This window comes from Prosopis cineraria, unplaced genomic scaffold (assembly GCF_029017545.1).
Source record: "Prosopis cineraria cultivar Desert tree isolate PC_DT_omini unplaced genomic scaffold, ASM2901754v1 PC4, whole genome shotgun sequence".
NCBI classification, from domain to species: Eukaryota; Viridiplantae; Streptophyta; class Magnoliopsida; order Fabales; family Fabaceae; genus Prosopis; species Prosopis cineraria.
This window is the reverse complement of record NW_026555335.1, coordinates 13,026,539-13,098,627: the sequence shown is the minus strand read 5'-3', so window position 1 is coordinate 13,098,627 and position 72,089 is coordinate 13,026,539. Positions and strand designations below refer to the sequence as shown.

The window sequence follows — 72,089 nt, the reverse complement described above, 5'->3', positions numbered from 1 at the left end:
GTGGATTATCAGGTTATGATGGACGTTTTGATTCTCGTGGGCTTTTCTTCGATCCTCCACTTGTCTCTGTTCTGGCATCAAGCAAGGAGAAGAGCAGATGAAAAAATGGAGGGGGGGGGGGAGGTGGTCATGGGAGAAGCAGTGAGTGCGTGAGTGAGTCCAACAGGTACGTCTCTTTCTGACTACCCACTCGCTCAGTCACGTCTCTCTCTCTTAAATTCTGCGCACAAAGTCACCCACACTAGCCATCTCTGACAACTCGTATCACCCACCTGATTCGCTTAGTTTTTCTTTTGTTTTCTTTTCCTCCCTACCTTTATGCTTATATATATATATATATCTATCTGTGTGCGTGTGTGTGAAATTCTCTCGCGCAAATTAATGAAAAAAACAAAGCTGTGGTGGTGACTGGAAAAGGCTGTTTGAGAGGTCCAAGAGAACAAAAGAGAGTAGCGGGCTGTAAAAACCAGGGAACCCTGCTTTAGGAGGAAAACCGAGCTCGTACTTTGAATTTTTGTTATAGCCTGTGTGTATGAGCCCTGCTTTAGCGGTTGTGTGAGATTATGCCCACCACCTTTGTTCCTTAATTATGGCTTTCAATTCGGTCGTTCTGCTTCTTCTCTTCTTCCTCTCCTGCGCTGGACTTTGTTTCTCTTCCGAGCCTCGCAACCACGAAGGTATGCTTGATTTGCTCTCTCTCTCTCTCTCTCCCCCCGCCCCCTCTATGCTTTGTGCTTAACTTCTCATGTTCGGTGTTCAATTATTTACTTTGCAGTGGAGGCTTTGATGAGCATAAAGAATGCTCTGACTGACCCGCATGGAGTTTTAAGCAACTGGGATGAGTACTCTGTGGACCCTTGCAGTTGGGCTATGATCACATGTTCTCCTGATTCCCTTGTCATAGGCCTGTGAGTTCTAGTTCTTCTTCTTCTCGTCCATCTCCGTTATTGTTTTCCCTGCATTTGGTTTCTTTGACTGTTAAAATTACCATATTTCTGGGTTTTGCAGGGGAGCTCCTAGCCAATCTCTTTCAGGAACTCTATCAGGAGCAATCGCAAATCTGACAAATCTTCGGCAAGTGTGAGGAACATGGAATTTTTTCTTCCACACACACACACACACACACACACACACAAGCACGCGCGAATTGTTTGGAGACTCAACTTCTGCCATGGGTCTTGGTTTGTTCCTTTTTACTCTCCTTGTGGTCTGGGGAGATAAAATTTTGGGTTGTGAATTTTAATTGTCGTCGTGCCTTTCTGAACCATAGTTTCCCTCCATTATTTCGTTTATTGGTCTTGTTCTGGTTTCTTTTCCATTTCTACAACCATTTGCCACGTGTTAGACGCGAAGTTCTCACTTCTCAGGTCCCTATCATCACTGAGAAATCATGGCATGATTTTTGTTGCTTACAGATTATTGAAACCCATTTTTGTCCACTCTGTTTCTCTCTGGCATCCATTTTTTAATTTTCTTTTGATTTGTCGGTTGATTCTAGTTTACTGCAGAACAACAATATCTCCGGCAAAATCCCACAGGAGCTTGGTAACCTTGCAAAGCTTCAGACTCTTGATCTTTCCAATAATCGATTCTCTGGGCCCATTCCAGTGTCTTTGAGTTGGTTGAATAATCTCCAGTACCTGTGAGTAATTTTCAATCTCGTTCTTTATTAACCTCTGCCAGGAAAGTGCGGGAAAATAATTTAAAATGAGTTTTATTCTTGGTAAAAGTTTATATGTAAACCAGGTTACCAACAATTAAATGATATTTGTAGCTGTTTACTTAGAAGAGATAATACTATCATTTCTGTGTGTAACTTTATTGTTTCTAACGCATCATTTGCTGCTGAATTTATTATCAAAGTTTTTTTTTTTTTCTGGTGAAGAGTTTGTCCTCGTGTATTTGAGCAGAAATGGATTGAATATACTTTGATGGTTGATTTTCGCTTCACGTGTTCTAATGTAATGCTTTGTTTTCTTCGTCCAAAACGAGAGTAGGAGGCTGAACAACAACAGTCTGTCTGGGCCATTTCCTGTATCACTGTCCAAAATCCCACAGCTTTCTTTCTTGTGAGTATGGGCTTCTCAGTTATTCTGTCACAACTTGTTTGTTTACATTCTCACGTCCAAATGTCTTGGAAATCCAATCAACTTGCCTCTCGCTGAATTCTTCCCAGTTTGTGGATATTTTTCGTCTTGTGCTTTTGTCGAGACGCTGATATGATAGTCCTGTTTCATATAGGGACTTGTCTTACAACAATCTCAGCGGACCATTACCCAAGTCTCCGGCCAGAACATTCAAGTATGTTGTCTCTTTCATTTCCTTTCTCCTGTATTCTCACTTTCTGATGCCTGTAAGATTGTTGTTCTATTATTTAATTTTAATTTAAAAATTTAATTATTTCCATTTGACCTGAGCTTTTGTTATGGTTCACTGTTATTCATGCAGCGTTATTGGAAACCCCTTAATTTGTGGAAGCAGTTCTACTGAAGGCTGCTATAGATCAGCAACCCTCACACCTGTTCCTTTCACTCTAATATTGTCACGAGGTAACTTTTTTGTATCTTAATTTTTTACATTCCCTTTTATTAGCTTGCACCATGGCTTCATGATCTATATAAACTTCCTTTTTGTAGGAAATCACAAGTCCGAGAAGCTTGCAATTGCACTTGGGGTCAGTCTCAGCTTTGCTAGCATCATACTTGTGTCTTTTGGGATCTTTTGGTACAGGAAGAGACGGCAGAGCAAAGCCATTCTGTACCTCAATGGTAAGTAAAACTTGAACAGTAGTCCTATATTGTATGGTTAAGGAACTGTAATAATAGTTGTATGTTGGTTTTATTGCAGATTATCAAGAAGCGGGACTTGTTAGCTTGGGAAATCTCAAAAATTTTACTTTCAGAGAGCTCCAACATGCAACAGACAATTTCAGCTCCAGGAACATACTTGGAGCAGGAGGTTTTGGCAATGTTTATCGGGGGAGGCTTGGAGATGGGACAATGGTGGCAGTGAAAAGGCTGCATGATGTATGTGGAATTGCTGGTGAATCACAGTTTCAAACAGAACTGGAGATGATCAGCTTGGCAGTTCACCGTAATTTACTTCGCTTGATAGGATTTTGTGCCATTCCTAATGAAAAGCTTCTGGTTTACCCTTATATGTCTAACGGTAGTGTGGCTTCCAGGCTCAGAGGTTGGTACTGTTTCCTTCGCAAAACTGGTTTTTCTTATTTAGATTGTTTGATCATATGTTGACCTCTGGTGTTTGCCAGTTTTCTGTTATAAGGTGTTAAACTGCATCTTAATCTTCTTTGTTATAGTTTCTCTTCATGACGGGCTGAATCTATCTTCGTATTTCTCCATTTAGACCAACATTTTGTCATCAAACATTTTTCTATTTCTATATCTTTGACCTGACTACTTCTTGATACTCTGGGTCAGTCGGTTTCAAATATTGGTTGATTTCAAAGATAATTTGTGTACCGCTTGTAATTGACAACAATGTTAGAAACCAGTTCTAAGGAGTAACGTGTGGAAAGTTATTTCTTATAGAACCTCACCAGCCTCATGTTGTTTGCCTTCAATATTCTGTTTATTACGAGACATTCTTCAGCAACCGACTTGTAATGCATAACTTGCAGGCAAACCTTCTTTGGACTGGAACACAAGAAAGAGGATTGCCATTGGAGCTGCTAGAGGTCTTCTGTATCTTCATGAACAATGCGATCCGAAGATAATACACAGAGATGTAAAGGCTGCTAATGTGCTTCTAGATGACTATTTTGAGGCTGTTGTTGGTGATTTTGGGCTTGCAAAGCTCCTTGACCATGCTGACTCTCATGTCACAACTGCTGTCCGTGGCACTGTTGGCCACATTGCACCAGAATATCTTTCCACTGGCCAATCTTCTGAGAAAACTGATGTATTTGGATTTGGCATTCTCTTGTTGGAGCTTATAACTGGAATGACAGCCCTTGAGTTTGGGAAAACAGTTAATCAAAAGGGTGCTATCCTAGAGTGGGTAAGTTTGTTCTGCAACCCGAAGCTATTGATTTAATTACATTATTTGGCCTTTTTTACAAGAATAATCAATATCCTGTATGATAATAATTTTGTTGCTCCCTTTGTTTCATGTTTCTATCTGAACGGGTTACAACTTGTAGATTTGAATTAGAATGATTTTACGAAGCAAGCAGATATCTTGGACTGATATCATGTCTTGACTTGCAAAGCTTCATGTCACTTGTGATTTTCTACATTCCTTGATGTTCCTCATGTTACACTCAATAATTTTTAACTCTTGAAACGTTGCTTTTTTCATTTTGTTATGACTCAACGTAAAATTTGTCAAAATTTGTTAGTACATTAGGCTATAGAATTCTGCTTCAAGGAATTCGAAATTTGTTTGATATTCAAAGCAATGCTCTTTTCCCTTGTAAAAGTTCGTTAAGCATACACCTGTTGGTTCGTTTTTCTGTCAGATACAAAGTCAAATGACTAAACTGTGGTGATTTTGCTTGGATCTAATATTTGTGAGATGCTAACATATCAATATATCATAATTAATTATAGATCATTGCCTTTGTGAAAGCTGTGTAGTTGAGGAAGGTTACATGCCAGTTTGTGTTCCTTGAAATTGATATTCAATATTGAGACTGGAGATCAATGTTGTCTGCATGTCTTGTGACACAGGTCAAGAAAATACAACAAGAAAAGAAACTTGAAGTATTGGTGGACAAAGAGTTAGGTAGTCACTATGACTGGATAGAGGTGGGGGAAATGTTACAAGTAGCTTTACTCTGCACTCAATATTTGCCGGCCCACCGCCCTAAAATGTCTGAAGTGGTCCGGATGCTCGAAGGCGATGGCCTTGCTGAGAAATGGGCAGCATCACATAATCATGGTAGCCTTAGCATGAGCTCCTTTCACAGCAACAGTAGCAACAGCTCATCATTCCGCCCGACCACCAACCCATCAAATTCAAAACACCATGACAATGTTCATGATCGTTCCTACATGTTTGGCATGGCCGTGGATGACGACGACGACGGACGTTCTTTGGATTCCGATGCCATGGAACTCTCTGGTCCAAGATGATACTTTTTTTCAGGACATAATCAATATTCTGAGAGGATATATCATCTTTTTTTTTTTTTTGCCTGTGATATAATGATGTGTGTGCATACATATTTGGTATGAAATATGATCATCTGGGGTTTGTGCTATAATTGTAAATAGTAGCAGTACTTGTTCATGCTTCTGTACAAACAAGAAAGAGTGGAAGGAAGCGCACCATTGGATTCTTTGTTCTCAATTCTGAACCAGGAGAGTTGACTGTAGAAGGACTCGAGTTTTTGTTGTTCAGCTCGAAGTATGAGTGAAGCTTGTCAGTCTGGGTTTTAGCCGTTAGATGTCATTTTCAATCTCATGCTTTTGCAGGGTCACGCGCCACTTTTCTCACCTCTCTTTTTCTTCTTTTCTCTTAAATTTTAGCTCACTTTCTGATGGAAGCGGGAGAAAAACGTGAAGATGTATGCAAATTTTCTTCCAAAGTTTGCTGTCCAGTACATGATTTCCAATTTTGTATGCGATTTTTGTTCTAGTTTCCTTCCTTAAGTTCTTTGTATCACCTTCAAATTCATAATGGAAAATTAAATCCCTTTGGAATAAAATGTTCTTAAATGAACTTGTCATTGAACCTGTTAAAATATTAATAATGAAATGGTTAATAATTTAAATTATAGTTTAATCATAATTAAATTGGGTATAAATAAATAAATAAATAAATTATTTTATTAAATGGGTTAGAGACACTTGTTTAACGGCATGTTGATCTGGATTTTTGTACTATGCTTTCTCTCTACCCTTTTCGGCCGTGTATTTATTAGCATATTCTGGTTTTGTTCTGTCTCGGTATAGCTTCCTTGGTGAGTTGGCGGACCGGTAAAGTTAAGATGTAATGTTGATGAAAAGAATGAAAGTGACATAGGAAAATAGTTGTTGGCACATTCTGTATGATTAATCGACAAAAATATATTCCCTTCATTTTAAAGTATAAATTTTTTTAACTAATGTTAGTTTAAAATATAAATAACTTAATATTTATAATTTTTTATTTTATTTTTTGTATTTATCAATATGAATTCTCGTGCTTATAAATTTATGACTTTTTTTCATTCATTATAAATTGGAATTAAAAGTTGAAAAGAAAAAAAAATATTTTTATGAGAATAAAGATAGATTTTGTAGGTATGTGAATTTTTATTAAAAGCTGCTTATATTTTAAATTAGAAGGGTTATTTATCAGTAAGATAATCACACTTTATATCCGAAATTCTAAACTATCAATTAAGACTTTGTATATTGGTATAAAAAAATTGAGGCCTTTGTAGGAACTGTTTTTAACTAAGCAATTTTTTCATGTTCCTTATTTTTTTCATTTTTAATTTGCATACATTGTTTTTCAAATTACATTTGTTTTATTTTTAAGTTGAAAAATTAATTCCAATTGAGATTTCTAAAATTTCTAACGGATTTTTCTAAATTATGTATGTACAGGGAGCATTTTTTAATTGGTTTTAATTTTTTTTTAAAATGTCAGTACAGAACCAAAATCTTGTTATTTTTCTTATTTTATCACAAAGGGTTATTGCCCCTAATAAATCAAATATAGATGGTGGCTCAATTGTATATTGTTATTTTTTAATCGTTATACTGTCGTCAACCGCAAAGATGGCAACCACCACTGCCACCATTATGATAGTGACCACGACCACGACCATCACCACACCAACAATTGTGAGTATTATTCTGGGAATACATCTAACTAATATTTATGAAATTTCAGGAAGGCATAAATATTATAGATGGGGAAAAATAAACTTGATGTTGACTCAAGCATATTTAAAACATTGTAGAGGGACAATGAATTATTTTATTGGCAGAATGGAATATCTCAGTATTTACTTAAAACATTATGATTTCAGAAACTTACATTTATTGGGGATAAAAAAAAAACAGAGAGAATTGGACTTTATTTTGCGTTGAGCGGCACTAGAGAACAATTTGTATCCAATTTCATCGGAGCCATTTTCCTGAATTTAAAGAGAGTTTGCACGAGCTTTTTTTATTTAAATATTTATATATTTGTCTTGTTGGTGTAACATCCTCAAATTTACAAATCGATTTTTCACAAATTATTAATTCAATAAATCATTTTTTTGAACCCTTATCATACCCTTATCATGGTAGAAAAATTTCTATCATGATACATCCAAGATAATATACTATAAGTCTTAAAATATTTCAAAAAAAGCAATTAGAACTATGAGGGATAGACATAATCCTCATGACATGATATTCAAATCAGATCATAAAACAAGAGGGACAGACATAATCCTCTTGGTTATATAAATACTTTTAATATAAAGGATTAGAGTTTACATGCTACAAATAAGATATGTCCTAAGTTGGCACAAGATACATTGTATAATTCAAATTAAGAGGCAATGTAAAAGATGGTGTCTCATACACCAAAGTTATGCCTCTGGTGCTTTCTTGGCCGGACTCTCTCCTATAAAAATATTAACCACGGGGAATGAGACTTAAAAGTCCCAGTAACCAAAAATTAATATGTAATGATACATGTGGATATAACTAATCATGCGATTACTAAGTGGGCACACAAAAATATTTAATCGAAAAATATTTCCAAACAAACCGACCAAGTATTTAATTACATGACTACACCTTATATCCTCCTTTCGCCATGCTCGGACGTCAAATCACCAGGCCAAAGGTAAGCGACACGCCACTCATTGGGTCCAATGAGGGCTTACCACATGGTAATAATTAACTGAATAGAAATTTCCATTAACACCATACATTAAAATACCCTGACAAGTCATGCATCATTCAAATATCCAAACAGGAATATATCCGAACAATAATATCTCATCATGATAAATAAAAATAAAATTTTGACCCACTTGGCAATAATTTCAAACAAGTATGTAACAGTATTTATTTTCAATAATTCATAGTTTTTTCAAACAACAAGTCAACACATAACCATTCACAAACACACTCATCGCAACACATTAATAATGGTTACCTTATGTCTTGAATAACAAGTTCCCCTTCACAACTCCTTTTTCACCACTATCTTTGTCAATATAATCTACATAATTTTTTCACAATACTATATATTAATTTTACATTAAAATAAATAACTCTAATTTAAAGAGTTAAAAAGTCTTAGATCTATAATCCATATTAACACTAATTTAAGATTTATGCCTCATTTAACTTTCTAAATTCTTTTCTAAAATTCTCGTACCCTAATAAACTATTTTTTTAATCCTCAAATCACTTCTAGTATCACAATTTCATCCTTCTATATTTTAAAAATTCGTCCAAAAATAAATTAAAAATTTTAAAATTATCCTGAAGCCTCAAATCACCTTTCTATAACCTCAAAAATACCTATTTATACTTAAATAAATATTTAATAGTTAGAGGTTCATCCCTACATCACAGATTCCACATAAATTCAACCATATAGATCTATATTTTAACTCAAAAATTCTTAAACATGAGTTTCAACCTCAAGAAAATATTCTATAATATTTATTATATCCCTAAGAGTTTTAACCTATATTTTTAATCAATCATATCATCAGATTAACTATCCTATAAAAAAATTCTAATCAGAATATTTACTCTATCCTACAAAATAATCATATCACTAGAAAGCTAATATTATTTAGAAAATAACTATAAAATTAATTTTGTAATTAAATAAATTTTTAAATGCTAATCTAAACAGGAAAGTTAGAACATACCTGAAGAAAAAGAAAATAACCCTCCCTTGCGAGAAAACGTCGAGCAACGTGAGAGGAAGAGAGAAAAATAATATAAAAATAGGATTGTGGGTCCCAAAATTATATTAAAAAAACTATAGGTCTAAATTTAATTATTCAAACCTTTGAGCCATAAGTTGTAATTTCCTCTAAATTGTATCTTAGCCTCTCATGCTTCATAATGCACACACCCCCTCCTTTTTATACATGAAAGCACCTCGTCTCTTTCCTCATCTAACCAATGTAGGATTTAGAAACAACAACCTTCCACCCCCTTTTTTTATTCCTTCTACCTTCTCTTTTTTTTTAACACACATAAAAAAATTATTTATGTATTATATCTTAACTAAATATTGCTTATGTGGTTTTAAATTTAAATTTTTAAATTCATAATTAAATACCTAACCATAATATTATTTCTAAATAACCTCAAATAATATAAATTCCTATTATTATCATTTTTTTTTCAAAACCTAAATTCTACACTTTCTTTATTAAATAAAAATCAGGATGTTACAGTTGGGTTACCCAATAACATCCTAAAAATTTAACCCTTAATTAATTAAGCTAATTGAGGGTAATTAATTAAATTACATTGATATATGGATAGAGAATAGTTAGAGAGGACTAATAGGTCTAAAGGATTGTGGTTGTAGCTTAAGGATCAAGGGTGCAGAGTAAAGTTGGGCTATTTGGGCTCTGAAGAGGGGGAGAACTTAGAATCACCTTTGCTGTACCATGCATCGTAGCATACAATACTTGCGCTGCAGCTCATGGTTGGATTTTAAAATGAGTGCAGCTGCATTAGTTAAAAAAAAAAGAAAAAGGGAGGAAACGAAGAGCACGCACCCAGCTTTGCTAGGGCTCAAGATTTCAAACTTTTGAAGACATTTTGAAATTTCCAAACACTAAAGGTAAATATCCTATGTCTATTCTCTTCTCCCCCTTTCATTTTTCTTAAGTTTGAGCTAGGGTTTGCTTGGAAAGATGATTTTCGATTCATAAAGGGTATAGGTTCAAACCAATTGACTTAAATAGAGTTAATGAAAGTTGTGTTTATCTAAACCTAATAATCATGATTTTTTTACAAGTGTTTAGTTGGTGGGGGCCATTAATGGCCGAAAAGGAGCCATTAATGAGGTTATTGGAGAAGTTTAAATATTATTAATGAAGGTTTGATAGCTTGATGATGCTAATGTGAGCTAAAGAAAGCTAAAACACTCTATGGGTATGCTTGTATGTGAGCAAATAGAATTTTGGGAGTTAAAAGTGTAGAGTTAGGGAGTTGAAACTTCATTAATGGTAGTATTAATGATTATTGATATGATTAATTGCAAATTAATCACTAATTGGCACTACTTGAGTTTAAAAAGAGCTTTGAAAGTGATTGTATTGAGGGGTAAACTTTTGATCTCTCAAAAGGTTTGAGATAACAAAGAAAAATCTTACTTTTGCTCTTGCATGTTAATTAATTATTTAGTTTTATAAACTATTGTTGGATTATGTGATATTATTTTTGCGTAAGTGTGGCATGAAATATTTGAAAATCAAATGTCATGATTTATGAGATGTTGAAGGGGTAAATATGTGAGAATATGAAAATGAAGTTATTGTAATGATATAAACCCATTTTAAATCAAAACTTTTATTTTGTCCTATGTAATATGTCATGGTTGTGAATTGGTGAGTTATATGTAGAAAATTGCAAGTGATTGAAGAGTTGTATGCAAAGTTGTGTTGCGAGAATGAATGATGACTTATGATATGATGAAAATGATGATGATATATTGTATGTTAGTTACGATGATTAGATGCATGATATGAGTTAAGCATTTGTGTATTGCATGATCAATTGTGGTGTGAGTTTGCCTAGATTAAAATCCATATAATATGGCTGCCATTTGAAGCTCAATGGCTTGCCTTTATATTATTATTGTCCCACTTGTTCTATGATAGATTGTCCTACTTGTTTAATGACAAAGCTAGTTTAGGGGTACAATACCTTAAAACGTGAGATTTGGGGTAAATTAATTGTGACCCACAAGTAAGTGTAGTAACCTTGGTCAGGTAGCTCCTTACAAGTGGAAGGCTTAAGTAGTCTAACTATATGGGCAAATCCCTTAGAATAGCCCACAGTTTGATATTGATGGTATTATGATGATATAATGCTAGCATTGATCATGCATATCATTTCACGACTACATGATTGTTGTTTTTGTGGTTTTGCATAACACTGTCAAGGACACATGGATGTTAGTATTGTGTCCCTAGTGCAATTTGATGTTATTAGCACACATGATCATTAATATCATGAAGCATATAATGTAATCTTACCTAGCCACATGGTTATTAGTTTTATGATCAGGGTTGACACTTAAAGGAATAGTATAAACAAGCAAATGTGTTGTTTGCTACTTGCATTGATATAATTAATTGGCATGCATTAGAATATGTAAGATGTACCTTGATTATTGAGAGGTTGTACTTACCTCCCCTTTTCAATAGTTACAAGGGCTAGCTTGACCTAGAATATGGGAAAAGCACTTGAGGCCTAGGATATTTAATCTTTAATAGTAGGCCACTATTTTGAATTACTATGTGTACTTACAATTGATATTGCCAACTTGAAAATTGCATTCTTTTGTGACTTATTTGCACTATTGTTGTTATTGAAAATTGTATTTTGGGCCCTAAATTGTATTTATGAATAGTTATGATAGTTAGACATGGCCAAAACACTAGTGTAAATATGTTAATAATAATGCAATCAAATGTAAAGGAGTATAATTATAATCCTTATGAAATTGTTTGCCCCTAGTATTTTTAAGATTAAGGGGTTGGGCATTAAAAATGAGTTGTACATGTGATTAGATTGAAGTGTTATGGTGTATTGTATAGGTCCTATTAAGTGTGATCTAGTATTAATTGAAACCTTATAGCACTTGGTAAGGAATTTGGACACCTTATAAGAGTTTTAAAAGTTAAAAAGAAGTGAGTTTGTAAATGGGTATTTAAAATGTCATCTTCGACATTATCAAGCACACAGAACACAAGACATGAACACCATTATGATAACCAGGACTAATCAAATCCCTTATAAATGGTTATTGTAACATCCGAGAAAAATTAAGCATGATTTATTAACATAAGGAGTATGATTAATGAGTTAATGAGGTGCGTGGTCAGAGGGGCCTAATTGGTGTAATTTATTATAACTTCAGCCCTAGAAATGGGTCCAGATCAATGGCGGACCACCCAGGGAAGGAAAGAGGAAGAAAAAGTGAAGGAATGTTTTCTGAGCCACATGTCGCGGTGGAGGGCAATGTGCGTTGCGGCGCACAGTAAAAAATCTAATATATCAGTTTCGTGTTTGTTTGAAAATCAGAGAAGAGGAGAAGAAGAAAATGAAGAGCATGACTTTGGCTCTGTTGAGGCTTATTGTTAGAGCATATTGGTGATAGATTGATGCTCCCAAACACCTAAGGTAAGTGATCCATGTCTTCTTCCTCCTTTGTCTCCCTCATTTATGACGATTTAAGTTAGGGTTGGAGTTGGAAAGCTTATTTTTAGTCCATAGGAGTACAAGTTTGATCCTATTAGTTTAAATGGATATAATAGTAGTGGTTTATGATAGATGAACCCTACATTGATGATTTTATCAAGAGTTTATTAAGTGAAATACTTAATGTCCAAAAATTTATCATTAATGAGGTAGTTGGAGGAGTTTTATGTCCATTAATGGTAGTTTAAAGAGTTGTTAATGGTAATATGCATTAATGAAACCTAACGAACCCATTGGGTCTGGATGGGCAGAAATTTATAGGATTGGTAGAATAAAGAAAATGTGGAATTAATGTTGATAATTCCTTAAGACTGGGATAATGATGATATCCTCATGTTTTGTTTGTAGTGTGATTTAATTTGGCACCATTCAAGCTTGGGAGAAGCTTTAGAAGTATTTTGTGTGAAGGGTAAACTTTTGACTTCTTAAAGGTTTGAGGTAATTGGGAGAAACCTAATCTTTATAGTTGAATGTTAATTGTATTTGTGAAATGTGATTGATGATTTAATTTAATGATGCATATTAACAATGTATTTAACTTGTGAAATGATTTTAGAAAGGAAAACCTTTATCATGCCACTTATTTGTGAATTATGAATTTAATCAAGGCATGTTATTGTGGGTGGAGAATTGTGATGTGTGATGTGTAATGTGTTAAGCATATGGATATGATTGTGAGTATGTGAATTTATACGCCATGAATTGATTGTTTTTGAATGCATATTATGTGTAAAATGTGCATAGTATGATTATTGGTGGGAATTTATCGAGGGAGAGGAGTAGATTAATTTAAATTCACGTGGTACTGGTAGTAATCGTTGGAATCGAGAACTTGCCTTGGCACTGACTGTTGGAATTATGAGGCAACTTTTGTCCTATGATTGATTCAGGATTATCTCACTTGTTCTACGAAGTACTCAAACCTAACTAATCTTTACCAGTTCATGAGGAGGCTAGATTAGGGGTACGACATCCCATAGCTGTTAGTATTGGGGAAAGCCGGATTACATAAGTAAGTGAGTTAACCTTAGCCTGATAGCTCCTCACAAGTGTAAGGCTAGGTTAGTTCATGAAGAACATAGTCATGTTATAGCTACTGATTTCATGTCAAAGATAATAGGAGGGTATAAAGCTGGCATATGATTATGCATATAAATTCGACTACATAGTTGTTAGTATTATGGTCTTGTGTGAGTTTGAGACGTATGGTTAGTATTATTGCGACCCATGTTGTGCTTTGTAAAGTAACATGATTATGTGTGTTTTGGACCCAGTCACAAGGTTGTTAGTTTTATAAACCGTGACCAAGTTCCTCATATGTATTATATGTGTGTTTGCTTATTTGCATCTGTTTACAATTGATATGCAACTATATAGATTAGGTAAAACTTGGTTATTGAGTAGTTATACTCACCCCTCAATTCTCAATATTTTCAAGGCCTAGTTCATCAAATCTGAGTCAAGAAAAACACCCAAAAGCTTAGGATTATAAAGTAATCCTTTTTGTATGCCTTTCTTGTTTTTATGTGTAAATGTTAATACAATTGCCAACTAGGATCACATGTCATTATTTTGTACTACTTGCATTAACTTAGTGTACAACTTATGTATTTTATGCCTTGGGTTAGTGAGTTTTGGTTGTAAATTTATAAATAGGGCCAAACTACTTAAGCAAGTAGAGATGTGTATTTTAAAAGATTTGGAATGAGAATTATGGTTTTGTGCATGATTTTTCTCCCCCTTGTGTTTTTTAAAAATTAGGATTGAGTGGTGATTTTAAGAGATATGTGTTTTTGTTTGGTGATAGTATGTTATACAGGTTTTTTAGAGTTTATTAAGTATGGTCGAATGCTTAGTGTAAGCTTTTGACACTTATGGTTAAGTTGGGACACCAAGGTTGTGTATTTGGTGTGAAAAGTGGTAAAAATGAGTTCAGTGTCAAACTTTTTTTAAAAAAAGAATTTAAGTATGAAACCTATGCCATTATTTAGAGCCAGGAGAAAGCTTTATGTGGACACAAAAATCACCTCAATTGAATGTCAGACAGAGTTTTGGGATGCATCAAAAGTTTGCTCCTTATGTTGTTAAATGACAGCAACTGATACTGTCATATTTGTGCAGTGCCTTGGCGCATGGCATAGAGAAGGATGAGTTGCGGTGCATATGTCTTAATGCCATGACACATGTCACGTTTTTTGCACAAAATGTTGTGTTGAGTTTTAAAAAATATTATTTTGGGTCCCATTTCCTTCCCAAGCTTTCGCACTATTTCCAAATTCTAATTTGAGCATCATAAGTGTTGTTTGAATTTTGAAAGTGAACTTTGGGAATCCCAATTGTATATGATTTGAAAATTTTCTCATTTATGAAATTTTACAACTTTAGTAATTCCTTGAGGGTTAATCCCTTAATTATCTTAATTATTAGAGTTAAGTGTAGTTAAGTAAGGGAGAACTTACAGTTATCATAACACAAGGGTTAGAAAGAAGTTTAAGAAATCAAGATCCCAAGAAAATCCTTTTTGAAAGACGTTTGAGCTCAAACTATAATTTAAAACAAAATACAAAAGATGGTGAAAGCAAGAAAAACAAATAACATCTCAAAACAAGCACTAAAAGAGACAATTTTATCTCCCCTATAGTTGCTCCATCCGTTGCGGCACGCCCACCCTCTACTGTGGTGTGCCTCTGTTGTTATGACAGCACTCTGGGCTTAATCTTTAAAGTGCGTTGATTTGTCATTCGATACTCGATTTGAGCAATTCAAGTGTCCACACATAGTTCTTAGAGCCATCTAGTTATTGACACTGGACTCACATTTAAATACTAAAGCAATTGAATGTTGGACACCTGTACACAAAATGACACATTTTCTATTCAAAACAACAACCAAGATGTCTAAACTTACATACCAAGTGCTAATAATATGAAACAACCTGTTTACATAGTTAAACTACAACTATAACATTCTAAACTCAAATTGGCCATCTAGATGCCCAATTAGCATAAACCCAAAAGGGTACAACAAGTCTTTTAAAGTACATCACTAAGGCCATACAACCATATAATTAATATCAATACAACATTTGCACTAGTATTTCAACTTCTCACAACTATTACGTTATAATTATAATATTCCATGTTGAGATACCTACAATTTACAACAATGTTCATGCAAGTGACTTCAAAATGACATATGGTCCTAAGTTGACATATGCATAATTCATTCATTACAAACTAAAAGAAAGAGAAAGGACTATACAAATACTATTCTCTTAATGCTCAGCAGCACCTTCCTTTCCTTTGTCTTTATTGGAGCCTTCACCTTAAAAATGTGACTACGGGGTGAGTCGAGAACTCAGTAACTAAATAGTCTAATCAAATTACTTGTGTGTAAGAATAGATAGTGAGTATGTGAAGTAGCACATAAAACACATAACAAGTTACATACACATACATATGGCTATAAAATGTTATACATGATTAACATACCGTCTTATACCCTCCTTATATCTTTTGACTAAATCTGTGGGCTGACAACTCAATAAAACCAAATCCATGTGACCGGATTGGCCTAAGCTTACCATTTATAGGAGACAATGTAACATCTCAGTTTTTAATTCCCTGATTTACTAAGCTTAATTAAGATAATTAAGTAAGTTGACATGGTGTGTGGTCAGAAGAGAATAATAAGTGTTTTTAGTTAGAATTTCACGTATAATTTAGGTCCAAAGTAAAATTGGGTCATTTGTGAATTAAAAAGTAGAGAAAACAAGTTGAAAAGCCTCTATGCCACATGCTAGGGCGCGTGCGCTGTAGCGTACAGGGCCACAAGGCAAGAGTTGTCTTTTTATACTATATGCTATGGCACATGGTGACAGGCATCACGATGCATGGTGCAAATTCTATAAAAATAAGTTACGAATTAATGCGAAAAATAGAAGGGAAGAAAAGGGAAACAGAGGAAACTCGCATTTTCTCTGCTAGGGAACGATCTAGGGGAGGATTTGAGAATGTTTGAAGCTTTAAATCATCCAAGGTAAGACTTGTAAACCCTTTTTCTCCCTTTCTCTTTTACTTTCTTAAGGATTTGAGTTAGGGTTTGAATAAGGATGATGATTTCAGTCTATATAAGTTATGGGTCCAAACCTATTGATTCAAATGGAGTTAATTAAAGTTTTTTAGAATATTTAAACCTAGTATTAATGATTTTGGTGGTTGTTAGTTGATGAGTCCCATTAATGTTCGAAAATGGGCATTAAATTTATCATTATTATAGTTGTTAAGGTATTAATGACAATATGGGTATTCAATGAAGCTATATGATGTTAAGATAGTTAATAAACTCAATAGGTAGGCCTAAATGTAAGCAATGTCGGCATTAGATAACTTAGAAAGGGAAGATTAGAGTTGAAATGTGGGAGATTGGCAATGCTAATGAAAGTTAACTTGGTAAATTGTAGATTAAGCTCTTAGACACTTATTTGATTTGGAAATTCAATCTTGGAAGCCATAATATTGAGAGATAAACCTTTGATCTCTTAAAGATTTGAGGTAATTGGGAGAACCTTGCTTTAGGTAGTTATATGTTAATTGTGATATGAATTGTGTGTTTATCATGCGAATTTTGACTTGTGAAATTGGATGGCATACATTGAAACTTAGTGTATTTGTAAATTGTATGATGTATATTAAACATATAAAAGTGGTTGTAAAATGAGTTTTGAAGTAGTAAATGTGGTGTTCAAAAAGAATTTCTCTTTACAATGTGTTGTGAATGATGATGAATATGATAAAGAGAAGTATAAGAGGTTAAAAGTGATGTGTTTTTGTGTTATAAGTGAAAAGGAGGATTTATGCTCATTTAGGTAGTGCTCGGTCGTGAGCCCAACGTGTTGACTTTGATATTCAATAAATGAACATGTAAAGAGGAGTGAGCATTGTTTATGGCATGTTCAGTGGGCAGGAGTTTGCCTAGGGATTGAAAGTAGAAAAAAATTCATATGGTATTTAGGCCGCCCTTTGGTGCACAGGGTTATAGCCTTGTCTCACAATTTATTGATAGATTATCCTATAATTTATCGAGGGACTAGAATCTAGCTTTCTCTATTGGTTCAATGAGGAGAATAGTTTAAAGTATAAGACACCCTAGAGATTCGAGAGTAGGAAAAGCTGTGGTCTGAGAGTGAGTCATGTGATCTTTGGTTGGGTCATACTTCACAGCTGGTGAGTTTGGGTAGTCCAATCACACGAATGGAGCCTTATCCAGTGTTATAGCCTACGATTTTAGTTTGAGAAAATAAAGAGGGTATAAGGTTGGTTGATCATTGCCTATATAAATGTATGACGTGTCACATGTTTTGAGTTGTGGCAAGTCATGTGTTGTAGCGGGTTATGATCACATGTGTGAGTGTCTTGTGATTATGTACCTAGCATGTGTGAGATGAAAACTTGTTAACTGAATTAATTAGTACTGATATGGGTTAAAGAATGTTTTAAGTACATGGTTTCATGTGCATATGTTTAATTTACAATTGATATATAACTGTATAGGTTAGGTCTTACCTTGGTTATTGAGTGACTAGACTTGCCCCTTTTATTTAACACTTTACAAGCTCTAGCTTCGGTATAGAGAGAGAGAAGGCTTAAGAGGCTAGGAATTAGTACATTCCTATTGTATACCTCTAGTTTAGATTTATTTTGTGTAATAGCACATGGTTGCCAATTCTAAGTTGCATGTAATTATACTTGCACTATTTTATTATTGCAAATGTCTGAATTATATTTTGAACCCTAAATATTTATGTATGGGGGTGTGTGTGTGTGTGTTGATAGGGTCAAAATACTAGTGCAAATGTAAAAATAATAATTTGAACATGTTTTAATTGGTTCGGATGCAATACAGTGAAAATTACCTCCCCTTTTGTTATTGGTGAAAAAGGGTTTGAGGAGTAATTTTGTATTATATGGCTATTTAAGTGTATGTGATATGTTGTACTGATAGTTCTAAATTCAATGGACATGGTCTTAGGAATAGCTTTTGGCACTTGTTGTGGGTTTTGGACACCTTTTTTGTATGAAAGTTGTAAAAGTAGTAAAAATGTGTTTGGATGTCAAACTTCTTAGTATGACTTTTTTTGAAAGTGAAACCTATGCCATTAGCTGGTTTATGAAATGAGCTTTTCGTAGACACCTAAATCATGTCATTCAAAAGTTGGACGAAGAATTGAGACACGTCGAAAGTTCCTTGATTCTGCTGTCAAATGATAGCAGAATTTGCTGATATTTTTGTGCAACATGCTGCAGCACATAGCCTGAGTTACGGTGCACAGTACAGAGAGCAACATGCTGTGACACAGCGAGCACGAGTTGTGGCCCATTGCCCTGTTTCATAACAATGAGTTATTGTTCAACTGTTTTCAATTTCTTTCACTCCTCTGAGTTATCCCATGCTTCTGTAACTTATTTTTATTTTGATATAAGAGATTTTGATAGATTTAAACTCATTTTGATTTAGAAAATTTTGGATCCCTTGATTTTGAACAAAAAAATTTGGTAATAACCTTTATGGTTAATATTTTGATTATCATGAGTTTTATTTGTTAATTACGGTTAATAGAGAGAGATTTTACAAACAGCCTCGGCCAAGAGCGCCTTCACTCACTATAGAGATTCTTTTTGTTCATGAATACTAGGGGTGTTAATGCCTAATCTATCTTATATAGTATTAGGACTTTCAAACAATATAGAACTTTGCACTGAGGCCTTCACGGTGCCAGTGTACTATATGGATTTCCAAACAATGTCTCTAATTTCACACTAAGGTGAACTCTCACCCTCTCACAATGATCATACCAAACATATGTTTAATGATTCTACACATAGCCATAACATATAATTTCTACTAAAATGATCATTTCCACTCAAACCATAGAATTTTGCAAATAATTATACTTGAGTATAGGATTTAGTCTTCAAAATTGCAATGTTCTAAGCATAATTTTCCATTCCACTTCACATAAAGTTTTTAAATCATAATCATTTTATGTTAATACTATAGTAGTACAAAACAAGAGTATTAACTTTGATAACTACCAACACCAATTCAAACACATAAAAAGAGAGTTTAAACATTTTAGTTACCTCAATTCTTTTGTCACTAAAAGGGTTACCGTGGTCAAGACTTAGCTCCACACATGTCTACTAATGTAAAAATACCCAATCATATTTAATCTCCAAGATTATACATTTAATCATCAATTCACACACTAATTTATCCCTTTTTAGCATAATATCAGGTACTCACTATATCCAAAACCTTAATTTAACACCTCAATTCTCTCAACACACTCTATTAATCCCATTAGTACCCAAACAATTTAATAACACCACTTCTTTACCCATACTGCTTTCTAACTCTCAAGTTCCACTCAGGGTTTGTTTAAATCTTATCTAAAAACTCTAAATTGTTGCACAATCTATAAACCTAGATTTAGAGGCTTGATTTAACTCCCCAAGAGTTAACTAAGGCAATAGGTTTGGTCAAAACTCAAGAAAACTAAAATCAAAGCCTACATTGCTCTGAAGTCACAGAAATTCACATGATGGGGAAGGAAAGGGGGAATGGAACTTACCCAATGATGATTCAAGCTTGTATTGCATTCAATGTGTCCCTAAAATCACCCCCTAGCAAGCCCAAGAGTCTCTTCAGTCACCCTCTCACCCTCTCGCTTTTCCTTCCTTTTAAAATTAGACGTAAAGACGAGTTTGATAAAGCTAGATTTTTGTCCATTTGCCGCAGCGCATGGCACATCCACACGACATATGACATAGATTGGCCCAGCATGATTTTGGGCACCTTCTGTGCCCCGATCTGCTTGAACTTTAGCTTAGCCCTCTTTTAAGACTGTTTAATAATCTAAAAACCATACTAGTCATCCAAAAATATCATTAATTCTATTATTTGGACTAATTTTCCCTCCTAAACATTGGAATTTCAAAGTGTGAAATCCAGGATGTTATAGTATCCAACTCTTGAATGATAAATGATTTATATGTGAGACTAATATCATTAACTAGAGCTTTAAAAGAGCCTTCTGTAGACACATAAATCATCTCAATCGGACGTTAGATGAAGATTTGAGAAACATTGAAAATTTGCCTCTGTTGCTATCAAGGTGCACAGTGAGGAACATGCCACAGTGCGTGTGAGATAAGCTGTGATGCATCCTCCAGTCTTTGAACAAAAATATGACTTTTTAACTTTAATGCAAATGCTTTGAAATAAATTAGAATCTCATACTTTCATGAACATATTTTACTCTGAATTTGGGTTATAAAAGATTTATTAGTTTTTAAGCTTAAAAACTTAGGATTCCATTTTTGTCACTTTCAGTATTTTGAAAACTTATATTTTCTTGTGAGATGGTAAACTCTTTGGGTTAATTTCTTGATTGCCACGACGGTTAGTGATTATGTATGTTTTAACAAAGGCAACCTTACATACCCCAATCTAAAGTACCCTGTTGAAAAAAACACTTTTAAGGAAAATAATAATTAAATTGATTGGAACAATTTTAATTTAAAGTAGGAATAGCAGCAGAACCCTCTCCTTCTCCAATTTTTCAGGCATGCCAATAGATTCATTCTACATGAGACCACCACAAATTTTGAATGCTAATTACCTCTAAAAATTCTAAGAGGCTCAATATCTAATTTTGTGATTAATTAATTAACTAGTCAATGAAATCATAATTACAAAACACAGAAGAATCAAAGGCTTATTCTGCATTTGCCTTCCTTCTCAGAGAACAACGAACAATTACGTAACTGACCATCAATCATCATCTTTCAATCCAATCTCATACGTAAGCCTCAAACCCTCTTTCTTTTCTTTTTTTTAATTATTATTTATTATAGTTATTGTTTCTTAGAATTTGAATCTTCCAGCTCGTTTGTTATTTCTCTGAATTCAAGCTATTAAGCGCGAACGTATTTCTTATTTTGAGTGTTTGTAATCCTCAAATGTTGTTTTCCGCATAGGGACTCGTCTTATGATCTTAATAATCTTTTATCGTGTCGATTCTCAGTTAAAAACAAAAAATAATTTTATCTTTTCTTGAACATGTTCATTATTCAACAAACAAGGATTTTGAAAATTTTGATAATGCAATGAGAGGCTTGGTAAGCTGATGTATCCCTCAGAATTCAGAAACCTTGTATATGCATTATTAAGAGTGGTTTGATATGATCACGTTAAGCGATAAGTTACGATGAAATGAAATAGAAATTAAAGGTTCAAACTTTCAGATGTAACTAATCAAAAAATGGTTTTGATTCGTGTTCTTATGAATTGCATTAAGCAGATATAAGACATGAATATACTATTTTTACTCATAGTGTGATGTCATTTATTATAATTTTATTTTTTATATAAAAAATAGATTATCCGCCATGCTATCCGACAATTATTTGAAAAAAGTTGAGAAAGCTGTGTAAAAAGAAGGAAAAATAATTCGCTTCAACATATTAGGACATTAGCCTTTGATTTTATTTGGAGACAGGCACCTAATTATTTTAGACTGCACACAACTAGCTTTTTAATCAAAATATAAAAAAGTCATTCCAAACGAATCTAGATTGTCCGAATTAATTGAATAATTAAAACAACAACCATATATATGAATTTGTATTGAACCCAAGTTGATGCTTTTATTGTTTTACTCCAAAAATGTCTCAGAAGAGAAATCAAGCTCAAGCTGATGAAGAGAAAAACTAATAATTTCTTTGAATACAAAAAATATTGAGGTCTTGATTGGTTACTAAAAAAGAATAGATTGAAAAAATCAAGATAAAAATGAACTAAATCATTCTTTCTTTTATGGTAAGTATAATAAAACCCATTAACATATATTATAAATATGAACATCATCACCCTCTAAAAAAATTTCCTAAATTATGATTTTTAATCTCATGAACTAAATTTCTTCTCCCTTTATAAATATGTTCACCTATCTTCTTTGATCATCGTATTTTTACTTTTAATTTTTTTAATTCATTTCCTTCTAGTAAGCAAATGGGACTTGATAGTTTTTCTTCCTCACTCAACTGCTACTCATAAACTGTGTTAGTACAATGCTTGTAGGTTTTGTATTCAAAAATTGTATTATTAATTCAATCACGTAACATATATAGTTTAATCAAATTAATTATGGATCATAAAAAATTTAAATTAATTATGTTAAGCTTGTAAGTCTACCATTAATATAAGGCTAAAAATGCATGAAACTACATTAAACTTTAAGATGGTTGTATATGATCTCTTATTTTTCAATGTTTAAAATTAACTCCCTACCATTAATTAATTATTATTTTATTAATATATTTATTTTCATATCATATTAATGCAATGTACATGGCACATGACATTTAAAAAAATATTGTTATTATTTTTTAACACAATTTAAGGAGGGATAAAATTATAATTTTTATTTTTCACACACATAACGATTCTCTCAATCTTTTTTCGTTAAGCGATATTATTCTCATAATTCACGGGTAATAATTTAAGATAAATTATAATTTTATTATATTTTTATCAATTATAACATCGTTTTAAATTAAACAAAGGAAAACAATGTCTAAAGGCTATCATTGATAAAAGTCATATAAATTTTATTACTTATTTTTTTTAATTTTCTTCAAACTCTTACTATTTGTTCGTAGCTATTATTTTTTTTTAAATGAAGTTTTTAATATTTATTTAAACAAAAAAGTATGTTTTGCTTTAGAATGAGATTTTTTTTAATAAAAAGAATAAGATATTTTTCTATTATTGGTGATTTGTATCAATTTTGTTAAAAACAACTTGCAAAATATCATAATTTTCTTCTATTAAAGAATAAATTTTTATTTGCATTATTTTTATCAATGACAGTTTTAAATAGTTTTATTTTCATTTGGTTAATACAAAAGGTTATTTCAATTGATAAAAATAATAAAATTATAATTTTTCTCTTAAATTATATTACTGTAATAATGAGAGCAATAGCGCTCAACTAAAAAAATGAGACCATCATCATGTGTGTTAAAAATAAAAATTATAATTTTATCCCTCTTTAAATTGTGTAAAAAGTAATAAAAACATTTTTTCATGTCATGTGCCATGTTTATTGCATTAATATGACATGGCAATAATTATATTCAAAAAATAATAGTTAATTAATGGTAGGGGGTTTTTGAAAAATAAAATAAAAGGTTAAGGAGGTTAATTTTAAGGAAAAATTAATTATTTAATCTTTATAGTTTTGATCTAGTTGTAACTTAATCCTTCACTTTGACTTATTATAACTTAGTCCTTGAAGTTTTGACTTAATTATAAATTAATCCCTGAATTTGACTCTTGTAACTTAGTCTTCAAAGTTTCAACCTCTTAAATATTAATCTATATATTTTAAATAATAAAACTATAAAGATTAAAAATATTTTTAAAATTTTAATATTTATAAAAATTAAAAGGATTTAATAATTTAAAATATTAGTAATAAATTTTAAAATATTTTTAATCTTTAAAATTTTATTTTTTAAAATATATGTACCAGTGTTTAAGATGTTGAAACTTCAGGGACTAAACTGGAAGAGGCAAGTTTAGGGACTGATTTATAACCGAGTCAAAATTTCAGAGACTAAGTTATAATGAGTTAAAGTTGAGGATTGAGTTACAATTGGATTAGAACAAGAAGGACCAAATGATTAATTTTTCCTAATTTTAAACATTAAATGATAAGGAAGGTCATATGTAATTACCTTAAAGTTCAAGGAGTTTTATGCATTTTAATCCTAATATAATTTAAAGGAGTAATTAATGGGAATATTTCACAGGATTCAAGCTGGGTGGTTTAATTGGAGAAAAGCTAAAGGAGTTATTTATAACCGTAAGGTGCCTAGTAAACTTAAAGGAAAAGTTTATCGTACTGCTATTAAATTGGCTATGTTATATAGTAGTGAATGCTGGGCTCTAACAGGACAGCAAGAGCATAAAGTTGGAGTAGCAGAGATGAGAATGTTACAATGGATGTGCGGACATATACGTAAAAATAAAATTTGAAATAAGCACGTACGCGAAAAAGTGAGGGTAGCATCTATTAAGAAAAAAAAGATAAAAAATCGTTTGAGATGATTTGGGTATATACAAAGAAGACCGCGAGAGGCACCGGTGAGAAGAGTAAAACATATAACTTTGAGCCATGTTAAGAGGGGTAGAGGAAGGCCTAAGAGAATACTTTTGGAAGTTGTTAAACGCAATCTTTTAATTAATAATATTCCTAAAAGCTTAATAAATAATAGAGTACAATGACGTCTTGTAATCCATGTTACTGACCCTATCTAATGGGATAAAGGCTTGTTTTTCTTCTTTCTTCTTCTATAATTTAAAGGAATAGACATATTTTCACATTCCTCTATAATTAATTTAATCTAACCCTTACAATATTCCATATCTGCTTGAAAATCTAGTTTTTGATTGACTAACAGAAAAGTTCAATTGTAATGATGCATATAGCTTTGACAGTGTGGCTTGCTTTGACTGTGATCTGATGAGTGATGATCAAAATTAGTATCTAGCTAAATACACAGCGGCAAATTATTTGATTTCCAGGTAAACAAATTGGGACTAATTAATATAATTGGTTCTTGATTGATTTAATTTGGCTGAAAACATGTAAATTTAATGTACTGATGAAACAAAATTTGTTAATTATTCCAGGAGAATATCAGGTGGCATGGGATTTCATAAAGGAAGTTTCAGAGTAGCAAGAGGAAGTGCATATAGGGTGCTTCTATTCTCAAAATTATTTCTCAAATTATTATTTTTGTCCTTATTCAATAATTCAATAACTAGATATAAATTCCGTAAATTTAGAAGTTTCATTGTTATTCACGTTGATCTTAAAACAATGCCACTTCAAGTTTATTGGTACTTTTGGAGAGAGAAAGATACAAAACTCCCTAAATTTTGTACCAATTATATATAATTCCCTCATTTTTAAAAGTTTAAAATTAATCTTTCAAAGTTTCTATTTTTTAACTGCATTCTTTCTACTATTATTTTATTAGTTATCTTAGTAATAAAAGTTGTCATGTTATTTTTTTTAAAAAGATACATAGTAGCTTGTGTGACATTCAATGAAAATTAATAATAGCTTTATAAAAATTTTATCTACATCTTTTTATCATTATTAGCTTAGATCAGATGTCATTTAAGTTGCTACGTGTCTTTATATATATATATATATATGATATGACAATTTCGATTAGTAAAATAATTAAAAAATAATAGTTTTGGAGTTTGTTATAAAAAAAATTAGGAAGGTTAATTTTAAACTTTTAAAGTTGAAAGTGTTTTATATAACTACATCCTCAAAGTTCATGGGAGTTTTGTATATTTTAACTAAAACTAAGATTAGGAGAGAATTAAACACAATTTCTCACAACGCAACATAATATTAATAGATTTATTGACAACTAAGGATTAGTTGGTATTTTGATATGCTTAGTTGTTAATAAATCTTGTAGTATTTCATTATATTGTGGGCGACAAAAATGTAATTGGAGAATGACAATTAGGTCCCATGATACTAAATTAGTGATAGTTAGGTCCCTAATAAAATTTTCTACAAAATTAATTGTAAATAATATCAATTCAAACAATTACAAACTAAAATTTTTGTTATAATCTAATAATTACATTTGATATTTTAATATTTATTTGTAATTGAAGCTCCTATATTTATAATTATTTGGATTCATATTTTCAACTAATTTTTTTTAAAATTTATCGAGGACTTAACTATAATTAATTTTGTATTTTAAAACCTAACTGTCATTCTCTCAAATGTAATTCTCCCAATAACTTACACTTCTTTTTTAATCATATCTTTCTCCTAATTTTTTCTCAAGTCATTTCAAAGGATCTGCTTTCCTTAAAATAAAGAGAAAAATCTGAATCTCAGGTGTTGGATTATGCAATTACAAAGGCCACAAACCATAGACCAATATTGCCAAAGGAGAAACACGTTCGAAGTATGTGTCATTTCCACGTGTTGTTACTTCTTTTTTCTTTTCTTGGTATTTGTTATGAAAAACATTTATACACAGTTGTTCACATCCTTTTCACAATCTTTACTGTTAAAACACAACAAGTGTATTCAAAAAGTTGAAAAGTAACTTGTAGTCAACAAGTGGCTGATATATATATATATATATATATATTTTTTAAAAAAATTTTGCAGCCATTTTTAATTCACTTTCTCCATCAATGCCTCGCATGGATGTCGTCTACTGCATATATAGCCTTTCTAGCCGTCTACGCCAAACTCGCCCTTGGACTGTATGTTCCTCTTTCACTTTTCTTAATCTTAACCCTCAAACTCGTGCATCTCTATATTACTTTTTTCCTCAAACACCATAAAATATTATTCATAAGATGTTTGAGTTCTCTCTAATTGACATGATCTCAACTGGTCCAAGTGTACATAAAGTAATGATCTCAACAGGTTGCTTTGAAAACACTGATCATTGTACATCGAGCAATGAGGGAACTTGACCGCACAGTTTGGGAAGAGTTTATCAGATACAGCCGTGAAAGAGAACACATGCTCAATCTTTTGTACTATCAAGATAATTCAAGTTCCAATGGTATACTTGCCCTGATCTTTGTCTGATTTTAAGTTTTGTTTTGTCTGTGTTTGTTTTACTGAAACTGCATTTTTTATGTGTCTCAAGCATTGGATTTTGCTGCTTGGATTCGTAGTTATGCCCATTATCTTGACGAACGCCTGAGATGCTATGTCAAGTTAAACTATGATCCTGTGATGTATAGCTCAGTAAGTGCTTCTTTGGACAACCTTGAATCTTATTCACTGTAAATCATGTTATTCTGATGTCATAATCTGTGTTTATTATTATTTACGTAATGTTTTCCATTTTGTGCATGATTACAGGCAGACATGAAATTTGAAACCCAGGACTTGCTGCAACAATTGCCATCCATGCAAGAGCTTCAATTCAGGCTTCTTGAATGCAAGGTTACGCTCATATATACATTTTTCCAGTAATGGTTGTTTATTTCTTTGTTGATTCTTAAACGCTTGGTGATCCTTAAACATAGAAAATTCTGGAAGAAACATTCATTGTGTTCTCTTTTTTGCAGCCAAGAGGAGCAGATTTGTACAATCCCTTACTTCAATATGCCCTTTCAATTGTAAGAATGACTCAGTTCGGATACTTGAATCACCTTGTTTAACACTCTTTTAGTCATAATTTTTTTTTTTTTCTTGTCCGTTCACTCACAGGTTGCTAATGAAAGTGTTAAACTTTATGTAGCAATAACAGTTAGAGTAGTCAATCTTCTTGACAAGGTAAGTTTTGTTTTTTTTTTTTTTAAGTTTTCTTAACATTTGATACCTGATTGTTTAGTAGGTAATTTAGCTTTGCCTTCGATCTTGTCACAGTTTTTCGAGATGAACCAAGCCGATGCTACTAAAGCACTTGAGATTTATAAAAGATCAGCAAATCAGGTATCTATGGTGTAATCAGTATGCTACATTTTGTCTGTGTGAATGTGCTCTTAACACCTGTAAACTTGAGTTTGTGCAGGCAGAGTCTTTAGCTACTTTCTTTGAGACTTGCAGGGCAATGGAGTTTGGGAGGGGTCAGAAATTCATTAGCATTAAGAAGGTATTGTTCTTCTTCAAGAAGAATGAAGCTGAGTGTCACCATTTGTGTCCATGCATATCGCACTGATATGAAATGACTTGTATCTTGCAGGCCCCTGCTTCTTTTTTGGCTACCTTGGAGGATTATGTTAAGGAGGCTCCAAATAGCTTGGAACTTGACCAGCAACTGGTTTGATACTTCAACTCTGAACTGAGTCTAACATTATGTTCTTTCTGCCATTTAAGAGTGTATGAAAAAGCTTTCACCATTCAAATTATAGAACCGGAAGTGCATGAAGTTTAGACATGTTTAGAAATAACAATATCACCATTTTGTTATCTTTCAGCAATATAGTCCACATCTCAGCGATAACGTCTTTCTTTAATGCACATGTCCATGTATGAGGCAAGAGAGAGATTCCTTGACCTATAAATCTATTCTTCAGTATGTACTGTAAAAAATCAAGGTCGTCTTTGACCACAAAGAGAAATATCAGGACGCTTTAATGAACTTTCATTTGAATAAATTTCCTTGTGAGTTTAGTTATGTAAATCAGTACTGGCTACTATATTGGAATGACTGCCTTGGATCTGACCTGATCGCAAGTGCCAACTACGTTCTTCATCAGATTACTAAAGAACAAGGTGTTACTCCAGAAGGTGATTTGCCAAGTGACCAAAGCCAACAAGAAAATTCAGATCCTTCTCAAGTAAAGCATGAGGCTGTAGCAGCACCACCAGTAGCTGACCTTCTAGTAAGTGCCCTTCTCCTGTTAAAATTTTAGATATTTTAGTTGAATTAGACTTAAAACCTTCAAAGTTACCCTCAGTAGCATTTTGATCCATAAGCCTTCATAGTTCTTAATGTATTAGGGCTTGGATGACTTGCTTACTGGAGCGTCTGAATTTGAGAATAATTCCTATGCATTAGCAATTGTTCCAGCAGGTAAATTGTTTTCCTTTTGGCAATAATATTAAACTCTATAAATGATGCAAGCACTAACAGTTCTAAGCAGTTTTTGTTTCCAATTCATAATGACAGAAAATTCTTCAAAAGCTGAAAGTGGTGAGAATGGAGCAAGTCAAGACACAGCAGGTTGGGAGCTTGCACTTTTTTCAGATGATAATGCAGTTTCAGAGTCAGAGAGCACATCAGTAAGTCCTTGAGAACTAACTCAGATTGAATACAATAGTAACAAATTTGTTAAATCAAACTATATTATGACATATATTTGAATTGCATGTGTTTTGAAATTAGTTTCATCTATTGTGCTGTAAAGCAGGGTGAAGGCATCAACAAACCAGAAGGTGAAGTGATGATAGGAACCCAAGAGAAGGGAGGAAACCAGAAAGATCCCTTTGGTGGTTCTGAGGACTTCGAATTTTCAGTTCCAGAGGGCCATGGGGCACTGTACGCTTATCCTCCAGCTCCATTCTTCCCTTATCCTCCTCCTGCTTCTAACATGCCCACCCAACAAGACATGTCCTACAACCAGCTCTTGATGCAGCAGTTTCAGCAGCAACCAATTGTTATGACCCAGAAATCCAACAACCCCTTTGAGTAGGCATGTATTGTGGTGGTGCCCCAGGAATGCTTTTTGCAGTAATTGTAAAATGAAAGTCATTTGAACCTTGAAGCCTTGTGATTGTGACACAAACACAGTAATATAAATAATTGTGACAGAAAGTAGAAGATATAGATAGTATATGCGCTCAGACAATCAAGGAGAATGCCAAAATCTTATCAAGGTCAACCTACTCATGGACCATTGATATATATATATATATATATCTATATGCGCGCGCGCGCGAACACATATTCCCATAGATAGGTTATATTCTTAAGAGAGAAGAATAACGATCAGCATATTTGTAAAGCAAAGTTAAAATTAATCTATAGCTTCTTCATGATGTTCAACCTTCGAGCATGTCCCCTCACCGAAGTTTTAACGTACACAGTTTCTAGGAGATTCTTACATTGTTGCTCATGATCTAGCAAGTACAGCTTTCCCTCACTCTCATATTGGGATTGTAGTAATTTGCCTCTGTTCAAAGAGCTATTTAATTCTGATGAGTATATTTAGAATAATTTTAAATATATTTAAAATGACTTCCAGGTAAATAATGCCCCAAAAAAAAAAAATGTGAACGGGGGCTGTGAATATCGCATCTTCAACAGAAATCTTCCGTATACTTGAAATCGTGACATATTAACCTCGCTAGTTATCAATATATGAAATCGCTTTCATATATTTAACAGGGTATATTTAGAATAATTTTAAATATATTTAAAATGACTGCCAGGTAAATAATGCCCCAAAACAAAAACAAATTGTGAACGGCGGCCGTGAATATCGCGTCTTCAACAGAAATCTTCAGTATACTTGAAATTGTGACATATTAACCTCACTAGTTATCATTAGGTGAAATCGCTTTCATATATTTAACAGACTGCTTCACGTATATTTCTTTCCAAACATAACTATCATACATCATGAAAGAGTGATCCAAAAATATTGTCACGAGTAGTTTCACAATTTAAAGATGATGCATCTAATAAGGATAAATTGAAAAATTTCTTTCTTTTTTAAACAAGGTCAATCATTTAACTACCTCTCTTAGTTTTGATAAAATAGTTAGAAATGATTTAATTGGTACATACAAGACTGAAGGGAGTATGGTGCAGTGAAACATTGAGCTTATTTTGAATTCTACATGGCACATTCTGAAGTAGCATCTAGAACAACCTAATAACAGAGGCACAGAATTTTGAATCAGAAAACTAGTTATATACCAATTTCACATTTACAAACAGCTCCAGTCAATTTTCTATCTGTTGCAGTTCAAATATACATTTTTTCTTTTTGCCATCAAATATACATTTTTATTCACAGTAGGTACAGTCTTCTATCACAGCAATTAAATGCCTAGTTCTTGCATTTATGGTCACAGAAATAATCCTCAAATGGAGTTTTCTATGGATTATCCATCACTGATCACGCGTTGAGAAGCTCCTCTGCTATCAACCTTATCAACCGTCAGGAGAAGTTGCTGAAGCAAACTTCCAATTACAGGAAACTCCTATAATTCAACAAACCAAAAGGTAGAGACACAAACGTAAGTAACCTCACAGATTAATTTCATATTCCTTCACGTAAGCATCACATAATACTAGAAATTTGAGAAAGCTCAGATAAGAAACTAAGGCTTACATCTATTATTGGATCAAAATAACCATTTGAGATGGGATCTGGCAGATTCTCTCTTATCACGTCATATCCCCTGCTTAACATAGAATGAGTCACCAGATGATGGGGTGAGATATTGCAATACATTCAAAAAGATTGTATCCTTTTCATGAAAAAGAGATGGTGTAGATAAGAAAAACCAGTGAAAACCTAGATGACACGATTCTGAAATTAATAATCATGCTGTTTGATTTAACTAACCCAGAAAGATGTAAGAAACATCTTGTTTCCTATGCATACCAAGAGTCCAAGAGCATTAGGTTATCAAAATAGAACTCAGAAAGCTGAAGCTTACCTCATATCTTTACATAGCAGGAAACAGCACCGAATTACATGAAACAAAAGACGAGGTGAGAAACCTTGATCCACATCCAAACATGTAACCTAGCAAAATAAAATTACAACAGTGAGAGAAAGCAACAGAATTTTTAAGCACAAGACAATAAAGGAACAATAATGGCAGAAATTTTAGAATACATTAATACCAGTTGATACCATGTTGCCATCAGTTTCTTGAGCAATTTAGACTTGGGATTGCATATGTGGGACAATCCTGAGTCATTTTGGAGGATGGTTTCGATGACGTACATTCCTACCTGGGCAAATGTTAATTAAATGTTTGTCAACTCAGGACTAATAGTGTAACTACATGATCGTAAAACACCCTTTTCAACAATTGCCAAGATTGGAAGAAAAAAATAAGCTCTCGCTCAAGAATAGGACCCTTTATTTCTATTGAGTTATGCATAAATATGACACAGGAGAGGATAAAATTGTCAACTTTATTTCTATTGAATTCAGTAATATTTAACTTTATTTATAAATAAATATATTTCCTAACATATGGAAGTGATTAATTTTCAGATGACCTTTCAGTTGTGCAGCACAAACAAGATTGCTGTCTGCATTGCTGAACCTGATAGCTCAGAAAATCATATTGTATCAAACGCCTATGCAAGCAACAAAGAACAAAAAGCCATGTAAGTACCACTTTGGAGAGTTCATTTCCAATCTCTAAGCTGATCCGGCATACTTCCACCATGTTACTTTCAACAGCCCATTGGATTATGATTGATTCTCTCGCCTTTGAAACAACATAAATGAAAGTTTAAGAGCTTCATATCACAATGCAAAAATCCTTAAAATTGTTAGATATCAATAGAATTTACCTGGCAGAGGATGCCTATCACAGAAAGTGCCACAGCTCTAACATTCTCAAATTCCTCCAGAGGAGCTCTAAATGTTACTAGGGGAACCAGAAAGTTGGGGATTGAAGCTATATTAATCAATAAACAAACTTGAGTCAGAAATAACGGGATTGAAGCTATATCCATTAAGAAACAAAAATGAGTCAGATTAAATAAGTTTTAGACTCAGAATACGTATGACCAATGTCACAAGGGCTCACATTTCACAAATTTGTGCCTTGTCTCCTTACCAGCTGCAATGCACTGTAATTCAACTAAAAAGAAAAAAGGAAAAATGAAAATGTTGAATATGTATCGAAGTCAGGATGGAAATTTCTCACTACTTCTTACATAATTAATAAATAATTAAAAGAAATTTAACTCAATTGCCTGGAATAAAGTAAGAACATTTGCCAAACGCTTGGAAGCTCTTGCAGTAAGGCTCCCATCATCCATCATTCTGAAAAATGTCAACAACTCCTGTTTCAAAAAATAGCATAGGTTCCTCAATCCACAAGAGATTAAACTACAGATATTAAGCCGTCAAGATATATAATTGTTCTGTATCCATACAAGTAAAAATAAATATTATAAGCATTAAGCAGGTTAGGAGGTAAAAAACCCAAAATTATTCTGTTCCTAAATTTATTCAAGAAAGAATGATAAAAACTGACAAGCTAGCGATGATAACCGTAATTTATGGAGAACAAACCTGTAGCAAAATAGTCATTGTACAGCAGGAATTGTACAACATATACCCGGTACTGTAGTAATTATCCAGATCTTGCTCCCGCTTCTATCTCAAATCTCAATATAAAAACTCGTGTCAGAAACTTGCCAAATCGTTCAAATTTCAAAGCGAGACGCCAAGGAATCATCAATACTTCTAATTGTCATTCTGTCAACTAAACAGATAGTAATTTTATTGAAACGAGAAATTAGGAAAAAGACACCAAAAATGAAACCGACATTCAGAATTGAAACTCATATGGTTAGCAAATAACAAGTGAGTGACAGTTCTAGTTACAAGTATTTCTGAGAACCAAACACATAACAGAAACCTAGAGATGGATACGAACAAGAAAGAAACGATTCAAGGAAGCAGAACCTCAAGAAGAAAATTGCTGAGCTTTCTTAGAGCTGACTCTCTGCAGTTCTCGTCCTGAAGATTGAGAATCGCCTGCGGCATTTCAGTGGCTTTACCCGACTGCCGATTCTTGGGCTTCCTTCTTGAACGTTGTCGGCGACTCTCTTTCACAGGATCTTTGAAGGAAAAATCAAATAAAAATGAACTACTCTATAACTAGGGGGGAAAGTTATATAAAAAAGAGAATAAAATGTGCCTTGGTTTAGGTTGGAGTGGCGGACGAGAATGAGGGACGTTTCCTCAGATGCCTTCTCCACAAGAGTGTTAGCTTTGGGAGTTTGTTCGGTTTCCGTCATCGGAAATAGAGAGTGGAATAGGAAGCTCTGTTTAGGAAGTCAGACATTGTTATAGTACATAAAAGTAATGCTAAAGAAGTATAAACAGGTTTCGGCGAATAAATCACCTATGAGACCATTGAAGCTTGGCAGAAGCACCAAAAGTAAAGATTGGGTTTTTTCGCAGCAATACAATTGAGAAATGTCAATCAGATTCACAAGCGGAGAAGATTATGGGCAACTTCGTAAAATCTTGTTTGTCTGCATATTCCGACGGACGACGGGCAATGGAAGGGAACGCGATCTGTGAAGGAGGACCTTGTTCGCGTGATAAATTCCTGCTTTGATGTCTATCTTGATTGGCTCAACGCTGAAGAAGATGAAGAAGAGAAAAATGGCACAAGATTCTGATGAGGCAACTGCACTCAGGAGTTTTCCCTTTGTACTCTGTTGTTGCAAATCAAGAAGTTACAGAAAAAAGGAAAGATTCTTGAAGGAAAAAAAATGCACTTGAATAAAATAAACTGAATATATTTGCTCAAAAAAAAAAAAAAAACTCAATATATGATGTGTTGATGTTCGCCCTCGTTGTCTAATATTAGGGCAAAAGAAATGGAGAGTAAAATAAAAAGAGGACATAATAAAAATATATATGAAAAATAATTCTAATATGGACAACGGAATATGGATTGAGAAAAGGAAAAAATAATGATAATAAAATAAATAGCTGCAAAAACCTCAAAAGAAATTTAAATTTAGAGTCAAAACCTAATCAAAATTGTCTCAACTCTCGAATATCATATATGAGTAGAATTGAAAATATAAGTCAATTTATAAAAGTGGCTATTTATCCCATGTTTTATTAAGGATTAGTATTTAATAATTGACTCAAAAATCATATAAAAGGCCTCTGCACCAAACTTTTATGAGTTCGGACTATTAGAGCCAAACCTGGACTAAACTTTCCCATTTTTTCTTGTTTTTAAAATATTAAATAAATTTATTTTTTAAAAGAATCGCAATTTAGATTTTTTTAATAGCAAACAGGCATTATTTTGTTTGAAATATAGTCAACTTTTAAATGTAAATACTTCTTTCAATGAAATTTGATTCACTAGATCTAATTCTTGTTAGTAAAAACTGCAATTTAGATTTTAAATTTTATAATTTTATGTCATGTTTGTATTTACTAATTTATTCTTTCAACATTCAAATATCTCTTTTAGAATGATGATGTAAATATACTTGACTACTCTATTTGTAGATAAAAAGTGTAAATTGAATAGTAAAATATTTTCATTTTGTAAGATAAAACCTACATATTTCGGAACGAATTGGTTAGTAATGTGTTTGATTGCTTGCGTGTTTTTCATTAAACTATTAGTTCAGCATTTTTTTTAGAACATTTGCATTATGTTTTGTTTTTAGTTGTACTTTATATGTTAAATTTAAACTTTATATTTTGTTAAATATTTGAAAATTAATTTAAATTTTATAAAGATAAATAGAGCTTTCTTTGTTTAATAAACGAAAGTTTGAATAAACTGAATCTCAAAACTTATCAACATCAAACTTGCCTTTAGATTCAAAAAGTGTTTGTTGAGATATTTATAAATTACCCATCAATAAAATTCTCATATTGACAATAAAATTTAATATCAAGACTTTGTAAGTTATAAGCCAAATGTTTATTAATTGGATTAACTTTTATTGATAACAAAATGAGTTTTTAACAAATCTTAAATCTTAATAATTTAAGTCAAGCTTTAAAAGAAGTTAAATATACGAGAGAAAGGGCTTTCAAGCTCAGGGCCAAGTGGTCTAAACCCTATGTATGAATAGGCCATTTCCCACATTCATATATAAGCTATATGCTAAAAGAGTGCAAGTCAATGGTGCATAAGTGGATGAACACCAGAATCATAACAGCAATCTCACGCAGTCATGCTAGAAAACGCTAACATCTTATGCTCATGTCTTGTGGTTTGGGGAGCTGCTAAATATTTACTGTTCAGTAGTAACAATATTTGCATCAATCAAAGAGGTTTTTGTGGATTTGCATTACAGTTTGAAAGTTTTATTATCCATAACAAGTTACCGATGGTTTTATAAATGATGAATATTGCGCAAGTAATATTTCAATTTTAAAAAATAACATAATACTATAGAAATTTAAATTTAAATTTAAATCAAATTTATTGTTTGAATAATTAAAAATATATAGATTTGAATTTGGGTCATATATGAATTTAGATTTGACCTAAATTCAAATCCAAGTTCTACCTCAATCTCCTTGAAATTTAAAATCATTTTTAAACTCTTATTATTTCAAATCTTACCTCAATCTTTTTGCAATTTGACTAGCTCATCGATGGCGCTAAATAAGATCAGATTGTCGATAACAACCAATATTGGGTCGCCATCACCAATCAGGACTAATGGTCGACTTTCATTGGAATCGTCAGCGTCGTCGAATAGGATCAGATTACTAAAGAAAACCAAGACTATGCCACCATTGCTGATCAAGACTAAATGATTGACCTCCATTGGGACCAAATATCTGGTGCCCATTAGGACTAGAGTGCAAGTGACGACTAGAACTAGATGCTTGACTTCAGCAAGGATCAAATTGCCAGTGCCGACCAGAACTAGATGGTTGATTTCAACAAGGATCAAATTGCCAATGCCGACTAATATTGGAATGCAAGTGACAACAAAGACTAGATCGCCGACTCCCATCAAAATTAGACAACCAACTTTCATCATGATTGAATCGCCGGTGCCAACTAGGATAGAACAAATAATGCCAACTAAGATAGGATCACCGGTGCCAATCAAGATTGGACAACTATTTTAAATTAAACATAGAATTTAAAATTTTACTCAAGATTCAAATAGAGGATTTTAATATTATAATTTAAAATTTTTTACATCATTCAAATAAAAAATTTAGAATCTATAAATTTCAAAGGTGAGATTTCAAATATGATATTTTAAATTTAAATTTCCAACCCAATTTCACCCATTCAAAGGCAACATAAAGGAATTCACAAGTGAAGTTAATGGAATTTAGATTAATTTGAAGACAATTACATTATCAAACTTTACAAGACATTTTACTTATATAGTTAGTAATTTAACAATCATATATAAATTTGCACATGCTAGATATTTGACAAGTAATATTACAAACTTGGCAAGCATTGTAAGACAATTTACAAGTAATATTAAATATTTACAAGTAACATTACTAATTTAATAAGTCATGGATAGTTTTACATAAGATGAATATGACATAAGTAATATTTCAATCTAACAAGTAATATAAGGGAATTTACATGTCAAATTTTACAATTTATAAGTGAAGTTAAGAAAATTAACATTAATTTAAATACAATTATATTATCTGACCTTACCAAAAAACAAACTTATATTTAAATTACTAGTAATTTTTTATGCGAAGTTATTCAACAACATTTTTTTTTTTCTTTTTCTATGGGATAAAGAATGCATTGTCAATGTATAGCAAAGATATGGAGAAGTGCACATAGAGATGTGGTTAAACATGAATGCAAGCTTCTCAACTACTTGGGCGTGAATTAATGAGTACCTTCTCAATTAAAAAATGTAAGACATTTTTAAAAAATCTCACCCGTTGTCTATTTCAAACTAAACTCTATCTTTTCATATTTAACCTTATTAAATATCTTACAATAAATACAAAATCATTATTATTAGGAACACTTTTGAAAAAAAGATAATAATTACATTTTAAAAAACTAAAAATCTTATATTTTTTAACATGAATTTCTCAAAAAATATTTTATATTTTTAAATAGGAGGAGTAATTCCTTCATCTTCCACAACTCTAATTTCTCTTCCACCGATTTAGCCACCTTACAAGGCATCAATGGCGGCCTAGGCTAGATACGAATCCACTTAGCCACACACCTTCGTGACGCAAACTCACAAACCCATTCACCAACCTAATCGCAAGCTCTACATTCAACCATGTCCCACAAGTGTGATTGAAAGAATGAATCATTAGCTCCTTCAAGGATGCCTGGTTCAGCTACCACGAAATCCTCTCCTCAGGCTCGGATCTGTACGCAGACTCAATGCCCACCATGTCGGCTGTTTCGAGAAGGCTAAAGCAGCAAGTATAGTTAGTGGACACTAGCCATAGAGGACATCACTAACACGACAATCAACTGGGAGGAGGAGGAAGGAACGCCGGATAGTCTTGAGTAACACGAAAGAGAACAGAGGGATGCCAAAGTGGAGAGCCGTGGATGACTGGCCAACTGGGGCTCTCAAATGGGGGAGAAGCCGTTTTGTTTTTAAGATAAGGATTATTAAGTCATTTCCCTTCTAATTTTATTTTCAGTTACGTATAAATGCTGCAGATAAACTCCAGAAAGTAATGGTCCTTTTTTAAGTTAAATTCTTTCCGTGGTCTTTTCATGAGATTCTCCCTTTTTGAAACCTCTTACGAGTGTGCAATACAAGACTCTTGAAATCATTTTTTTCTCTAACAGGAAGTAATTCAACAACGTGATCAACGTAACAACATATTTTAAGGATGCGTTGTCATAGGATTTTTAACAGAGGACTATTGATTTGCAAAAACAAATAAAATTTACGATTTGGTTTAACCCTCAGATCAACCTATACTTGAAAATAAGAAGAAAAAATATAATCTTCTTTTCAGATCATGAACTATCACAAGTATCTTCAGGCCCCAAAAAATGTCAAGAGTATTAAAAGATGTCAAAGGAAGCTTAGAATTGGAACACGTAGGATGCATGGTTAGATGATATTCTACTCCTAATGAAATCGAGTTTTACTTCTACCTGCTGCTTCGTGCGCGGTCAAATGTCCTGGGCACCCAGCAAAGGACCTGTTGTTACCACATCAGTGCGAATTCAACTTCAACCTTAACCACCTAGCTTTCCAATTATTGCAACAATGACCATAAGAACATAAGAACTGGATCAAACATCAATGTGAATTGGGGTGTTGATTTTTCTTCCTCCTTGATACTATTTCCAATGCCCAAGCTTTGCCTATTTCAGTCTGAAACTTCCCTGCAAATAGGGAACAAGAGAATTTAGAAGGCAATTCATGGTGTACTGTTGGAAGATGACAAAACTGTGCGAATGCACTACCCATATTAACATCAGTAACAAAAGCAAATAATTGAATAGATACTTTTTTAACATGTGAAAAGAGTCATCCATCTTCAACAGATGGTCCTATCATTTCTGGATCTCGAGATAACATGCGAAGGAACTGATACAAAGATCTAATCCCCTTCCTTCTCAAGAAGGAACAGAATATTATTGAGGTATATTTATCCAGAAAAAATATTGGGGCCAGAAAACAAGTTGGAGAAAATAGCCTTGTGAAAATTATTTTTTAAAAAGGAATGCTAATTACGTCTCTCTTTGAAGTGCAGAATTGCATTAGTAGAGTCACCAAGAATGCACAATTTATCATGATAACGAAGTCAGTAAATGTAAACACGCTAGGAGCACATCCCAACATAAAATTAGTTAATTTGATGCTTTCAAGTCACCAAAAATAATAGATACTGGAAGTATTTATGCCAAAATCTAAAGAGCCAGAATCTGAACCCTTGAGCCTTAAGCAGCGAGAAAGAATCTCCATAGGCAGCTGAAAATATATCCTGAACTGATAAACTTCTCACAGACACCATTCCATACTTATAGAGCCTCGTATTAACGTAACTCCCCTAAGACATGACACTAATGCACCTAAATTTAAGCAATAGGAGACCAAATAAAAAGGCCATGACTAAGATACAACTGCATGGAACATGAGACATCGCATAACCGTACAAGGCATGAATTAAACAGAAAGCATAACTGAAATACTGAATTAAAATATCAATTACTAGTTCCCTGAGGCTTTGCATCACTTCTGTCACGTTTGGGTCTTCTATAATAGATTTTAATACGCTGCTGAGGTGGGCATGTTCCGGGGGTAAAAAAATTTGTAATCAGGTCTTATTTTTATGACCTGTGTTTAAATCTACCAAAAACAAAATCAGCTCCTCTCTAAAAGAACTTGCACAAGGAAATTCTGTCCTTTCAAGATATTAAAAGAACAAATCTTCCAGCTCACTCTAAATTTTGAATGTCAGATCACAGTCTAATGTGACACACAAACTATATAATGGTCAATAACAAGCTATACATTCCCCAAAAAGAAATAACAGCATTATGGTTAACCAGTGATTTCCAGGTCAAATCAGTCGTTAGCCAACAAAATGCACTAAAAATTGACAGAGAGGGGAAGGTACATTTGACTGTTTAAGTAGACAATCCAAATTCCAAATTCACTCAACCAAATCCAACAGCAATTTTTTTCCTATGAAGCAATCATGTAAAATGTTAAAGTGGAAACAGTATAATGGTTTCAGTATATTAGACAGTGAGCTATTTTGCCCTTTTCACTTCACAATAGGTTTTTTTTGGGTTGTATCTTAGAGAGAAGTCCTAGAGCCCCATTTTGGGTTTCTTTCCGCAGTATCATTGAATTTATACCTTGCAACTGAAGAAGCATTACCAAATAACTATAAAGATTTGAGTACAACAGAAACTAGACAAGGCAGCAAAACATACCAGCAGTTGACTCGAAAAATTCATCCAAATCCTTCTGCTGCTCTGCAAATGGCCATGAGGGAATATATTTCAGAATCCAGTAGATCAAAGCCACAAGGATATCTCCATAGTAAATACAGAAAGGAATGTGGTGGTCACCAAATATGTAGCATAGTGGAACTGCCAAAGTTCCAAACAGCAAAAGATGTTCAACTTCCTAAATATTATAAATAAAAACTGTTATAATTAATCTCCTTTCGCCAGATGCATTCTGGATAACTATGAACACAAGGGAATTTCCAAGTCTTTTCTTCTCTTTTCTTTTTTTAAATAAATGAAAGTTTATATGAGTTGGGTCCTGAAGACTCACCAAGGCTAGGTCAGGCCTTCAAGTTTAAAAAGCACTTATAAAGGTACTTACAAATTGCCACTAAGGCACTAACAAGTTCCTCACATCGGCAGCGAGATTTGATCTCACAAATTTGTGAATTAGGAGCCAAATTCTTATCAAATAAACCAACTTTTGTTGGTGGGAATTTTCTATTCTATAATTATAACATTGAAAGTAATCAATACAATCCTAATTATAGTACTTATACATTCATTAGAAGCCAATACGTGTAACTTTTGTATCCTAATGAAAAGGCATAAAATGGCAATGGAAAAACCATGGGTAGAGCAGCTCTATGAAATATCCCAAAACACAAATTTAATAATTAACTGCTTTAACTTTTACTCCCTCCATTATCAACTATAAGCAACAAATTACGAGAATCCTTTGTTATCAATTATAAGAAATATTGCAAACTTCCATGAATGTTTAATGTAAGGTTTACAAAAAATGCATCTCATAAATAACCATTGGACTCTATTTTCCAGTGAAAAAAAATAACCATTGGCCCAATTACATATCTTTATTGGGACCAAAACAGGAAGATAAAATACTTCCTTAGAAATCACAACACAGTATAGTAAATAAAGACTTGAAAGAAAGAGAAAGAGGAAAGAAACACTCACCATCTTCATATTCTAAGGCTTGAAGTATCATCTCCACCTTCAAAGAGAAAAGATTAATAGAATCATATTAATTAATTAAGTTTTCACATATTAACAGCCAAATAAAAATGTAGATTTCATGCTAAAATATTCCATCATCATGAATAAATGAAATTCTCAACAAAACTTTGAAAAAACGGAAATTATTTGCATGACTATTTTTTGCTTCTTGCTGTTGGCACAAGCTTTGCCTGTGGCAATTCAAAAGTGCAATGTGGCCCAATTGCAACCTTTCTGAACCCCTTGGGGAAAACTATCAAGGAGAATAAAGTTATAGAATTGAACATCATCACCACATTCTAAATGTTTACATCTTCCCACCATTGTTCTTTCCTTCAGATAGGCAGGTAGCTCTTACGACTCATGCAGAACTCTGTTTTATCTAGACACTATCTATGAAAATGTTTAAACTTTAAAAAGAGAATGAGAGAACATCACAATGAGATTAATTAAGAAACCCATGAAAGGATGAAGCTCATAATAGCAATTGATAGGAAACCTTGAGAGTGAATCTGTAAAATAGAGAAAATGAGTCCACTTAGGCACAAACCTTGTCTAGGTCCTTGACAAATTTAGCTTCTGGTGAAGAATTTGCTTCATACTCCATCCATAACTCAGCTATTTCTGTTGCTTCAACAAGCCAGTTGGAAGACATGTCAAGATATGAGTCTACTTGATTCAATCATTGAGAAACTGTTTTAGTAGTGAAATGGAATTACCTCTAGATCCTCCACCTAGCATTTTACACATATGATCAAGTGCCTCTCGTTCTCGTCTACTCTTTTCTTCTTTTGAAACACCATCTGATGGGGTTATGTCCCCAACAATAGCTATAGAACAAAATATGAAAAAGAAAAAAGAGTATTAACCATTACCTCTGAAAGAAAGTATAGGGCAGAAATGCAAACGGTGTTATAAGCTTACAGATTAGCCCCCAGTAATTTGAGATATCCGAAACAATGCATCTTTTTATCGTTCTTAAATATTATTTCAGATGATTGGTAGGGCTTAAAAAACACACAATTCAGTAAGCATGCAGCAAATCAACGGCTTCAATAATATGTATCCAATTCTTTCATGTACATTAAAGGGCATTTACTCTCAAACAGTAGATTGTGCTCCGTACCAAAGGTCTTTATCTGAGTATCTGTGTGTTTTTGGGGAAATTTACTGAATAAAAATCTCTCATTTTCTATGGTTCATTCGCAACATAAGATTATTTCTCATATAAGCCACATATAATCAACCCTGAGTCGTATTTAGATTCACTCATTCTCTACCTTGCGTTCGAAACTTTCCATCCAACTTCATCCATACTCGGCCACTAAATAAAACGATTTTTATCAAATATACGGGAAGTTATAGATAATCAAAGGAAGAGTATCATACCTTCTGCAATATCGTGAACAATGGCCATTTTTATACACCTGGAAATAGCAGACAAGTAGGTTTCAGCATTTTTACCCATTCGAACTTTAATATGTGCCCCCATGAAAATCAATAGAACAGTCAACATGTATGTTGTGAATGTAATCAAGATATTACAGCTCAGGAAGAGGAGGGGAAATTCACTTGTTTCGGTCTACGCCAGGGATATCTGAAGCAATCAGAGCCATCAAACCCATTCGATACATATGATCCGCTATCGATTCTGGATCCTTGACTTCTTTACGTATCCATCCTGCTCTCTTTGTTGTCTAGTTCCGACACAGAATTCAAGCAGTTACGACGATAACAAACAACAAATGAACCGCAAACAATAATTACAAAATCATATCAAGAAGGTTAAGCTTGCATTAATCTAAATGCTTAAATCCAACCGAAAAATTTAACGATAATCGAAATATGTACTCCATGTTTTGAATCTTCTTGGCACCTTGAAATTCAGAAAAATATGCTTAATCTAAATAATAATTGAATTAGAAAAAATACTTTGGTAAACTGACATCATAATAAAAGACAGAAAAACTCCGAAACAGAGATTTTCCTTCTGGACAACTAAACCGAGAACTAAGCAAGCATCACAAAGGAATCAGAATGAGAAGCACCTTCAGGCGGTGACATAAAGAGAGGAAATCAATGGCAGAGGAAGCAGAAGGAGCTGCGTCGTCAACCGCCGAAGAAGAAGCAGTCACATTGCCGGAAGTAGCGTTAACCGACGACAGCGAAGATGAAGCGGCGGCGGCCATTCGCTGATAAAGCCCAGAAGCAGCGGGAGACCAAGCACGAGCTGCAATGGATTTGGATCTAAGCTGAGTGCAAGAAAGACAGGAAGGGAAGGTGAAGATGAGCGAAACTGATTTACACACCAAAACTCGGCTTCCACTGCTCATTTTATCTCGCTCTCTGTCCTTCTCTCTCTCTCTCTCTATCTTCTAATTAATTCGTTTGGATTCACTTTTCTCCATATTTTTGGCACTTTTCTTCATATTCAGCGCATCTACAGGTGAGAATGGTGTGGAGGTCTAAGAGACAAGATTCGGTACATGCTAGCACATGGCAGGTACTTCTCTAAGTACTTACGGTCGCTCATCTTGGGATTTTTCTTTTTTTCTTTTTTTTTTCCTGGTGAAAGGTCTCGGAACTTTTGAAAATATGCATTACTGTTGGACACTTGTTTGCAATGGACTAGACTTTATCTAGGAACTAGATTTTTACCCCGTGCATGAGAGAGAGAGAGAGAGAGAAGGGATAGAATTTGATAAACATTATATATTAGGTTTTAATTTTAAAAAACTAACGAAAGTTTGTTTAAATTTAATGATGAAAATAAAATTATTTTAATTTTAATTATTTAAAATTTAAAATATGTTTTTTAAAATCTTAGAATTCAAATCTTCCTTAAATCAGCACTTTAAGGTTCAAATTATGTTAACTTTGTTAAAAAATTATTTTAATATCCTTAAAATAAAATATATTACTTTTTCCTTTATTTTAACTTAATTATAAAGATTTTTTATATTTAAAATAGATATGAATTTTTCTTAAAATCAATAGTTAAGAGTTTCAAAATATAAATATGCCTTCTACTTTTAAAAATTTTCATTTTCACCTATTCAATTATTAGGTGATAGTTAAATCACATATGTCAAATTAAAATATCATTCTTAATATATTCTTTTAAATTTTTATTTATAATTTAAATTTATTAGTCATACAAACTAATTTATTTAGTATTTTTTTAAAAAAAATTAAATACATAAAAAACTAAATACATACTCCATGTTTTAAAAAATGTAAGATATTTTTAACCAAATCTCACTCTAATAAAGTAGATATTTGTCTTTAAAATAGCACTATTTTTTCATATTTACTATTTAATTGAGTATTTCACTCTAAAATAGAGATAAAATAAGACTAAAGTTTAAGTTTTAATAATAAAGAAGGAGTCTTTATAACTTTAACAAAACAAAAAGGATGTCAAAGTATTTTACTTTATAATTTATTAATTTTTGAAAATTAATAAATTAAAATCCTCTTCTATAACTCCACAGTCGGTAAATATGAGACTAAAATTTTTATAAAATGATACCTATAAGAAACAGCTTCTATTTTGCAATGTACTACTCTATATATATATATATATATATATATAAATTTCTCACCTCTTGTAATTTGAAATATATTCTCGCTTTTGTATATCTAACACCTGTTATTTTACTAAGAATCTTATATTCACCATTAATTTTTACTATGAATCCTGCATGATCTCTCAATATTAGCTTGAACAACTTGTTTAAATTTTTAGAATTTATAAGAGTAAACCTCATTCACATTTTTTAATGGTAGGTCCCACACATTACTTTTTTAAACCACACTACTCTAATTTTTTTAAAAATAAATTTTACTAAAATCTTACATTCTCTCTATTACCTATAAAGTTTCAAATATCTAAACATATAAAAAAATTATAATTAAGCGTGATTCTTAACACTTTTAACTTTTAGGTTTCTTTAAGTTAGTTTAACTGCCTCAATTATTAAAAATTATTTTATTTTTCTCTTTATTGAGTTCATAAACTGCATCTTTGAATATATTTTTTCTATATTTAATTTTTGAAAAGTTACAAAATCAACACATTTAAATAACAAAAATTAAATAAAAAAATATTTTTTAATTGTAAATAATTTTTAGACAATATTTATAGTTAAATAGGGGTATTTTAGTCTAACCCACATGACTTAACTTCTTTTTATTTTTTAAGGTATCTCCACAATCAGCAAGTATGAGACTAAAATTTTAATGGGATGATACTTATAAGGAACGGCTTTTATTTTGCAATGTGCTACTATATATATATATATATATATATATAACATTGTTTTTTAAAATTTCTCGTTTCATACAATTTGAAATATAATAGAACTTGTTCTTTCTTAAAATGTGTTACTCCCTGTATCACCTTAAGGGAAACAAAACATATATTATAATAAATCGTACTACAATTTATGTCATAATATTATTTATAAATCATAATTATAATAGCTGTAACTCAAACAAATAATATAATCCATGTTATAATATCATTCATCAATGATATGTACAATCATTAAATGTAACAAAATGATTATTGAGAAAAGATTATGTGTGCAATGGAAGATAAATTCATTAACACCATATAATTAACTTAAATTCATTAATATCATATAATTAACTTGTAACTCATAATTTTATTTACTCAAACTTGAGACAGATAACTACATTAATATTTTTCATAGATGTTCAAATAATAATCAACTTTTACACAAGTGGTTGCCACAAGTTTTGGGAGTATGGCCAAAACTTTTTCATCCAAAAAATATGAATCAAATTTTTAAAAATTTGAGAGTATGACTTGTTAATATTGATATACAAGAGATTTATCATTAACATATAATAATTTTATCATTTAAAATTTAAAATTTACAAGGGATTTATTATTTACATACAATGGTATGTCATTAACAAATATAATAAAATGGTCATAATGCAAAATATAACAAATATTGGACTGTTTGTTTAGTTTGATCCTATAATATAAGTTATATATGCAAAAACCTCACAATAATAAATATATAGAAATTTTTTTTTATATCTAACACCTATCATTTTAATAAAATTCTTATATTTATCATTAATTTTTACTATGAATCCTACATAATCTCTCAAAATATAAAAATATTATTATTTTTTACAACTTATTTAAATTTTTAAAATTTATAAATGTAAACCCCACCACATTTTTTAATGATAGATCCCACACACCACTTTTTTAAACCACACTACTCTAATTTTTTAAAAAATTAAATTTATTAAAATCTTACATTTATTTCATTACACTTAAAGCCTCAATTCATACTAAGTTTAAAATATATAAATATATAAAAAATTTATAGTTAAGCCCGACTTTTAAGACATCTAGCTTTTAAGTTTTTGTAGGCTGGTTTAATTGCCCCAAATTATTAAAAATTATTTTACTTTATTTTTCTCTTTATTAAGTCCATAAACTGTGTCTTTGAATTTTTTTGGCTAATTTATATATTTAATTTTTTAAAAAAGTTACAAGATAAATACATTTAAATAATAAAAAATTTATTTTTTGGCCATTTAAATAATTTTTAGACAATATTTATATTTAAATAGGAGTTATTTTAGTCCATCACACATGACTTAACATTCAACTAATGGTTGGGTGGATGAAATAAAATCTTAAAAATAAAAAGGAAGGCTTATGTTTTATAACTATCTATACTAAAAAATATTCATATAGATTTTAAAAAATAGAGAAGAGATATCATTAATTAAGATAAAAATAGATAAAATATTTTACTCATTTTTAATTATAAGTTTCATATTAAAAATTTATTTTTATAGCTCCCATACGTACCTCTTTTATCATAGGAACATGCTATTCTTTAACTTTTTTTTATATCATATTAAAAAATTAAAAAGGAAAAAGGAATTAAAAAAAAAAAGCGACGCTGCATATCAAACAATTAAAAAGTAAAAAAAAAAATTAACTGTAGAACTACAGTATCATTGACAGCATTTACAATATAGTATAGATTTTAGCCACTCAAACTCCGGCCATCCAGAAAATGTGGAATCCAAAAGCAAAGGAACTCATGAATAATGACTATCTATATATGGGATCCCTTTCACTTATCATATCAATATAAAATATAGTAATTCCTTTTTTTTTTGAGTTTAGGTTCAAATTTATTTTTATAATATTTTTTTAAGAGTGTTGGGTATCATGTATTCTTAAGTAGGGCAAAAAATTTTCTAAACCATTTTTAAAGAAAGTAATAATATCCTTCTATCAAATTACTATCTGTTCTATCGTTAGCTGTTAACTTGTCAAGGTGTAGAGTTCATATTAAATTTGACTTAGCTTTCCATGGTGTACATTTGATATTTTGTCCATACAAGTTGGCATTTTATTTGAAGAGAGGGAATCAAAAGCTTCACCTGTAACACGAATCAAACAAGATTACAAAGCGAAATGCCAAACAAGCAAAGAGAAGGTTAAGGTTCAAATTTCATTGGACCCAGTCACGATAGAGGATTCTAATCATTTGATTTGGAGGAGAGTTGTAGAGCCCAGTTCGCTGGGTATATGAATTCCATTATTCACATTGAAAATTTGAAGTCATGATCCAATCACGATTTATCCCCTCTTCTTACGATCTATTAATTATCCAAGTGAAATGCAATGTTCATGGAAGTAGTTAATTATTGACCAAATCCTTTGTTAGTGTCAATGCAATGATTGTAGGCTTGTAGCCTTTGAAGGGGTAAACGATGTCGAGCTTTAGATTCTAGTAATTCCACCAAAGTTGGCACCCACAAGCATGCGTAAAGCCAACCTAACGCCCACGAGGAGGTGCCACTGAAACGTTGTCGCTAACAATGCAAATTCCTTTGTCGGAGACCACTCCTTCAAATTCTCTTCTCGATGACCCAAACATTTTATCGCGTGAAGCCAAGTGCATGCATGGAAGCTAGCTTGCAAGTAACAAGTATCATCAATGTTAGATGCAATTCAAGTTACATTTCATTTGATTATGATTATGTGTGATTGTGACTCTAGGACAGAGCTTATCCGATATGTGTGATCATGATTCAAATGGTTAAAATGTCAAATGTATACACATGGGAAGCCAAGTCAGACTCAATTTGGTCCCACGCCTTGACAAGTTAGCAGTTAATGGCAAAACAGATGACAATTTGACATAAGGGTATTTTTGCTTCGTTAAAAAATAGTTCAGGAAGAATTTTGCCTAACTTAAGAGTCAAGGTGCCAAAGTTCCCAAGAGAAGAGTACAGGGGCAAATTTGGATATTAATACTTTTTTTTAACATCAAATTGAAAAACCTTCGCTAAAAGGTAAACAAAATAGAGTTTACAAGCTCGAAAGAAAAGAGACAAACAGTAAAGAGTCATAACCATAAAACGGTAAAGATATACACGTAAAAACCAAAAAACAAATCTGAAAGTCAACCAATGCTCTCTCTGTGCACAGATTGTTGGTGGCTAAGCTGAGAAATACTTGAGTCCTTGAGTAAAATAGTAGCAAGAGAGGGTGGTAGGTTAAGGATCCAACCCACAGTAGACACTCCCTTAAAAGAAAAAGCTAAAAACCAATCAGCATCAAAATTTCTTCCATGCTTGACAAACGAGAAGGAGATAAAATTTAAAGATTCAAGGGACACAAACAAATCTTCAAGAATCCCATGGCAAGTCTAGTGGCAGAAGGAGATATCCTTGCGAGAAACTGCTCTGGAAAGCTCTAAACAATCCATCTCTATCACAAACATTATGACTATTAAACCCAAATGCAATTTGAATGGCTTTTTTGCAAGCAAGAAGTTTAGATAGGAGACTAGAATCAACCTCAACAATTTCATTCCATCCCTTAATAAACTTACCGTAGTTGTCTCTAACAACTATCAATCACTGCCCTTCTATATGACTTTAGCAAAGCTCCATCACAATTAATTTTAATGGTGCCATTATCGGGGGACTTCAACTTTTGTATTAAAATTCTCACAGGTAGAACTGGACATTTGATTATTACAATTGATCCTCCAATATTCTTCAACAGCAGCATTTTTGGAGGTGATGACTTGAACAGGATTTAGAGCAGCCGCATTGAAAACTGATGCTGATATGGTTTTCCATATGTTCCAACACATACAAGCAATAGAGGCCTTATCATATTCATCTAGTAAAATGTAGTACTCCCTTAGCTCCATTATATATATATATATATTTCCAAAACATTTTCTGTTCATCCAAAATGTAAGTCATATTTCGTGTATTATTAGAGTAGTTTTTGTGTCGTTAGTTTAATTAGTTAGTGAGAGACAAAGCATCAAATTAGGTAAAATTTAGGAAAAATAATAATAAAATCCCTCCAAATTATATAAATGACAAGCTAGTCCTTCAAAATGTCATAATTCTAATGAAATCTTTACAGACCTCTTTGTTAATAAATTTTAAATTGAAAAGATCATTTTACTCTTATTGACAAGTTATAATGCCTTATTCAATTCTTGCAATTCTTTGAATAAAAGTTGTGATTCTTTAAACAAAAATTGTAAATGATGTTTGTTATTTTGAGAACTTATTTTTCAATAATAAAAATTATACTTGACAAATTGTGATTTCTTGTTCAACTTTTACAATTCACAAAACAAAAGTTATTATTTCTTAAGTAAAAGTTGTGATTGGGGTTTATTTTTTAATAACAAAAATTACATATATATTAGTAAGAAATTGGGAAAAGGATGAGTTACAAGATTTTTGGGTTTGAACTTAGGACCTATTTTTTTAAGATTAAAAAATAAGTAATGTTTAGGTAATTTAGAGACTTTATAAAAAGAGATTTATTTTGTAGAGAATTTATAAAAAGTAGTTTTATGTTTGGTTACAATAATAAAAAATAATTATTAGTTAGTTATTTTTAAATTTTATGATATCTTCATTGATTTTTGTTTTATAAAAATGATTTATTATTATATTATTTTAAAATTTTATGATATTTTCGCGTATTCCTCGTCTTTAAAACACCCTCTTTCAATTAGATTATTTTTAAAAGCTACTCAAAGTAGCGTCTTAAAATAATTAGAAATTTATTTTTTATTTTGATTATTTTCCAAAGTTTAAACAATAATCATAAAAGCTCACAAAATAGATATTTTTTTTTCAAAAAATAAGTTATTTTTTCATAAAATAAGCTAAAATAAATGGGCCCTTAAAAACTAGCAACTCTCATTTCTTCATCACACTTGTTCTCTTGCTCATGGCACCAAAGTTCTCTATCTCAGCTCCTCGCTTTCTCTCCCTAGTTCACTCAATTCTTGGCTCTCCCCCCCCCCCCCCACTTACTTTATCATCATATTGTTGAGTGAATTGCTTAGGTTCGTACTCAACAGCGCTGTCTATCAGAGGAAAACGAACGACAATAAAGGAAAACTCATCAAAGCAAGCTTGACAGACTAATGACGGTAAAACAATGTCGGAATGATGTAACATTTTGAAAAATTAAACCCTTGTCACTACTAAAAAGATGTGAATTAGGGTGAAAATTTAGCAAGAAATTGTGTATTCCTCTTTAAAATGCCAAATTAATTAAGAAATTAGCGACAAACATTAATTTCATAGTTAGACTTAACATTAAAAAAGAGAATGCCAAACCCTCTCTAAAATAAAATAATTAGCGAGGAAAATAGTAAGAGACTTTTATCTCTTTCTAAAATTTAATAATTATCAAGGGATTTAGCAAGGATTTATATCTCTAGCTAATTACTGAAAAAATTGACTTTTGAAAATGAATTTTAATGAATTATATATTTAAATATTTTCATTTAAAAAATAAAAATTAAATTTAAAAATTAACTAAAATGTTCATTGTAAAATTATTTGATATTTTCTTTATTTTAAGTTCATTTTCCTTACAAAAAAATAATATTTTTATTAAAAATATAATATGAAGAGTCATATGAATACAAATATGAATATTTTTAACATATTAATAATTGAAAATATAATATAATATACATGTGTATTTTTATAATAAATTATTTGATATATCTATGTAGTTAAATAACAAATATTTAATTTTTTATATAATGACGGTAAGTGCATTTCAATTCAACTGACAAAGAATAAAAGCATAACGCTTGGGAAATGTAGAAGGTCAATGGTTTAATTTTCGGCCTTAGCGTAAACATAATGAATATGTGATATGACAGTAAGTGGGTGATGTGGTGCAAGGTGAAAGATGACATGGCAAGAGTCGTCGCACACGTGACGGGTGGTAAGGCATGTGATGGTAAGTGACATGGCATAAGTTGACTCACATGTGGCTGGTGATGTGGCATTAGGTGGCCATTTTTAAATATAAGTATGTTTGGTGAGGAATTTGATTCCTCGCTAAAGATCTCGCTAAATTAGCGAGAGAATGTATTTCGTTGCTAAATTTAATGAGACTATTTTAGTAATAAAATTAGTGAGGGACAAATTCTCTTGATAAATTCTATTTAGCAAGGGTTATATACCATTTAGTGAGGGATTCATCCCAAGCTAAATTGATTTTTTCTAATAGTGCGTTAACTAGGTTAAATGAGGATTAATTGATAATGTGGTGTGTGATCAGAGAGTCATAATGAATGCTTTGGATTATGATTTCAACCTTAAGATTGGGTCTAGAGTAGAATTAGGACATATGGGCCTCAAAAAGGGAGGAAAATAAAGAACAATGTCTCTGTACTATATGCTGCGGTGTATTGAGCTAGAAAAATGCAAAAGAGCCTCTCTGTGCCAAATGCCACAATACATGTGAGGTACGTTGCAAAGCATGGCCAAATTTTTGCAGAAATAAGGCCATGTTAGTTCGAAAAAAATTAGAAAAGGAAGTGTGAGAAAAATATACGAGTACAAACTTATTCTACTAAGGCTTTAATTTTAAGAAGATTAGAGGTATTTTGAAACTATCAATCTTTAAGAGTAAGTTTTCTAACTCTTTTTTCTTTCTTCTCAACCCATTTTCTCAAGTTTTAGGTTAGAATTTGTTGATGGGGTTGATTCTCGGTCCATATAAGTTATGCGTCCAAACTCATTAACTCAACTAGAATTAAGGAGAGTTGTTTTATGTATTTAGACCTAAGATTTATGAGTTTACATATTTTAGTTGTTAGAAAGGCATTTATGGCTAAATTTCCGTAATTAATAGGATGATTAGAAATGTTTGGATGCCATTAATGATGTTTTGAGAGTTTAATGAAGTTAGTTAGGGTTGATAAAAGCTAATAAATCCAATAGGTAAACTTGAATGCTAAAAAATAGAATTTTGAGGCATTTATAGAACTGAAATTGGAAGTTAAGTTGTGAAAATTATAGTGTTAATGGTGTTAATTGTAAATTAATCATCCACACATCAGTTTGAGTTTGAGAGCAAGCTTGTAAGCATTTATTTGAGGGTAAACCTTTGACCTCTTAAATGTTTGAGATAATCAAAAAAAATCTATTTTATATAATTGTTTGTTAATTGATTTATGTTTTTGAAAATGAAATAATTGACATCTATACTTTGAGAACTAGTTTTAAAGTTTCATAACATGGTATTTGGTTAAGTTTTTTTTTTTTTGTAAGATTAGGGTGTTACATTTTGATATCAAAATTAAGTTATTTTCGATTTTGTGATTGGGTTGCATCATGCATTAGAATACTAGTAATACATTATTCACGCAAACTACTTTCCCTTGTGCTGTTTAAAAGTTTAATTCTGGATAATTTATTAAAAAATCTATAGATAATTTGCATCCTTAAGAGGAGAAAAAATGAAAAATACACGAAGACTAAATTTGTAGATTATAATTTGTAAGTGTAACTCAATAGCTAGCTTGAAAAATTATGTTTGTACTGAGATAAATAGTAAATGGATGAAGTTGAAAAGTTAATCAAAACTGCAGGAAGAAAACGAAGGTCATATGATGCCTATAGGATTTTCGTGAATACCTTGAAGATATGGTAGTGGTAGATTTCCAAGGTTCGGATTGTAACGAGGATTAAATAGCCACAAAGAGTGCTCAAGAAGCAAAATTTCCAAATCTCTGCCTCCGAGAAATAGCATCCAATATAATTAAATCAGGGAACTCAATTCCTAGACATCTTCAAAGAGTGTACTTGTCCCTAAATCCCTATAGAAGCAAAGACAGAACAAAACAGACGTTACAGCCTTTTCATAAATAATTTATAGCCCAAAACCTGAAACAAAAAATTGTTTTTATGGGACTTTTTGTTTAAATAAAGTTTTAATTACACAATGTTTTTAATTTTGTTGAAACTACACTAGTGCTTTTTCTTTTTGTTGTATTTTCAATATGTATACTTTAAGCCAGAAGTTTAACGTCAGACAAAAGTTTGGTACAAGTCTTGTTCTTAAGTAAATATTGTGTCGTGGCCAAAGAAAAACGGAGATTATGCGCACTTTACAAGAAATATATATGTATATATATATATAGAGCTAAAGGGTAAGTGAAGAATGAATATTCCTTTGGCCAAAAAAAAAAAAAGAGTGAAGAATGAATATTCTACTGGAATGTCGATAAAGTGACATGGCATTAGGGATTTTGGTGTCCGAGACAAATTAAGAAAGGATTAGTTGTAAAGAGAAACAACAGTGATGATAATGTCTATAACTAGCAGGGCATGAGAGTGCAAGAACTTATTATAGGTTATATTGAGAAGAATAATGAGAGTATGAGGTTGGAAGTAATTGGATTTCATGAGGCGGTGAGTGCGGGGGAAGACTCAACGTATGAAAATATATTAATATAAAATGTGGGTGAGGACTTGAAAAAAAAAAATTAACGATTTTGTATAGCTTCAAAGGTAAGTGTATACGAATTATAGAAAACGAATAATGTTCTCTTTTTCTACCAAAATTTTAGTAGATTATTTAAAAAAAATTCTAACATGACAGTTTTAAGGAAATTATTTTGAAGGATACCTCTTTTCAGGCATATGAAAAAAGAAGTATTACAATATTTTATGAACTAATCAATGGTTTTTTCTTAAAGATAAATGAAAGTGAGTAATATGAAATTCATTGTCTAAATGGTTGTGAAATTTTTTTTAATCCAAAGTGTTATTATTTACCTTTGGAATTTCTATTAAACTTTGAGAAAAAAAAACTTCTCGAATTTTTTTTTAGTTATTGAAAGAAAATTTTTAAGTATTTCTATGATTAAAAAAAAACTTTCAAAGTTACAATGATATTGTGTAAAAATTATTTCATATCTTATGAAGTGTGTGATTTGTTGCAAGAACAATGGTCGGGTATCAAGAACGGATCCAGAAACTACTTTATGGGGACAAAATACAAAATTATATAATAGTGGGGGAGCAGAAGTTAGTTTTAATATTTTTTTACAAGTAAAAATAAACTAATTTCTTAAGAAAAATTGTGGCGTGGGGGGAAAAGCACCCCTGCTTGCCCCCCTATATTGATATCAAAGTCTAGGAATAATGTTTGGATCAAGGATATAGTAGCAATGTTGTTAGGAACCATGGAATGCAAGTTGTGATTATGCATATAAATTTATAGTAAACTTTTGTAAGAGAATTTGAAATTGGCTAGATAGATTGAGCTATGAAATCTGATAAATATGTGTAAATAAGATGGCAAATAATTTTTTTTCTTTTCAATGATGTTAGTATAAGGGGAAAAAAACAACAAACTTTTATATAGGAACTTTTTGGTGGTTAACAAGATATGTCTACAATTAGAGAGATGTATCGATTTATGTTTTAATCTAGTAAATATGGTGGTCTTAGAAAAGAAAAAATGATAAAACTTATGGAATGACCATATTTAGGATGATATATATATATATGAAGACAATTTGTGTGTGTATTCATTATTTTGGCCCGAAAACCTCATGTTAAGTGGTAAGTTTTATAATGAATTCGCAATATCAATATAAAGATTTTTGTTTGAGGTTTTATTGTTATTTTTAAAATATATTTTTGTGAATATTTCTAATTATATTGTTACAAACAATATATTATATAAGTGAGTACTTTATCCTTCACAATTAGTTTCTCACATATCCTACAAACATGAGGTATTGGTGGAAACTCATTTGATGACTTGCACTAGTTAAAAAAAGCATAAAAGAAAATATTTATCCATGAATTAAAAAATTATTTGTGAAATTGATATTCTTTTGTGATTACAAAGGGAAAGATTTTTGAACTATGTGTTATTAACTAGTAAGAGTTTTGAAATTGATATTTTTGTTCTTAACGGAATTTTAAATTTTAAATCAAATTTTTTACTGCTTGCTTTTCAGGATATAACCATAAATATTTCAACATTAATAGTACAAAACAAAACAAAAACAAAAACTTTTTGGCAAAGAATTTTGAGCTATGAAAATTTTTTGGTGTATGAAATTTTTCAAAAGTCATGGAATTTACGACTTTTTTGACTGGTCCCAAAAAAAAAAAAAGGAAGAGAAGATCAAGAGAAAGATGTTAGTTAGGTAATCAATGTTAGTGGTTAAAAAAATTATTATGATATTAAGGTTTATTAAGGATAAAAGCCCTTGTGTGGACTGGATTAAGTTAGGAATAATGTTTTCTCTAAATTGATGGGCTTGTATTGGAAGTTAGTGGTTTAAGAACAAGCTGAGAATATTTTAAGGATCTTTTGGGAATGGATTATGGATATACTGATTTTTTATATTGATATGAATTAGCTTTTTTGAGTGTGATGGAAAAATTCAATAGCTTTGAGGAAAAAACTGTACAAGGTTCCAAAAAGAAACACTAAAAAGCAAAACTAAGAAAATTACATCAAACACATATAAATAGAAAAGCATCCTAAAGTGTGATTAACAATAGCACCAATCTGGGAAACTACACTAGTAGGGATAAAAACTTCATCACTAAAATGCATCTGTTCCTTATATTCCAAAATTTCTAGCAAGTAATACTTAGCCCAATCTTCCAAGAAATATCCAACTGAAAATTATGCAAGCACTCTATGAACCAAGATTGTAAATCTTTACCAAAAAATATCAATGCAAATGTTTCCAGACAGATGTAGCAAAAGGACAATCTCTAAGAGCATGATTGATGTTTTCAACATTAGAATTGCATAAAGAGTAACCTTGAGTCAGGATCATCTTTCTTCTTTGTCGTTCCGAATTAGTAAGGAGTTTACCCTTGAGCATTAACCAAACAAAAGCACGAACCCTCTAAGCCATTTGTGGCTTTCATACTTTAGAACAGGTCTTGTTAGTTGGATTCCAATCATTGAGTTGAGTTATGGTATAGGCTGATTTGATAGTGAATTTGCCAGTATCAGTAAGATTCCAAGAGCATGAAGGAGGGCCTATATTAGTTAAGTTGACAGAGGTGCTAGCAATCTAAGTAAGAATATTGCATGGCAATAAATGTTCAAAGATACTCCATCTCCACTAACCCTGGGCATCAATAAACTCTGAGATTAGCTTCGTAAGATCATCTTTTTTAATTTTAGCAAAAGAGAGAAATCTCAAGGGTCTATAATCCCTCACCTAATAGTCTGACTAGAACTTAATATGGTTTCCATTGCCTAGATTCCATTTAATATGCATTCCAATGTATTGCCAAACTTTTGAAATATTCTTATAAAAAAAAAGAGCAATATGTCTTGCTTTTGTCTTAGGTGGTGATGTCTTTAATCTCACATTTACCTTTGAGTACACGCACCCAAAACAGACCAAGTTCTGAAATTTATAAACTAGCTTAGACAAGAAGGCTTTATTTTAGGCTTTTAAATTAATAAGACCATAGCCATCATGCTTGATTAGCTGACAAAGATCCTTCTAATTGATCAAACTAATATCACAATGATCCTTAGAGTAACCCTAAATAAACTTTCAAATGAGTTTCTCAATTGTTCTATAACATCCAGAAGGAAGTGTAGTACTCTACATAGCATATAAAGGAATAGATGATAGAATAGATTTTCCCAGCATAATGTGACTAGTTAAAGAAAGGGATTTTGATTTCCAACCATTATATTTCTTATGCAGCCTATCAACAATATATCTATAAGTATTAACAGTAACTCGACAATGCTTAATGGCACACTAAGGTTGTGACCAAGTGATTCTGATCTTTAAAAACCTAGGCTTTGGCAAATAGTAACATTGTTGGAAAAAGAGACATTTTTAGAAAAATATACCTGAGTTTTGGATTGACTTATGGTCTACCCAGATGAATGGCAGAAGTCTTGTAACACTCACTTGACAACTTCAATATGAGAAGCAAAAGTGTCTTTAAATAAAATTAGATCATCCAAAAAACAAGTGAGATAGTGGAAGGCCCTTATGCCCTATTTTAATAGTATACCAATTACCCTTTCTGACTTTGGCAATAATAGCTTGAGACAATCGCTCCATACATAAGACAAATATATATATGGTGATAAAGGCTCTTCTTGTCTAACACCCCCATCAGGGAAAATGAAGAGGATGGTTTTCCATTCCACAAAACCTGTATTGATGAGGTAGTAAGGCAATGCATTATGAGTTGTATCATGTTAAGAGGGAGGCCAATGTCCTTCAATGTATCTTTAATAAAGTCCCACCTCAATTTGTTAAAATCTTTCTTAAGGTTAACTTTAATAGCCATCTAACCTGTATTACTAGTTTTCTTCCTTATAGAGTGCATAACTTCTTGAGCTATAATGATATTATCAACAATAGTCCTAACCTAAATGAAACTTGTCCGATATGGCATCACAATGGCAAGTAAAAGAGGTTTGAGATGATTGGCAATCAACTTAGTTACCACTTTATAGACAACAAAACAGAGATTGATGGGACAGAATTCCTTAATGTATTAGGGTTTACTCACTTTTGGAATTAAAGCTATAAGAGTTTGATTAAGAGCTGGATCAATCTTAGTTCTCAGCCAAAAATCCTTAATCTAATTGAAAAGACTAACCCTTATAGTTTCCTATTGGCTTTAAAAGAATAAAGCATGTCACCCATTAACCTCAGGAGACCTAAGGAGCTTCATTTCAAATAATGCATGCTTCACCTCTATAACATCCTCAATTTTAAACCATATTAATTAAGCCTAATTAGATTAATTAAGTGTATTAGTGAGATGTGTGGCCAAAAAGACCTAATGGGCATGTTTGGTTTTAATTTCAACCTTAAACACGGGTTTGAATGAGAATTGGGTCACTCAGGAATAAAAGAGAAAGAAATTCTGAAAGGGGAGATTCTATGCCATGCACCGCAGCTTGTGGATAAACCGTCGTAGTACATTGTGCATTTGTAGTGGCGTATGGTCACATTTTTACTGTCATAAGTTCGCAAAATGAAGTAGAAAATAGATAAAGAACAAAGAAATATGAGAGAGTAGCGGGGGAGCAATGCTAGGGCTTGGAGAATCTAAATATTAGGAGTATTTTGAAGCTTCTATACATCAAAGGTAAGCTTTATTACTTAAATCCTTCTTTCTTCTTCCATTTTCTTAATGATAAAAGTTAGGGTTTGGTTGATAATAATAATTTTTAGTCCATAGATGCTATAAGTCTGAATCCATTGACTTAAATAGAATTAATAGGAGTAGATTGAGCTAAGTAAACTTGGTATTTATGATTATACAATGATTGGTGGTTGAACGGTATTACATGTCTGAAAATCCTCATAAATATGTTAGTTGGGAACAATATAGTCTTATTTATGATCATTAAAGAGTTCAATGATATTAATGGGTGTTTTATATAAGTCAAGAATGAATCTTGAGCATTAAGAAGTGTTGAATTATCAATAAAAATTAGCTCAAATGTGGATATTGATAATTTACATTGTAAATACTTGTAGAGTGACCATCTTTGGCACTATCCAAGCTTTGGGAGTAAGTATTTAAGGGGGTAAAATTTTGACCTCTTAAAGGTTTGAGGTAAGTAAGGGAATTCTATCTTGTACTTTTGTGTGTTAATTAGTTTGTTGAATTATATTTGAAAATTGAATTGCATGAAATTGACTAAAATGAAAATATGGCTTGCATTGTTTGAAAAGCCCATCATGAAGTGATGGTTTAATATGGTTCAATAATTTTAAAATTGTGAAGTTTAATGATTGTGAATGCATGAGGTACAATGATTGTTATAAATTTGAAGTTCAATGACTTATTTGATTTAGAGTTAAATGAAAATGTGTTTAGAGAGTACCATGATTTATTATCGATGAGGTTTTATGAGTATATGTATTGTATAAGATTAATGAATTGCAAAATGGTGAAGTTTAATGAAAATGTTTGTGTAAAGTTCTATGAAGTATGTTAATTATGAGTTATTACATGAATATACATTGCATGATCTTGAGAGGCAGGAGTTGGCCTGAGAAGAGGAGTTGAGAATTAAATCCATGTGGTACGGCTCCCACTCGAGTTGATGGCTTGCTTGGATTATATATGTACCTATTGTCTCCTTTTTTAATAAGGAACTGTCCCACTGATTTAATGAGAGACTTGAACCTAGCTAGCTATCTATTAGTTCAATGAGAAAGCTAGTTTTTGGAGTATGGCATCTCATAATGTGAGAAAATAAGGGAAGCAGTGTTTCACAAGTGAGTTGGGTAAGCCTTTGCTAGATAATCCCCTCATAAGTGTTTAGACTGGGAAAGTCTCAAATTATAAACTATCCCATTATGCTATAGCCCACGGTTTCATGTCAGAGGAATAAGGAGGATATAAGAAAGGTGTGATCATGCATATAGTGAGTAAAGACACATGGTTGTATGTATTGTAACCCTAATGAAGATACTTATAAATTGAGTCTTAATCACTTTCGAGTAGATATCATTTGATTGTGTGACAAACTCTCTTTTATATGAAAGTTGTTAAAAAGCATTATTTCCCAAATATGTGCTATTATGTCTAGCAATGTGAATTTATACTCTTAAATGTTTTATATGGTTTAGAGAATTGATTTTATTTGCTACTTGTGCTTAAGTTAATTGAGATGCATTAATATGAGTTAGTTGAAACTTGGTTATTAAGTGGTTGTAATCGCCCCACTATCTTTAATATTACAGGGCATAGCTCAAGAAGATTGAATAGAAAAAAGCAACCATAGGCTTAGGACTGTGATCCTATTTAGTAAGCCTCTTTATTTTTTAGCACTTATGTGTATATGACATTTGAAATTGCCAATAAGGGAGAGTTCATTTTGATCCTTACTTGCATTATATACTTTGTGAATTGTAAGTGTGTTTTGAGCCCTAGGGAGTGAAATTATGAAATGTGATATCTGTGGTAGGACCAAAATACTAATGCAATTAAGAGTTGAGCATAACATGTGTTGATTATGAAATATTTGATGAAAAGTAACTTGAACTCCCCCATGTATGTTTTTAAGATTTATGAGTTGAATAGTAAAATTGTAAATTAAAATTGTTTGATATGATTTGGTGCATTGCATAAGTGAGTTTCAATGTATTGCATGTGGTCTAAAAGGTGTCAATGGCTTTTGGCTTTTAATAAATGAGTGGGACACTTATTTTTGTGAAAAAGATTGAAAAGTGTGAGTTTTGAAAAGAGCATTCAAATTTTAATTGTGTAATATTTTTATTATGAGACTAAAGCTATTAGTTAGAGCTCGAAAAGAGCTTTCTGTAGACACTTAGCTTGCGTCAATTGAATGTCGGATGAAGGAATGGGACGCGTCAAAAGTTGCCTTAAAAGCCATCAAATTGACAGCAGAATTTGCTGTCACAAATTATGCAATACACCGCGGCACATGGTGCCATAAGTTATGGTGCATGGCACAAAGGCAAACATTCCATGATGCACGTTCAACGAGCCACAACGCATGCTCCAATTTTTGTAGAATCACTTTGTTTTCCTAACTCTTTAGCAAATGCACTAATGTTTGAAATGATCTTATGCTTTAACATAATTATGAACTTTGATTTGTCTAGTTTAAAGACTTTGAAAATGGTTTTAGTTTTTGAACACTTGGGATCTCAACTTTTCCACCCATCTGCAACTTGGTATTATGTTAATTATCTTAATTCATTCTCTTTATTAATTGAGATTTGAAGTTAATCAAGGTTTTAGGAGAAGGATATTACAATCTCTTCCAATGTTATCATCTTGGTCAAGTTAGAAAACTGATCATATGTCAATTTGGGAAATGGACTTGACATAAGGATGAAAAGTGACATTTCTAGAAGTAGGCATTTCTAAAAAAAAAAATCTTATGATCTCAATTGAAGAATGAGAATATATGACTATGAATAACCTAATATATTCTACAAAGATAGTGTGGATTTTTATGAAGACAGTTTAAAGCATGATTAACTAATTTTCTTTTGTGGCAATAAGGTGGTGATAATTGAGTTTATGTAAAATGTTATGAATTACAATATTTAAGAAGTGATGTTTGTATTGCGATTATGAGAGCATGTGAATGAAAAAAATTAAGATTGTAAGATGAAAAAAATGTCATAGGAGAATAACTATGATAAGTTCGAGGAGGAAGAATCATGTACGTTGAGATGTGTTATAGAAGACTAGAGCTAGTAAAGTGTATTACATAGTCCATAATTGAAATTCTAAGCAAACTACCAAAATAGTGTAAACTAAGATATGTCTATTTTGATTTGAGTTTTTCTAATATTAGGTCAATGTTTTAAAGTTTTAGTTATATCTATTTATCTTCCTAGTTTTTAAATTCTTGAGGGTAGACAATCTAGGGTCCAATCTATTAGATTTTTTTAGGTTTTTTTATTGATAGAAAATTTCTCTAATAATATATCTAGATCTATTTTGAGATTTTATGAGGTTTAATCTCTATATATGATTTGTTTATTAGGTTTGAGAATTCTTAAGGTAATAATTGAGGCTTAAAGTAAAGATTTGGGGAATAGATGCTTTGCATGAATACTTTAAGTTATACAAAATTCATTAGAAATATAAATATAAATAAACTGGTTGATATAAAAAGGTAAGGAATTGAAAGAAGATTTTGGGTTCTTCGAGGTGGCTTTAAGACCCTAAAATAACTTTAGGCTAACCTTAGAATAGCTTTAAGGTAATTCTTTGGTAGTTTTAAATTATATATTAATATTTTTATATGTGTGTGACTTTTATAGACTCTCACAGAGAGCACTTGCTGCCTTAATTTATGTATAACTATTTTTAAGTTAAAAGAGAACAAGTAGCTCAAGGTTTTTCCATGTGTGTGCAATTATATTTTGTGTGGTGATTTTATACAAGTATGCTCATGTATGATTTTATCTAATTGATTATGATACTTGTATATAGATCATATATAGATGATAAATTGTTGGGAAATCATAAAAAATATGACTATGGAATTTAATGAGTTACTTTAATCATGTCCAACATGGATGTGATTTATAGCCATGATTTAGTAAGGTGTTATATTTCTTTTAAAGCATTCTCATAAGCTTTGATTGTTGCATACACATGACATGCATGGTAATAGGATAAGGAGATGATGATATTGATGTTAAAATATATGATTTTAGTGATCATGTGGCTTGCCTCCCCTTTATGCACAGTGGTTGGCCTTATGTAGGGCCTCATTCCTTAATACTTACTTGGCCAGGTTTGTAAAAGGGAAATATGGGACAATGACACTTCTTGGTTTGGTTCTTTAAGGAGGGGACCATAGCCTAAGCTTGGGCACTATGCCTTTGGCTGAGTATATCTTTAGCACCAAGGATGCTTTGATCAATCTAAGATATGGGCTAGATCGTGGATAAGCCTATAGTTTCAATCAGTGGTATAAAGTTGGATGGAGTAGTAAGGGGGTTACTTATCTTGCATATGATTATAAGTTTTATCTAATGGTTATTAATTGTGTCCTTTAATCTTTTGTACTCATAATTGAATAATCATAATGGAATTGCATGTATGTCTATATTATGTTATTTTATATGGTTGTTTGTTGTACTTATATGGTAAAATTTTGGGTTATTGAGACATTAATACTCACCCTACTCTTTAACATTTTACATAGTGTTTGTTTGAAGGAAAGGGGAGGGAAAGTTCATTAAAATTTTCCCTCCCCTCTCTTTTTGCTAAACAAGGAGAGCAGGCTCCCCTTCTCTTGAAATCATAGCCCCTTTCCTTGTTTAGAAAATTAGAGGGGAGGGAAAATTTTCTCCAAAACCTCCCCCCTAAATTGGCGGGCTCCCTCCCCTTCCCTCCCCTCCATTAAAAACCCTTCCCTACAATCAAACATAACGTTAGGTGAGTTTAGTAGAGCAAAGGAGACAAAGCGTCTAAAAGCTTGAGGCTTAATTTAAGTAAGCCTTACGTCCTATTTTAGTTGTGGAATAATTATCTATCAATTTAGGACTCATTTATCAACAACAACAACAACAAGCCTTTATCCTACTAGGTGGGGTCGGCCACATGGATTGCAAGATGCTATTGTGCTCTATCATTTATCAAGCTTTTAGGAATTTAGGACTCATTTATCATTTAGGGTTTTTTTTGTCAAATGATTTATTATTTATTGATGATTAATAAGAGTGGTTAGTTCAAGCTTAAGGCTATATGAATTGCATAATTGATTTATCTAGAGTAAATATTTTATTATAAAATTTTAATGTCATGATCAGTGTTACTAAAAATGAAAGGCACACTTAAGGTGTATAACCTATAAAATGCCTTTGGCGCAAGGAGCTAGAAAGACGTGTGCTTGAGTGAAGCTAGGTGCCACCATATGAAAATGCATAATATATAGATTATAGAACAAACTATAGATAAAATGATAATTATAAATTTACTTAAATTATAAACTTCTACAAAACAATAGAAACTGTTCCAATAATGAATCAAGTGCAGAAAAAGTCTTCAAAACATGAAAAAATAATATTGAAGCCTATCAAATAATCAAACTAGAAATTTAAAGACTGGTTATATTATTTAAATCTTTCCTAATTTTTTATATGGTAGGTTTCTTATTTTTTAGAAGAGAAGACTGGGTGTATTATTTAAGAAGAGAATACAGGATTTTATACATCTTTCCTAATTGTTTTCTATATTTTATATCATATTGTAATGGTTTACTTGTTAAAATATGATATAAAATATAGGAATACCCATCAATCCTCAATCACAACTCACGAATCTCACGATTACCACTCTATAATAGTTGGTTGGTGGACCTCGTCTTCTCTTCTTCGAGTCTTCCATACCTAGTTGATGGTTGAACATGAATCATCTTTTACTCTTCTCTTTGGTTTACCTAGTTTTCTTTCCTCACTCCTCCATCATCCATCCTCGTCTTCTCTTATAAAATCTCCACTCCCAATCATCCTCCCTACTAATCATCTTCTCTTTATTGCTTCAGGGAGCCATCAGGTGAGCGCCTTTTAGACATGCAAGGCACACTAGGCGCTCACAGGCGAGCTCTTGACTAAACCCATCACCTCTCTTTATTTGAGAGGTGATGACTATGTTTAGTGCCTTGTCTTTGTGCCTTCGGCACTGAGGCAAGCACCATTAATAACACTGGTCATGAAGTTTATTGAAATAAACATTTGAGTTTTTGTGATGGGATTACATGTTCGTCTAAGGGCTTTAGTGAACCTAGATTCTATAAAAATTAAATATTTATTTTCAAAATCTTTTCTATCTACCATGGTAGACTCTTTTCTACTATGGTAGGCTGTCAATTATGATTTTAATTAAAGATTAAGGTCAAAATTTTATAATTTTCGTAGCCTTTTTAACTAGTATATTCTTTTTATATCATTATTAGTTTTAAGTTTTTGTTTATTAGGTAAATCTTTTTATAATCATATTAGCTCTTGAAAATAAATGTAACTCTTTTATATCATGGTTACCTAGTTAAAAAAATAATAAATTTGAGAACTAGTTTTAAACTTTCATAACATGGTATTTGGTTAAATTTTTTTTAGTAAGGTTAAAATGTTACACCAATCATCACCACAAAAGCTGCAGCCTTTCCCTCCATTGAAAAATTATACGACATGAAAAATCTTGGTATATAATATTTAATCTTAAATTTTTTATTCCAAGTGGTTCTATGTTTCTTTGATTTGAATTGGTGGAAGCACATTCAATTTTATTTGAAAAAAATTGTATCCTCATTATTCTCATGAAAATAATGATATCAGAGTCGTATCAAATTCAAATTTTTACTTAAGACATGAAAACCAAATCAAATTCTACCAAATCCTAAACCAAATTGAACATCAATGGTAAAATTAAACATTTTCATTACCTAAACTAAATCCTATAATTATTGAATTTGTAAAAAAAAAAAATCAACATGAAGTTTGTAAAGGTTATATAATGAAGATGGTGCCTACAATTAAAGGGTAAATTTATAAAATAAAAGATTGGCTGCATTATTTTAAAAGCTTATAATAACACTACTGTAAAATACCAACCATACATATCAAATTTTTTAGAAGAATTTTCATGTTATTGAAAAAATTATATCATGATTGTTCTTGTGATAATTGAATGATAGCCTATGAACACCCCTATTTTATCTAGGCTCTCATACAAAAATAAAGGAATAAAATAAAAAAAATTAAAGAGCATTTTTTTAATAAAATAATAAAAAATGAAATCAAATGAAAAATCTCCAAAATTATGCCTTGATTGAAAATGGTGAAAATTAAATAAAATTAATCAAAAATTGTGATTTAATGGGATTCAACCATTAAAGTGAAAAGCCTAATTTTCATCTATAAAAGGGTGATGATCAAGGCAAAAGAGGAAGAGGAAGAACAAAGAGGAAGCAAGAAATAAAAGAGCTTGATAGAGTTTGCTGTAAAGGTAGAGAATGTTTGTGCTCTTGCATCATCTTCACTCATTATAATATGATGTTAGAATAGGGTAAGAATGTTTTAGATAAGATAATACCAATTGCTCATTATTCTAATACTCTAAGAAAAGCCAATCTTTTCATTTCGTATCACATGTATGATCTTTAAAAAATATTGAAGGTTGAAGGGTACAGGATTAATAATAATTTTGATGATCCTTTTGATTTTCATTTTTCCCCCTCAAAATTTCCTCTGTGATGTGTTTATATATATTCTTCATGACTCACTCTTTTCTTTGTTTTATTTTTTTTTTCTTTCCTTCGCCACCTCGTTCTGAATCTAATTTCCTAAAGTGTATCAATCCTCTTTTTAGTCTTGTGGGTCCTATGTGGTGAAGTGTCCATTCTTATATGTATATATGTGTGTTTTTCCTCCTCTTTTTTGGTTTTAATTCTGCCTTCTTTTTTTTTTTTGTCTTTTCTTGTTTCTTTTCTTTTTTCTTCGACCTCTCAATCAACTTTTACTACAAGTGTCAACTTTATTTCTTTCTTTCTTTCTCTTTTCCTACTCCGAGTATGGCCTTTCATTCGTATAGGTAGAAGAAAGGAAAATATATATGTGATTTTGTTATAATGAGCATGCACGAATACATATATTCAAGCACATGTGTTGGCTGGTTATTTATTTTACTTATGAGATGAAGGTGATTGAGATAATCATCTAAGTTACGACAAGTGGTAAAGCTCTAAAGGTTTGATCTCTTATTTTTAATGAGCTATTTGTATTATCATACTCTTTCTCTAGCATACATTACACTATATGATTTGAGACTTTTATGTATATTATTTTTTTAGTTATACCATGTGAGATTTTTAAAGTCTCCATAGATAATTAGTTTATCAGTATGCCGTGTGTGGCAATGGCCCATCGCAGGTACACTAATCATGATTCTTAATTGATTTTTTTTAAAAAAAAAGCCTTTTTTTTCATAAATATAGATAGGTTGGGAAATAATTTCTATGCCATGTGAGATTTTGGAATCTCTATAGGCATAAAATAAATTAATTTTTGTGTGAGATTTTGTGAATCTCCGCAGGAATTTCAATTTATTTTCTTTTAAAAAAATACTTTATCAAAAAAGGGAATAAGTTTTTTTCTTTAATTAAAAGATACCAATCTAATTAAAAATCTTTTTTCAAAAAATGAAAATTTATTTTTTTAGAAAAATACTAACAAATCGATATGCATTTTTACCTTTGAACTACGTGAGCCTTGATCCCTCTAAAGTGTAGGCCCTAAAGTTTTATCTTAGGTCAAGTCCAACTTATAAATCAATAATATTTTTAATTTTAATTTTCTTCTTTTTTTCTTTTTTATTAATTAAGGGTAATTATATTTCATTTAAGGTCATATTAATTTTGTTTAGTTAACTTAGGGTAACCATTCTCACAGACAGACAATCTGGGATGTCTAGCTCCTTCCCTACACACAATTGACTATTGAATTCTATTCTGATTATTGTAGATCATTTTTATTTTTTAAAAAGTTTTCAAAATTATCCTATTGAAATTTTGGTGGCAACTCCTACATTTATTGATTTCCTTTTCTTGAAAGATCACGATTCGAGCACGCATAGCCATAGCAAGGTTGGATGTGAAGAAAAAATATAGGGCCTAAAATATTACTATCTTAATTTTTTATTATTTCAATTGACTCTACTTTCTTTCTTGCATATGCATGGAAGAAATAGTTTATTGTCAAATATATTTGTTGTAGTAGAACATTCAAAATTCCTCACATGTATAGAGATTCTAAGTTTCAACAGCCTGGAAAAGTTTTAAAAACAAAAGATATCACAAAATAGCTAAGCACTTGTCTTGTTTGAATCTCCTTTCTGCTACAAAAATGTTATATGACAGCCTTAAATGATGTGAAATGTAAAGTGAAATAAGACATGAAAACTTATCAATGTGACTCCAAGAATAATGATACTATGTTCAAAAAGAAAAGTGATGATTGTCACAAGTAATTCACCATGATCAATTTCTCAATTTACACAAGTCCAGATTAAGATCTGACTCCCCTAACAAATCCTGTAGAATCTAATCCAAGAACAATGTAGTGTAGAGAGCCAAAGACCCTTTTTTAGGCTATTTATTTGAGAAAATTAGATAAGAAGAGATGGAAAAAGAGTGAATCTAATCCTAGTTGCAGTGAAACAATCATATAGGATTAAAAGATGTTTCGCCAAAATTACTTGAGTATAAAAAGCAAAGAGATATCTTCTATTTTTTCACAAAATTAACCAACTATACAACTATATATCCTAACATGACCAATAAAGAAAAATTTTGTAAATTTCCATCTAATGCACCAATCTCTATATCATAAATCAAAACTTCTTGCAAAGCTAGAGGCAGAAACAAGTTAGAACATTCATCATATTGAATGACTAACATTCATCAACTACACATAATTCCTAGTAGCACCGAAAAGGCAAAAACCTAAAAAGAACAACTTCAAAGTAACATAGGATGAACTAAGACATCAAGGGCATGATGAAGTATTATTTCATTAAGCAACAACTGCAACTACCTCAACATCAATAAATATGATTAGGCAAAGTAGAGAAAAAAATTATGGCTCGAGATATTTTATCAATAACAAGTGATAAAGCTCTTTTTCCCATCTATTGGATCTAAAACCCAAACATGCTCTGCACTCTTTTCTCTACATTTCTAGTCCTTTTCTTCTCCATAATTGCAAATTGCAAACATACTATATTTTCTTTCTAATTTAATGTTTTAGGAATATTTTCTAAGAAAAAAAACAAAGGGTAGATGGAAGATGTAAAAATCCTCCACCAAGTGATTAAAGATGTATTAATGAGATCGTCTCCTACAAAATTTGATTACTTGGTTGATTCATAGGATAGTCAGAGCATGCTGGGCAAGAATTCTGTGTATTTTTACAGTAGGCTCAAAATAATTTGCAATTTTTATGTCCAATTTAGAAGAGTTTATTGAATGGTAAAAGTTTTCTTTATTTATTTTTTTTATGTATCCATCCCTTGTTCTTATTTTTAATATGACTTCCTTGGTTTAAATGTGATTTTAAAAAAAATACAAAAAGAATAAAGTGATATTCTTAACGTCTTTGGGTAAAGCGGAAAAATAGGTTAGCCCGATACTTATATGCTAGTCCTTTGTGTTCAAATTTTGTTTTTATTAAATAAGTCTCTTTTCACAGCACTTTTTGAATTACCAAGACTTAGGATTTGATCCTAAAGCTCACATTTTTTTTATTTTTTATTATTACCAAATTTAACATAATTCTGAAATATTCAACAAAATTTAAAGTATAAAATTTCACATCTAAAATGAAAATAAAAATAGAAGATCATGTAAATGTTCTTAAATATATTCTAAAAGATTACTAAATGTTTAATTTTCATCCTTATCTAAAAACAAAATATTTGACCATTTAATTTGTCTTTCAATAATTCAACAATATAGTGGTTATGGTCTAACTATTTGAGGCTAGGACTCAGTAAGAGATATTTTCAAATGAACGAAAAGAGTGATGAGATTTTTTTTCAAAAAAAAAAAATCCTTTAAAGCTAGCCTGAGACCGAAAGTCCTGGAACTTATTTATTTGGCAATTTAAAAACTTGTTTCTATATAAAATATGGGGAAAAGGGTCAACTCAAATTACTTGATTTATTTTCAAAACTCAACTAACCTAAATTTTTTTTCTGTAAAAAAACTTAGTGAATCAATATTTGAATTTACAAATATTACACGTTTAATACTTAACCATACTTTAAACATGATTGTCTCCCATATAAATACATGTAAGCACAATTAAAAAAACACATATTAAGTTTGAATCTCACTATCTTCATTGATAAATGTAATTTGCAAATACTTTTGTAATTAAGATTTATCTAAATTATAATATTTTAAAAAATGATACGCAGCTGTCCATACCTGCGGAGAATCTTTCACAACCTAGTGAATCAAAGATAGAGCGGAGGAATATATGAAAAAAATAAAGGATAAAACTCAAATTTTTATCTTTATATATTTAATATACTTTTATATAATCAAATTAAAATAAATATATTTTAATATATTGATAATATTACTAAATGATTTGTTATAGAAGAAATAATATATAAAAAATCTATATATCTTAATCTAATTGAAAGCAAGCAACTTAACTATATAATATATACAAGTTTTTCTGAAATATATACGCACACACTGCAATGTTTAAGCCGGTTGAGGTACTGAAATTGACAATAATTAAAAGACAATCATGTTAATGGCGTCGAATCACATGGTAATAAGTTAAATTATAAAATATAAACCCAAAAACGAAAACGATGGACGTACTAATTGAAACTAAACGAACACTCAATGGATCTCAAAACGACTATCATTACTACATATTACTGACTAACAAGTCACTGTGGCAATCTGGCTTGGCTACCTCTAGCTCAAGAACGCATTCTGGGCTCACAAACCCAATATTCTTCATGAAAATGTTCTCTAAAATCTCTTCTACACAGTGATCACTTATTTTCTCAGCACAATACTGAAGAGAAATCGCCAAGTTATGGTCATTGAGGTCGTCAATGGCGTCTCCTTCTGGTGCAATGGCCGAAGGGCTTTCTCCGGCTAAGGCTCTTCCCCCATTAGCCAGCGAAACCATGGCGGCTAACGCCACAGTTAGAAACAAGACCACCATGGCCGGCCGGCAATTTAACGTTGTCATTGGCTGATTACTATAATAGAGAAGTGGGGTTTTCAGGTTTTGAGAATTCCTGTGTTTGATACATATCATGTTATGGTGTAAGTGATTTATAGGGGAGAAAGTATGATCAATTTATTATACAGTTTTAATGTTTAAAGACGTTTCACGTAATTAATTCCCATAAATTAACGTTTCCAACAGTTTTGTTGTTGGTGGGATATGATGTGATATATGTTAAATCGCTATGTGGATAAGCTGTTATATCTTTTTTTTTTTTTTGGACGAAATCTGTTATATCTTAATTTCACTGAAATGTCAGGTGAATATTCTAGAAATTTAAACCTGACCGATACATTTGAAATTTGATGTATTGAATGTTTATAATATCCATAAAAAAAAATAACTATATCCAGGAATAAATAAACTTGTTATCCTAAAAAGTAAATAAAGCTGTTAATAACAATACAAAATTACAGAGTATATACGTACAACGGAAACCTCCCTACTTTAAACCATGTAATTTAAAAATTTTAAAATAAAAAATTCATCCAGCTTAAATTTTTTGACATGATAAAAATTAAAAATAGCCATATCTTTTGTTGATATTTTGACAATTTTTAAAAAAGATAAATGTTAAAATGTTAATATTTTTCTCATGTGTCATATTTCTGGGGATTAAAATTTTAAAAGGGAATATTTCCCTCATTTAATCGTTCTTCAACATATTTTCCAAATTCAAACAGAAAAATGAAGTCAAATAAAAAATATAAATAATAATTTAATTAATTTCTTCGATCGAATGACAATAAATCATCTCAG

The 72,089-nt window shown here is 31.6% G+C and overlaps 4 protein-coding genes across 14 annotated transcripts in view; 2 read left to right on the top strand and 2 right to left on the bottom strand.

Annotated features, from left to right (window-relative positions):
* The window catches only part of LOC129309877 (probable LRR receptor-like serine/threonine-protein kinase At2g23950), a 5,808-nt gene extending 137 nt beyond the window's left edge, over window positions 1–5,671 (top strand). The window contains exons 1-11 of one of the 2 annotated variants that reach the window (XM_054951628.1): window positions 1–677; window positions 776–908; window positions 1,009–1,074; window positions 1,499–1,642; window positions 1,998–2,069; window positions 2,242–2,301; window positions 2,449–2,549; window positions 2,637–2,768; window positions 2,848–3,192; window positions 3,641–4,020; window positions 4,692–5,671. The exon at window positions 1–677 is cut by the window's left edge and continues 137 nt beyond it. In XM_054951628.1, coding sequence (XP_054807603.1) covers window positions 590–677; window positions 776–908; window positions 1,009–1,074; window positions 1,499–1,642; window positions 1,998–2,069; window positions 2,242–2,301; window positions 2,449–2,549; window positions 2,637–2,768; window positions 2,848–3,192; window positions 3,641–4,020; window positions 4,692–5,096 — 1,926 coding nt within the window. In that variant the 5' untranslated portion in view covers window positions 1–589 and the 3' untranslated portion in view covers window positions 5,097–5,671. Of the gene's footprint in view, window positions 678–775; window positions 909–1,008; window positions 1,081–1,498; window positions 1,643–1,997; window positions 2,070–2,241; window positions 2,302–2,448; window positions 2,550–2,636; window positions 2,769–2,847; window positions 3,193–3,640; window positions 4,021–4,691 lie in introns of both variants that reach the window. The other variant, XM_054951627.1, reaches the window with a different exon arrangement.
* Window positions 5,672–21,164: 15,493 nt separating this feature from the next.
* On the top strand, window positions 21,165–29,888 carry LOC129307858 (putative clathrin assembly protein At5g35200). Of its 2 annotated transcripts, none has more exons than XM_054948788.1 (17): window positions 21,165–21,288; window positions 24,981–25,076; window positions 25,185–25,251; window positions 26,431–26,500; window positions 26,710–26,807; window positions 26,974–27,115; window positions 27,203–27,303; window positions 27,421–27,504; window positions 27,630–27,680; window positions 27,772–27,837; window positions 27,931–27,996; window positions 28,076–28,156; window positions 28,247–28,324; window positions 28,764–28,889; window positions 29,008–29,080; window positions 29,177–29,289; window positions 29,418–29,888. In XM_054948788.1, the coding sequence occupies exons 3-17, from the start codon at window positions 25,201–25,203 to the stop codon at window positions 29,697–29,699; spliced, it is 1,482 nt and encodes a 493-aa protein (XP_054804763.1). In that variant the 5' UTR covers window positions 21,165–21,288; window positions 24,981–25,076; window positions 25,185–25,200; the 3' UTR covers window positions 29,700–29,888. The 2 variants fall into 2 exon arrangements, with proteins under 2 accessions (XP_054804763.1, XP_054804762.1); XM_054948787.1 differs by having other exon boundaries at window positions 29,415–29,888.
* Window positions 29,889–30,901: 1,013 nt separating this feature from the next.
* Window positions 30,902–34,491, bottom strand: LOC129309493 (uncharacterized). 2 transcript variants are annotated; one of them, XM_054951090.1, is made up of 12 exons: window positions 34,120–34,485; window positions 33,913–34,039; window positions 33,678–33,832; window positions 33,282–33,365; window positions 32,960–33,049; window positions 32,791–32,833; window positions 32,552–32,658; window positions 32,371–32,466; window positions 31,868–31,978; window positions 31,678–31,766; window positions 31,347–31,416; window positions 30,902–31,215 (listed from the first exon to the last, which is right to left on the bottom strand). In XM_054951090.1, the coding sequence occupies exons 2-12, from the start codon at window positions 34,010–34,012 to the stop codon at window positions 31,117–31,119; spliced, it is 1,044 nt and encodes a 347-aa protein (XP_054807065.1). In that variant the 5' UTR covers window positions 34,013–34,039; window positions 34,120–34,485; the 3' UTR covers window positions 30,902–31,116. The 2 variants fall into 2 exon arrangements, 1 of the variants encoding a protein (XP_054807065.1); XR_008592921.1 differs by having other exon boundaries at window positions 31,147–31,215; window positions 31,860–31,978; window positions 34,120–34,491.
* A 4,180-nt stretch (window positions 34,492–38,671) lies between these two features.
* Window positions 38,672–44,064, bottom strand: LOC129310028 (uncharacterized). Of its 8 annotated transcripts, none has more exons than XM_054951837.1 (8): window positions 43,722–44,064; window positions 43,246–43,370; window positions 43,063–43,100; window positions 42,393–42,503; window positions 42,224–42,303; window positions 41,635–41,671; window positions 40,639–40,797; window positions 38,672–39,078 (listed from the first exon to the last, which is right to left on the bottom strand). In XM_054951837.1, the coding sequence occupies exons 1-8, from the start codon at window positions 44,004–44,006 to the stop codon at window positions 38,993–38,995; spliced, it is 921 nt and encodes a 306-aa protein (XP_054807812.1). In that variant the 5' UTR covers window positions 44,007–44,064; the 3' UTR covers window positions 38,672–38,992. The 8 variants fall into 8 exon arrangements, with proteins under 8 accessions (XP_054807812.1, XP_054807814.1, XP_054807817.1 ...); XM_054951839.1 differs by having other exon boundaries at window positions 40,639–40,680; XM_054951842.1 differs by having other exon boundaries at window positions 40,639–40,675.
* Window positions 44,065–72,089: the final 28,025 nt, after the last annotated feature.

Coding starts and splice junctions, on each gene's coding strand:
- LOC129309493 (XM_054951090.1), bottom strand. CDS start 34,012: ATGACGGAAACCGAACAAACTCCCAAAGCTAACACTCTTGTGGAGAAG. Junction 31,979..32,370: donor GAAATGAACTCTCCAAAGTG/GTACTTACATGG, acceptor ACATTTGCCCAG/GTAGGAATGTACGTCATCGA. Junction 31,417..31,677: donor CTGCTATGTAAAGATATGAG/GTAAGCTTCAGC, acceptor TATGTTAAGCAG/GGGATATGACGTGATAAGAG.
- LOC129307858 (XM_054948787.1), top strand. CDS start 25,201: ATGGGATTTCATAAAGGAAGTTTCAGAGTAGCAAGAGGAAGTGCATAT. Junction 27,116..27,202: donor AGATAATTCAAGTTCCAATG/GTATACTTGCCC, acceptor ATGTGTCTCAAG/CATTGGATTTTGCTGCTTGG. Junction 27,997..28,075: donor ATAAAAGATCAGCAAATCAG/GTATCTATGGTG, acceptor GAGTTTGTGCAG/GCAGAGTCTTTAGCTACTTT.
- LOC129310028 (XM_054951837.1), bottom strand. CDS start 44,006: ATGAGCAGTGGAAGCCGAGTTTTGGTGTGTAAATCAGTTTCGCTCATC. Junction 43,371..43,721: donor CTTTATGTCACCGCCTGAAG/GTGCTTCTCATT, acceptor TGTCGGAACTAG/ACAACAAAGAGAGCAGGATG. Junction 42,304..42,392: donor GCTAGGTGGAGGATCTAGAG/GTAATTCCATTT, acceptor GGCTTGTTGAAG/CAACAGAAATAGCTGAGTTA.